Raw genomic sequence first — 72,089 nt, 5'->3', positions numbered from 1 at the left:
CTCAGTGCCTGAAAATTATGTCCTTGTTTGTTGAGCTCTGTAGTTAGGACTATGTCTAAGTTAAAAAATGATAATTATGATTCACAAAAACTAGACATGACTGAAAATGGCCGAACAATAACATAGTATATTATTATTTTGTAGTTAAGTCTGACTCTTGTGACCCCATTTAGTTTTGGATTTTTTTTTCTCTTTTTGGCAAAGATACTGGAATGATTTGCTATTTTCTTTTCCAGTTCATTTTACAGATGAGGAAATTAAGCCATACAGGATTAAATGACTTGCTCAGGGATACATGTAAGTGCCTGGGAACAGATTTGAGGAAGATGAGTCAGTCTGACAAATATTTATCCTACTGTGTGCTGGTCACAATTCCAGGATGGAAGAGCTCTAATTTGACAAGAATTCACATGATATAAAGGTTTAATTGGTTACAGATGTTAATGTGGCTACTAAAAAGAGCTAATGAAATGTTAGAAGATATTGATAGAAATGGAACTCAGGGTGATTAAAAAACCAAAAACCAGATCACGAAAAACATATGCCTCCTTCATGGCAAAGAGGTAGGGAGCCTCAGACATTGTCAGACATTATTGTTATATCCAAATTTTTTAAATTGCTATTCTTTGTCAAAAGGGAAGATTGCCCTTCTAGAGATAACTGGTATAATTTTTTAATCATTTTTTTAAAATCATAAATTTTTTGAAAAGATTAAAAATCATCATGCATAAAAAAAGAATTAAAACAAAAGTATCCCAAAGTTTATTGAAGACAGTCCCTCCTTTCAGGGAGCTTGCCATCTTGCAAGGAGATGTACAAATAATTACTGTATACCTTCATGCATGAGGAAATTGGGAGCATATGATTAAGAAAAATCTGATTTTGGGGGAAAGAGTCATAAATGGAATATCATATAAGTGATACTGCACAGACTTAAAAACAGCGATTAATAAAGTTGAATATGGAGCCAGAATAAGATGGCAATATTAAACGAGTCTTAATGGGATTGAAACAACAGGGCAACATTGAACTCCTTGCCAGTGGTAAAAGGTTCTTTGCACCTGGGACCATTTGCACCAAATCTTAATGAAGGATAGATAGAACCTGTATAGAGAAGAACAAACCTGAAGACCTTGAGCTTTTCTGGTACTGTGGGTCTTATAGTTAGCTTTTATTTAGATCCTTGAGGGAGGTAGGAACCATGAGAAGGGAAGGAAAAGGGAAAAGAAGAGAAAGGAAGGAGTAATGAGAGAGAAAGGAAAGAGAAAAAAAAGAAGGGCAGAGAAAGGGAGGGCAGTGGAGGGAAGAACATAGGCCAAGGACAATAGCAGTCCTGGTGTTGTCTGACCTGGTCCAGAACACATCTGGAAAATTCATTGCTGAGTGTCACACTTGAGAAGGGACAGACGCAAACCTGTTTCCAGAGAAGTCGATATGGGGTTTGACAACAATGTCATGCACTTCAAAGAATGAGAGTGTGGTTATCCTAAAGAAAAGAAAACTTAAGGGAGGTATGATAACTATTTTTAACTGTCTGAAGAGTTGCACATTAAAAAAAAGCAATGGACTCGGTGATGTCCCCAGGGGCAAAACTAAGGAGACAGATTCATGACCCAAGGGAAGGCAAAACTTACTCACAATTAAAGGTATCCGACAGTATGGGCTTTCTCTGTGGGTATTGAACTCTCCATCACTGAAGGAGTTCAAATAGAAATTCGACACCCATTTCTACAAGATGTGGGAGATTGGAACACTGCCTCCAACTCGAAACACTGTGGATTTATTGGTGGGATCCACTTAAGCATAGCATACAGTGGAAGCCAGAAAAATGAATATACATTTTTTTTCAATATAATCACCTCCTAGCTCAACAGTTATTGCAGTGATTGACATGATTTTTTATTCCTTCTGACAAGAAATTTCAGAATCGAATGTAGCAAATTACTTCCCACATTTTGAATATCTGTATGAGTCCTGAACTTAATACCCTGAACTAGATTTCTGTTTTGTTTTGTTTTGGGAAGGCAAATCTGAGTTAAGTGACTTGCCCTTGCTCCCACAGTGAGGCCGGATTTAGTTCTTCCTGACTCTAGAACCAGTGCTTTATCCACTGTGTTACCTCGATATCCCCCTTCAGTGGATTTTAAAATGGAATGCTCATGTAAAAACTATCAAGGCATGGGATGGAGAAGGAGCATGGGGAGATTGTTAGGTCTAAAATTCAGATTCCTGCAAGTATTTTTGTATTACTTTAGCAACGTGGAGATGAGCACGACCCTGTCACTTCCTCCATAGCTGCCTGTGATATCCTATGCCTGGTACAAAGTCTTTTCTTGTTTCCTGAAGGAAGCAAATGTTTACTGAATGTGTGAATGAACCAATGAAAAAAGCAGCTTTCAGTAGGAAACACTGGACACTACTTTTATCTAAGTGGACATTATTGGGAAGAATTCAGCTCCATGGGTCACCGAGTCCAAATCCACTCCCTCCCTTTTTTTTTTTTTTTTTTTTTTACACACATAAGGTTACTTGACTTGCCCAGGACTACATCTTACTTTCACTATTATAAGATCATACCCACATACAAATCAAATCATTATGAGATGCTCAGTAGATTCTTGAGTTTTAACCTTTGGAGGTGGGAAAAAATGGGTGGATTTCCACTGGATTTATTGTCTTTTCTTCTCTACAACAAAAAGTTATACCTTCGCTTCTGGAAAGCTCATCCTGCTTATTTTTATTATAACTATTCCCATTTGCATTTGACTTAATGACATCTGGCAGTGAAAATAGAATGACAATCCACTGTTTAATAGCTCTGGAGCAGGAGGGAGTCCATCATTTTTTAAAATATTACAACATTGCCAAGTCTACGTGGAATCTCTGAATACTCCACATTCAGAATTTCAGAAATGAGAAGATAATGGGACATACTCAATTCTCTAAGTATTACACATTCATGCTTCAAGTAATGAGAAGATAATGATACTCCAATACTCTGAGTACTGTCAAGCTTGTAGTAATGGAATGAAAATGGTATGGATTTCAATCCTATGAGTTCTGAACATGTAGGCCCTAATGTAATGAGAAGATTAGAGTTTAGAATTTCAGGGATCCGTGATTTTGTCAATGTGGGAACACCCTTCATTGACTGTAAAGTAGTTGAGACCAGCCCTGGACAGCATACCTTCCTGTAGCCAGATTGGTGAAAAACCTCTCTAAAATGCAGGGAAGTAGGTGAGCCTATAGACACACAGTCAGCTGCCTGGACCCCAACATGGAATCTTTACCACTTTATAACTTGTCACTTCCCCACCATAAAGAAGTATCACAAGACTTTAATAAAAACATACATTGATCTGGGGAAATTTGCTTTTGTTACTGATTATTCAGTGTTAAAAGTATTAGCTTCTTCTCCTTCTCCCCCCCCTCACCTTCCCTTCTTTCCCTGCCTGCCCCTCTTTTTTCTCCCTTCTTCCTCTCCTTTCCCCATTCCCATTCCTCACCTTTTCCCCTTTCTTCTCCTTCTCCCTTTCCCTCTCCCTCCTTCTTCTTTTTGAACCTAACACAGTGCAATGGCAACAAAACTACATTATTTTGATCACTGAAGGGAGCTCATGTTGCTTCAGACTCCTAAATAACAATTATCAATTATTGTCAAAAGGATGTGCCAATGAATGAATGAATGAATGAATGAATGAATGAAAAGCATATATAAAGTGCTTAATATGTGTCAAGCACTAAGAGCTAAAATTACAAATATTAATGGAGAATTAGTCCAGTTTTCAAGGAGCTTGAATTCTAATAGAAAAGACAAAACGTACAGGAGAAGGGTAGCCAGGGGAAAGAATATAGTCTGGGAAGAAACAGATGAGTGAATCATCCTCTTTCCAGAAGCAATGGAGAAAAATATCTGATTATTGTTCCAAGAGCAAATGAAGGATTAGGGGTATGGTGGCAGGGGAGGACAGAGAGACAGAGAGACAGACAGAAACAGAGAGAAAGAAAGAAAAAAGCGAAAGGAGTGAAGGAGGGAGGGAAGAGAGGAGACTGAGAGACAAAGACAGACAGAAACAGAGAGGGAGAGGGAAGGAGCAGGGAGGGAAGAAAGGAGACAGAGAGACCCAAGAAAAGAAAGAGAGAAAGAGACAAGACAGATGGACAGAAAGAGGTGCACAAATATAAAGTGGGAAAAAGTCCATCAGGAAATTGAGGACAATATAATGCCAGGGAGCACAGAGCTGAGTGGCTTAGCTCCTTCCACTCATGGCCTCAAGCCAAAATTAAAGAATCCCAACATTTTAGAGCCAGGGGGGCTGGCCAACAGAGAGCTCCAAAATGTCAGAAACAAAAATTATTGTATTTGCATTATTAGATTGGGAAAAAACATTGTCCTGAATTCTTTCTCCTCCAATTATTTTTTAAAATAAAATAGCAAATGTTTCCTCATGGTTGTTAAGTTGTTTAGGTTTTAAAGAAACAAATTGCATTTTAACATTTCAGTGTGTTTTGGATGGTTCTGATGTAAAAATCTCACTTCTAAAACTGTAAAATTAGGCGTGAAAGAATTAAAAGCTGAAAGCATGTGGGCAGAGCCCCTCAGAACAAATTGAATTGATTCCCTTTCCACCTAATCCAGACCGACGCATTTCTTCTTTTAAAAAATCTATCAGCCTTGTGTAACTTTGCTGATCCCTTCCCACACTTTCTAGAGTGACAGCAAGATGACTCTGAGAGTGGGGAGCTCCCACTACCTAGAGGGGCACAGAAGCGACACTTTGCCATGTTTTTCATTTTTATGAATTTTATAAAATCACACAGAGTCACATCAGGGTTTCAGCAAGGCTTGTGATGGACTCCTCTCAAGCCTCAGCCCATGGACTCGGGTTCTTTGAAATGGCTAGCTTGATTTCTCTCATGAAGGTGACACAGGACAATGCTGCACCTCAAGTCAGAAAGGCCTGAGTTCAAATTTTGCTTTAGACACTACGTGACTAACTATGGAAAAGCCAGCTGCTTGTCTCCCATGAAATCTTTTCCCTATACCTTCTTTCAGATTCCTTCTTCTGAAGCTTGCTTGAAATGATCACAGTTGTTCCACATTTTCCCAGAGGAGGCAGGATCCAAAAGCTGTTTTAGAAACACACACAGAATCTAGTTATTTCCTCCTTAGTGCTGAAGCATGAGTCACCCCCCCCCCCCCCCCACACACACACACACACACACTCTTGGTTTGGTTTCCCAGCTGAGGAATATCTACCACTTCCCCTGTTTGAAGAGTGCCTGCTTGTATTGACCCACTTCTGCAGCTTAGAGATGGTAATTATGTGCTAGTTACTTGTAACACTATTGGCTTTTTAACTCCCAGGTTACATGTGTGCTGATGATTCACCTGGAGAAATAGTCATTTACTCAGTTGAACCTAATATAAATTTCTAGGTGTAATAGGAAAGAGGTGGAACAATTTGACATTAAAAAAAAATTACCTGCGAGGGAAGTTTTTAATGCTAATTTCCAGGTTGAAATTATATTCAAGGATTACTTGACTATTCCTTCCTCCATTCAATCCCTCTAGCTTTTTTACCTTGGCATTGGTTATTTTCCCATTTTCCCATATGGGTGAGCATTATTTCCCACAGTGGACTGCCACGGTCAGTGCTAGGCAGCACATAATAGGAACTTCATAAATGTTGGAAGAGATTTTTGTGATTGTGGTGAATCTCTGGAGCTAAGGAAGAAAGAAGGATCTAGACAGGAAGTGCTGTCAAATGACAAAGAGGTCAAGATGAATCCTAGCTCTAGATATAAAAGGGACCCCACAGTCATCCAGACCCATCTCCTCCCTTTACAAATGTGTACAGCTCATTGGCTTAGTGAACAGACTGGGGGACTTTCAAGTCAAGTAGACGTGAAGCCTGCCTCAGATACTCACTAGCTATGAGCCCCCTGTTTAACTCAGTTTCCCAACCAGTAAAATGCAAATAACAGCACACACCTCAGAAGGCTATTGTAAGGACAAAATGAAATAGCATGTAAAGTACTTTGTAAAGTACTATACAAATGCTAGCTATTATTTTTGTTATTCAAACCAGATCAGGTACGCTCCACAGCTATGGTAAAAGAGTGAATTTTGAACCAAACAAGGAAAAGAGACAATTACTAAAGAGAAAAGAGATACTTTTGATTGCATGACACTGAAAAGCTGTTAAATGAAAAAAATGAATATAACTAGAATAAGAAGGTACAAATCAACTGAAGAGAAATCTTTTTTGTCAAATATATCTGATATTAGTTTGATATATTATATATATATACATATACACATATATATTTCTCTTACTCCTGTATTAATACATATAAATGAATATATGCAAATATACATGTGCATGCATATATTACATATACATACATATATGTATTGTTTATATTCTATATGTATTTATATTATATATATATATACATATAATACATTAATAAAAATACTAAAGACTAAAAACCATTCTCCCATAGATAAGTGGTTAGAAGATATGAACAGTTCTCAAAAGAATCACATATTATTCATAATAGTATAAAACATTGTTCCATATCCTTAGAAAGAGAAAAGCAAAACAGTTCTGCAGTTTCACTTCATATTTACCTAATTAGCCAAGATGACAAAAGGTAGAAATACTGTTTGAGAGGGGAAAGTAGTGCACTAATGTGCTTTACATAAAACTGTGAATTGGTTTAACCATTCTGGAAAGCCATTTGGAATGATGCATTTTTAAAATATGATTAAAATGTCTATATCTTTTGACTTGGAGATTATGTTGTTAGATACATAATAACTATATGGACTATAGCACTCTAAGCTCTTCTGTTCTGCCTAGTCTTTCAAAGTCTATCTAATTCATATTCATTGTTTCCATGATACTCTTATCTATTCATCTCATTCTCTGCTGTTCCCACTTCCTTTTGCCTTTAATCTTTCCCCAAAACAGGTCTTTTCCACCAAGTCCCATCTTCTCGTTATATGGCGAAAGCTTCAGCTTCAATGTTTGTTTGACCTTCTAGTGAATAGCCTGAATTAATTTAGATTAAGTATTGACTAATTTGATTTTTTTATGCTTTTTATTTTCAAAACATATACACACATAATTTGACAACTTTGACCCTTGCATATAGCCTTGTTTCAGATTTTCTACTAGTTCCCCCCACCTCTTCCCCTAACATATATCAAAAATATGTTAAATCCAATATGTATAAATATATTTATACAATTTTCTTGCTGCACAAGAGAAATCAAATCAAAAAAAGAAAGTAAATGAGTAGGAAAACAACATGTAAGTGAACAACAACAAAAAAAGTGAGAAGGTTATGTTGTGATCCACACTCAGTTCCCAGAGTCTCTCTCTGGATGTAGATGGCTCTCTTCATCACCAAATCATTGGAACTGGCATCAATCAACTCATTGCTGGAAAGAGTCACATTCATCAGAATTGATCATTTATAATATTGTTGTTGTATACAATGATCTCCTGGTTCTGCTCATTTCGCTTAGCATCAGTTCCTATAAGTCTCCCCAGGCCTATCTGAAATCATCTTGCTAATTGTTTCTTATAGAATAATAATATTCCATAACATTCATATATCATAACTTATTCAGCCATTCTCCAATGAGCATCCATTCAGTTTCCAGTTTCTTGCCACTACAAAGAGGGCTGCCACAAACATTTTTGCACATGTGGGTCGCTTTCCCTCTTTTAAGATCTTTTTGGGATATAGGCCCAGTTTGATAATTTTTTTTTTTTAACATAGTTCCAAATTACTCTCCAGAATGGCTAGATCCATTCACAACTCCACCAACAATGTATTAGTATCCCAGTTTCCCCACATCCCCTCCAACATTCGTCCTTGTCTTTTTCTGTCATCTTAACTAAGACTGATTTGATTATACTGTCCAAGGGACTCTCAAAAGTCTCCTCCAGTACTACAAATCAAAAATATAGATTCTGCAGTGTTCAGCTTTCTTTATAGTCCAATTCTCAAGCCCTATGTTGCCACTGGAAAAGCTTTGACAGTATAGACCTTTTTTTGGCAAAGTAATGTTTCTGTTTTTAACTCTGTTGTTCACATTTGACATAACTTTCCTTCCAAGGAATCTTCATTTCATGAATGCTGTTGCCATACGTGGTGATCTTTGAGCCCCAAAGAATAAAATTAGACATTGTTTCTATTTCTTCTTCCTCTACTGGCCAGGAAGTGATAGGACCAGCTGCCAAGGTCTTAGGTTTTTTTGATGTCAGACTTCAAGTCAACTTTTATGTCTCCTCTTCTATCCTCATCAAGAGGCTTCTTAATATCTTCTTCACTTTCTCAACATTATATTATTGACACACCTGCGAGTAATGATATTTCTCCTGGCAAGCTCAACTCCAGCTTTTGATTTCTCCAGCAGCACTCTTTTGTGGTGACAAAAAATGAGAAACAAAGTAGATATCTATCATATAGAGAAGAGCTAAATAAATTATGGTACAATTGTATATAACAGAATAAGTCCTTATTGTAAGAAAAAATATAATACGGAGAAATATGAAAAGATTTCTATGAACTGATGCAAAATAAAGTAGAATAAAAATAAGTGTGCATATGTATATGCGCACACACATACATGCACAATGTAAATGCAAATAATACCCACAAAATAACTGAAAATGAGTGTTGCAAAATTTTAAAAAGCCCACTTGGCTCTGAAAAATAGATCTGGGACGATATCTCCATAACTCTTCTGCACAGCTAGGGTGGAATACTACTTATACTGGCCAGATCTTTTCAATGACCACTTTTGCTCTTTTTTTTTAAGCAGTAAAACTGAAAATTCAAAGGAAATGGATAATAATCATCAAAACCAAAAAATACCCAAATTTTAAAAAATAAAAAATATACTTAATGTCAGAAAGATTTTTTTTCTTTATAAATTCTTTTAAATATAAATTTCTTTTCTTTATCCTTCTTTTAAAATTCTCTTGTGTGTGAATGGCTTTTAGAGGGAGAAGAGGAAGAGATACAGAATGAAATTTAAGTGATGTAAAAAAAACAAAAGATATCAATAAAACAAAAATTTTAAGGAAAATGAATGTTACAAAATTACAAAGAACAAGGTTGGCTCTAAAGAAATATGAGAAGACACTTCAAGCCCTGGCTCCTTTGAAAAAGTTGGGGGTGGGAGGAAGAGCAGGGAAGAAAGACAAAGAGTGTAGAAGAATGCATATCAAGCCAAATTTTTAAAAATATTTTTATGTATTGATTGGTTTTCCTGAAACGTCTTTTCTTTCTTTTTTTCTTTTTTCCTTAAAAAAAAAAAGTATTTGTTATGAGGGATAGCTTTCTGAGAGCCTATGGGGTAGGAATGCTGAGGAAAATCTAGGTGACTTAAAAACAAAAGAGATAACAAAAATCTATTTCAAAACATACAGAATAAAAATGAGGAGCTAGGAGGAAATGTATTATGCTTTAGGCAATTTGAAAAAGTAGGAATTGCATCATAATTTCAGATATGCCAACAATAAAAATTGTCAAAAGAAACCAAGGGGGAAATTACACTATAGAACTAGTCCAATTATTCTGAAAAATGCCTTGAAATTACACACACAAAATCACTAAAATGTCCATAGCATAATACTTAGCAATATCACTATCTGCTGTATATACCCCAAGGAGATGAAAGACAGGCAAAAAGAATTACAGCCACAAAGATCTACAAACAAAATGGATGCCCATCATTTAGGGAATGGTTGAACAAATTATATCGTATTCATTAGTTGGACTATAATTCTACTGCAAGTAATCTCAAATTTGGAAAATTTCAATAGACTTAGACAGACCTGTGTGAACTGAAGCAGAAGGAAATAAAACCAGAAAAGTAATTTATATTATGTCCATAATAATATAAAGGAAAAACAATACCAAAAGGCTTCAAACCTCTAATAGATGCAAGCAAGTAATTATGATTTCAGCAGCCTAATAGGAAAGTATGCTTCCTGCCCTTTGGCAAAGCTGGTGAACTAGAGTTGTGACATGGACAGATGACAAGGACAACGAATGAATAAAACACTTAATAAGCACTTGCTATGAACAAAGCATAAAGCTAAGCTCTGAAGATACAAATAAAAAATAAGATATGGACAATTATTACAAAGAAGGGCTCGATTGCAGAAGGAAGTTAATAGGACATGGCATTAATGAGAGAAAAGAATTTCATTAAATCATTTAAAAATAAAATATACAAGAAATTACAGACAGTAAGCCACACACACTGAAAATTTTCATTACTCAAAATTCTCCAATAGATTCGTGATTTCACTAATGTGAATGAATGTAGCTCTCACTCCATCCATACCTGCCCTTCCTGTGAAATCTCTTGTCCTTGTTTTCCCAAAGTTTTACCATAGGGTAGCCTTGTTGGGGTCCTTCTTATGCATTAAATGGTATAGTGTCTAAATTCCTAATGGCAAATCTAGCCAAATTCCTAACAGAAACCAAGAGAAACACAGTAATTATAAGAGATTTTAATATTCCTCACTTAGAGCTAAGTATATCCAGTAGAAAGGTAAATAAGAAGGAAATAAAAGTTTCTTGGAGATAAAGGGGAATGACTTGAAAGACATGGAAAATTCTGAAATAAAGAATAAAGTACCATAGGGAACTTTAACCAAAAGTGATCATGTGCTGAAGCATAAGAAATCTTAAACACTGTAAATGTAAATATTCAAAAATAATCAACATCCCTTATAATTCTTAACACACACACACACACACACAAAAGAATGATAAAAGAAACTTGAGTAAAAAAAAGACAGATATAATTGGAATAAATAACAGGTAAGTCTAAAAATTAATCATGAAAATAATGATTATATTGGAAAAAATTGGTGAGACAACATAGCAACATTTCAGTGGAGTTAAAGCAGTACTGAAAAGAAAATGTCTCTCAGAAGACACATTTTAACAAAACAGAAGATTAAGGAAGTGAATATGATCTTTTTTAAAAATAGAAAATAACAAAACACAAAAGAAATCTTAAAAATTAAAGAAATAAAGGTGAAAATAAAAATTGTCAAAGTAAAAAAAAATAGGCTAAATATACAACAGAAAGAAAATGAGTGAGACTTCTCAGAAGTCCAATTATGTCCAATTATGTGCCCAAAAAAAACTAAGAATTCAAAGGAAATTGACAAAACTATAAAAGAACCAAATTTTAAAGAATAAGAATGATATATACATCAGAAAAAAATAATTTAATTATCAAAGAAAAAAGACCCCAATCCAGATGCATTTACAAAGAGCAAATATATGCAACAAATATTCTCATTAATTCAGAAAGAAGAAAACTTAACTGAACTCTTTTATGAGATAAATATGGTCCCAATGCCCAAAACCTCGAAGTTTAAAGAGAGCCTACTAGTTTCATCAATGAATATTGATGCAAAATAATAGATATATAATAGTATTATACATATTATATATTAACATAATATATAATTCAATAATGTTAATATATTATATGCAAAATAATCTTAGAGAAAAAATTATTACTGTGATATATATGTTGGCTTTGTTCACTAATGTCTGACTTTTGACTATTTGGGGAGTTTCTTTTTTTTGTTTTCTTTTTTTGTGAGTCAGTTGGGGTTAAGTGACTTGCCCGGGGTCACACAGCTAGTAGCAAGTATTAAGTGTTTGAGGCCAGATTTGAACTCGGGTCCTCCTGACTCCAGGGTTGGTGCTCTATCCATTGTGCCATCTAGCTGCCCCTATTTTGGGGCAAAGATATGGGAGTGGTCTGCCATCTTTTCCAGCTTATTTTATAGATGAGGAAAGTGAGACAAAGAGGGCTGATCACACAATTAGTGTCTTTGGCCAAATTTGAACTCAGAGATGACGTTCCCTGATTCCCAGCCCAGTGCTTTGTCCACTGTGCCAAATAGCTGCCCCCCCTACAACAATATATCCACTCACTCTGACCAAGTTAGATTTATGTCACTGATCAAAGGAATATGTAAAAGACTAGATGATAAACCTGTTAAGCAAAGGTAGCAAGCAACTGTGGATGGATGTGAAAAATAAACAGAAGAAATAGGCCACTGTTTGTGAGGTAGATAATGGGAAGCCATTGGAAAAAGTTAAGACTTTTACCTTATCAGTTCCACACAGAAGATTAATTTGGCAGTGAATTGAGAAGTGGTCTAAAGGTAGAAAATGGAAATTTTAAGTTCCTAAAGAGTAAGAATTTCATTTTTGCCTTTGTATTCCTAGCCCATTGTCTAGCACCAATGGTTGTTTTATTAAGGCAGGAAATAAGCCAATAGGTAGAAATAAGGGTTGAAGCCATGAGAAGATACAGGAAGAGATTGTGAGGATGATTTCAGAGGCCAGATAGAAAGGCTTGGCAATTAACTGAATTAAAAAGAACAAATGCGGAATGAAAGAAAGCTTTTGGATTTAGAGTTAGAGCATCCTAGTTTTCATCCCAATTCCAACACTTGAAACCTGGGGGTATTTAGGCAAATCACTTCACTTTTCTGGACTAGTTTCCTCCTCTTAAAAAACGAGCCTGGACTGGATGAGGCCTCGAGACCCTTCCCACTCTACTTCCCACATATCCTATTTGGAGCAGGGAAATATCCAATGCGAGATTGAAACTTCAGATAATAGGAGATAAGGTGAATGACACCTGCTCTGATGGAAATAGGGAAGTCAGAAGTAGGAAAAGGCTTCTGGGAAAAGATAATGATCTTGAGTTTGAAATGCAATGGGACATGTAAGCGGCAGCGTCCTGTAGGAGTTACAAATATAGGTTCTGGAGTGCTGAGGGATCAGGATTAGAAAGGTAGATTTGGGAGTCTTGATATAAAGATGAAAGTTGCTAGCAGTGTGGAACTTAGCCCATAGACTGGGCAGCCAGCGAAATTCTCAAGTGGCCTGAACCAGATTAAAATTTAATGGGGAAACGTTTAACAAAATAAATAAAAATGCACAATAGCTCTGTTAACTTGTGGTTTTCTAAGTCAATATACCTTCAGCAGGGATGGTTTCTCTATTGGAGTCTTGACTCTATGGGTTGAGACCAAGAAAGCAGCTAATTTGTATGAGTCTACTGAAAACATTGACAGGGAAGAAAATGAGGGGGAAAAAAGGAGCCTCAAGATTGTCCTTGGCTGACACATCTTAAGGGACTAGAAGATGAAGAGACAGCAAAGAAGAGGCAGAAGGAGCAACAGAGAATTAAAAGAATTGCCAAAGGAGCAAAGAGTATCTAGAAGAGGATAAGTGTCAAGCCATCCAGATGTCAAGGTGGGTGGATCACTGAATCTGACACACAGAAAGGAAGGGAGGGAGGAATTAAACATTTATTAAGTCCCTACTGTGTGCGAGGCACTGCAAAAAGGACTTCAGAGATCATCTGATTTAACCTTCTCTTTTTATAGAGGAAGATTATGTCAATGGAGGTTAAAGGTTATATAACTTATTCAGGTTCTCTTACTCTGGTAGCAAGTGTGTGAGAACAGGGGACCTGACCTCTGTTCATTTTGACTGCAAGTCCAACATTACTCTGCCATACTGCTGAGGACTCCAAGAGGAATCCAACCATTACCTTGAGAGGACAATTCCAGTGGAGTAATGGGTATGGAAGGCAGTTTAAAGGAATTAAGGAGAAAATGGATGGTGAATAAGTGGATGCATTGGGAGTAGAAAATGTCTTTCAAAGTCTAGCAACGGAGAAGAGAATGGAAAGCATCTGGATGTTGTTCAATGGAAAGATCTTTTGTTTTCATTTTTAATTTGTACATATTTGTAGACAGAACAAATTGGGTAAAGAGGGGAAGATAGAAAGGAAGGAGGAGAAGGGATGGAAGATGGGAGGGAAGTAGGAAGAGAAATACTGGGAAGAGGAAAAGGAAGAAAGAAAAGGAAAGACTAATGGAACAATGTCCTGGAAGAATGAGATGATGGAATACAAGTCATAGTAAAGGAATTAATTTTAGAGAGAAATAGAAACTTGACACCTGAAATTCATATCAGCTGGTTTACTCTACTAGGTTTACAGCATATATCGAGGACTGAAGCTTGGGGATTGTCAACATGAATATCACCATCCCCAAAAATAGTGGAGTCTCAGAGTTAAGGCCTAAAGTCATTGAAAGAAGTGAATGATGGCAGGCCCAAAGATAGGAAGAGAGTGGAATAATTAAACTATATGGACTTCAAAAGAGGATTATTGACCCATGGAGTTAGAGGAACCTGAAAAGGAACAAAGCAAGCTGATTGTATTGATTCTTCCTATTAGATCTGTGATGGTCAGGTGTGGAGGATGTTGTATCCTCAGAGGAAATTTAACATTCCTATTGAACCAAGAAATAGAAAGGAGGTTGTTTATCAAGGTTGAGGACATATGGGAACTGACTCAAAATAAGTGTGTGTTCCAAGGGATATAAGGGAACCTGGGAAATGGGATGAGTAAGCCTGAAGACTCGAAAGGCTGCCTTATCAGAATAAGGATGACAGTTCCAGCTAGAGCAAGACCTTAAGATCAGGAGAAAGCATTGACATATTCTACTCTCTCCTATTATTTCTAATTTTTTCTTTTGAAGGTCATCTCATGTTGGTAGTTGCCTAACAGAAGACCTACCAGAGAACTATCTTATTGGTAAGTAGTTGGAGTTAAACCTATTTTTTTTTTTTTTTTTGGGTCCAGGGCTGTGATTTCATCAATGTGAAGAAATTCCAGCATGGAAACTTCTTCCAAAGGCCATCAGCCCCTTTTCCACAATTTACAGTTTTGAAAATTACTTGGGATCATGCAAGGTGAAAGGCCTTGCCCTGGGGCACAGTTTATACATGTAGCAAGAACTTGAACCCAGATCATCCTGTCTCTGAGACCTACTATACATCACACTGCCTTTCTAGCAAAACATCATTATAAAATATTCAAAAATATTTCTTCATTCCCTAGAGGTTTTGTTTTCCATAAGGAGAAGAGTAAGTCACAGTAATGAAGTGTTAATGAGTGACCTTAAAATAAGATGAGAAATTTATCAGTTTTGTCCAACAGCATGAAAGGTGAGATTTTTCTAGCAATGAATATTTATGAGGCACTCAGCAGTATGTGGAGCCATCTGAAGTTACTGGTATAATTTGTTTTGTCATGATTATGATCATAATAATAGCCATACACGCTCCCTGAGGGTAAGGACTATTTCACCTAGTCAGCATTTGAACAAGTGTTTGTTGAACTGAAGTATCCAAGTAGGGTGACTTGAGAAATAGTTTAATGCTTCATGAATATGTTGTTTGTACTTTGATCTCGAAAAAGACCATGACATCAGGGAGGAGATGATGTGCAAGTGAATTGGATTGAAGTGAGGGAGGGCTGCCTCACTTTCCCCCAATGGTCAGATATAGATCAGGATGAGTGAAGGAATATTAATGACACTAAGAAAACACAATCTTGAATTAAACTCTACCCCCCCCCCCCCAGCAGAATTGGACTGCTGAAGTTAAAAAGGGCCGATCTAAGTGAATGTTTATTATATCTGGTAAAAGGTGATCAAGCAATAAGCATTTATTAAATGCTAGGCAAAGTGCTAAAATCAAAAAAGCATTTATTAAGCACTATGTGCCAAGCATTGTGCTAAGCAAGTGCCACAAAGGATGGATAATCTAATAAAAGTTAATGAGAGGAAAGAAGGGCGGTATCTTTTGGGACTTGGAAAAGACTGGAAGGCCTGGAGAATGGAAAGTCAGCCCAGCCAGCAAGAACTGGCTTACACGGTCGCTGGAAGTACACACGTGGCTTAGCTCAAAGACTGTGAAAGTTGAAGAAATGGTGCTCATTTGCAGTGGTAAAGTCATTTCTACCCCTGGAAGTTGCCTATCTCAAGGAAATCACTGGTTCAGCCCCATATCATTGTCTCATCCCTTATTAGGGAACACAAAGCTGGGCACTGAAATTCAAGACTAGATAATGTTCCTTCAAGCTTGACTTGAAGTATATCAGTCCTGTTATTTCAGTCATAAAGAAATACCAAAGTGATTTCAGTTCATTTACCCTTAGGACGCTCCCGTTCTAAGCAGAGAGACAACATGCAAATCTCAAAATTCATAAAACAGAGTAAATGGAAGTTAATCGTGGAGGGAAAGCACCAACACTAATGAGGGGAGAAAAGGAGGAAAGGTCTCTCAACAGGAAGGGATTTAAGTTGGGTTAAGGAGGGAAGACTAGAGAGACCACCAGGAGGTGGAATGTCTGGGGCAAAGAACATGAAGGCCAGTACTGAAGGATCCTTGAGCAGAAAATCTATCAGAGGCCTCTTTGGATCTATCTAGAAAATCTATCAGAGGCCTCTTTGGATAGTTCGCAGGTACAAATACATACCTTGTTCCTTATGTAAAAAGGTTTTACTTATGCACGCGCACACACACACAGACTTTTTCCTAATAAGTCTTCCTTCATTTCCCCATATATTGCTATTGGACCTTTCGGACATCCCCATGATGTAGACAGTGTAAGTGTGATCTTTCCCCTTTGAAGATGATGGAACCTTCATCCAGACAGATTAAGTGAAATGCCAGAGATCAGTGGAGACATTGTCTGCTGATTCTCTGGCAGGAGGATAGATCCTGTGGCTTTGCCAGCTATATATACATATATATATATAAGATCTGTCACATAGCAAGAGGATGAGGTCACAGAAACGCCCTGGTGACAAGCCTGGCGTCCCTGAAAAGAGCTACAGGGAGGGACCCCTTACACTGAATAGATCCACTCTGGAGGATTTATGGGAGTATGGTGTGTGTGGGGAAAGTATTGGACCCGTGAGTGAGTTGGGACAACATGGGGCGTGAGTTTCAATGCACACCCTTGTAGCCGTGAGTCTGGGCAGCCACTTCTGTCTGAGATTGTTTCTTCCTGTACAAAATAAGAGGGTTAGGCTCTATGAGTTTCCAGCCCCATGTCCTGTGGGCATGGATGCTTCACAGTCTAATCCAAGGTTATACCTGTACCCATGTGCAAAGTACCCAAAGTAACAAAGAAGTGAGAACTTAAGCACCCCCCCCACTTGGATCTAGGAAATCCTGTCACCAGGTACCACATGCTGGCACCCACTTCCCTAACTTGCCTCAGAGAGCTTAACAAGACAAGTTAATATTTTTTCCCCTGCAAGACCTAGGAAATTAGCAGCCTGGAATTTTCCACATGCCATCCACTAACTCTACCCCATATAATCTGAGTAGCTTGAGAATATAGCTCTATTATTATAGAACTGAGGCCAAAAACCACAGATTCAACAATGGATGTATTACAACTGCAAGAGTACAACAAAACTGTGTAAGCTAAGCAAGTTACACACATTTCTTTGTCCCCCTAAAAATCACTAGATGGAGTGTTAAAAGTGACTCACAGCAGGCATGAGGAGGAGGTTATGGCCTAGTTCAGGCTCCACCCTTGTCAAGCCCAAGCAGGGCCATGTAGGACCTACTAACAACCAACCCACTACTCTTTGACCATTAACTTCATAGTATCATCACTTCTATAATGAATAAGAATTCCAGACAAAGAAAAGTACAAGAAGACTCTGTAAGACACATTTTTTATAATTAATTTTTTATAATTAGTTTTTCCAGTAATTTGAATTGTTCTGATATTGACTAAACTTTGTTCAAAATTTAAAAACATGTTTGAAAATTTAAAAACCAGACCAGGATTGGCTAGGTGGCTCAGGGGTTAGAGCAACAACTCTGAAGTCAGGAAGACCCAAATTCAAATCTGGTCTCAGACACGTAACACTTCCTAGCTGTGTGCCCCTTGGCAAGTCACTTAACCTCAGCCAAAAAAACCCCAAAACAAAACAAAAACAAAAACAAACAAACAAAAAAAAAAAAAACAACTTTCTTTGTACCCCACCCCTTCCCCAATGCTATAAATAAAAAATGTTCCCTATTTATTAAATCAAACAACATTTTAAACATTCTACAGAAACTTACTAAAATAACCCTATGGTAAGTCATTTTATCAATTGAAATTTATACCCTCATTTATGATTTGTGAAAATTCGGATGCTTTTAAATCAAATTTTCCCAAAGTGAATCATATCACGTTTCCTCTTCTTGAGTATCTTATGACAATCTTTGAAGAAACTAACTTTTAAAAAAGTTGATTGTCAAAAGCTAGGCATGCTTTTGACACATTCCAAACACCTTTTTTAGAAGAGTCTGTTAAAAATAAACTAAAAACACATTTAGGAATTATATTCTGTCTCATATCAGAAAATGACAAAAAGTTCCCGCAAGACGGTCAGATTCAGACCTAAAAATAACTTCCAGACACTCAAAAAAATTTGGTCTTTTTAAACCTTATATGAATGTTTGGAGTATCTTAATAGTCACACAATAGGACCATGGGTCAAGAGACAAGGCCACAAATGTCAGTGCAAAGAGGTTTCTGCCATCACTTTATCTTGAATAGGAAACCATTGAGGTGATAGCCATATGAATGTAATTGTCATGTGATCAAGAAAGCCAGTTTCATAAACAATGATACTGCCTGTGACCTTCCTTTAATTTGCATTTTTATTCCTGTAAAATAACTGATTTATAAAATTGACTTACTCCTCTAATTTTATCATTTTAAGAATAACTATGATAAGTAACTACTTGTAGCAGCAGATTCATTTTGAAATCACAAAAGATTCTGAAGTTTGTTTTTTGTTGTTTTTTTCTGGATTTTCTTTTATTCAGAAGTCAGAACAGTAAACATTGGAGGGTTTTACATCTTTATTTACACAGTTCTTAGTTTTAAAAACACATCAGAAAAGGGCCATTTAATATCCTCAAAAGCAGCACTCTAGTTACATGCACAACATACAACAATCGTATGTAGTCAAAGTCTTATAACAGAAACCTGAGAATTATTAAATGGCATCAATGTGTTTAGACTAGTCCCTAAACAGATAAGAAAAGGGGACGAATACCCAAGGGGAAAACGGGATTATTTCAAAATATTCACTATAATGAAAAAACAAGACTATAATCTATTAAAATTAAAAAATGTGGGATAGAGCTATTTTTACAGTAAATAAATGAATTTAATTTTACACCTGATTCAGAACCACAATCTGGATTTCACAATGAAATGCTCAAATATATACATGCATATTTTAAAAGCAGATAAGCAAACAGTGCCAACTTTCAAAATAACTTTGATTAAATGCTATAAATACATTATCAGTATAATTTTTTCAGTCTTGTACTTCAAAGTGAACTTTTACAAACTATAAAACTAAATTTTAAAAGTATCCCAGTTGCTACATGTATGATAAAAAAAAAAAAAAAAAAACCATCTGGACTCTGAAGTAACTATATGTACCCACTGACCTATTTTTGTGCAAAACATACAATATTTTCAAAACTATGTCCTCACTACAATCTATAAAAGGACTTTGATTATTTCTGTCTGTTACACATTTTTTTATATGGAACAAATTATCATTTTTTCCTTATGTGCCAGATTTGGAAATACACAATACAGAGAAATCACTGTACTTGAAGCAGCATGGTGAAGCAAAAGTGTCTGCAGAGTCAGCTGCCAGGGAAGTCATTTATTCAGCGAGAATCTTGACAATGTCTCTTGACCTCTGCACTTTACAGAGCATTTATACAGATGTATTCCATGTGATCATTACTAGGCACTATACAAAAGTCTACATCAGAATCTTTGCATCCAACAATAAAATCATTTATTGTATCAAGGGATCAAAATTACTGATGTTAGAAATAACTTAAGATATTGCCGCAGAAAGAAGAGTTTGAACAAATAAATTATAACTAAACCAATATCAGATTCTTCACTTTTTATGCTTATAACTGAGCAATTAATTCCTTTAAAAAATTCAAATGGTTAATTTAGTGTTACCTAACGTCCTCCTGGTTTTCATCAAGTGCTAATGACAGTACTATTTAAGTCAATTTCTTGTCTCAAGAATAAGCTGCTTGTCAGTCACTGGATTAAGACATCAAATAAGAGGAATAACTTCATATCAAATGAGTTGTAGATCGGCTTAAAGTATGACTCCTCTTTTCAAAGAATGCTGGAAGGCTAACAAGGGAAGGGGATGGAATACCCTGTAAAGAAAAAAAGAAAAAGAATAATAATATATTTCAAGATTTTCTAACAGATGTTGAACTCTCCTACATCAATCATCATGAGTATTTCTACATTATCCACAAAGGTAATAAACTCATGACTATAGCATAAATAAGACAATTCAAAATGAGGGGGGAAAAAAAAGGATAACAAACTTTGAGTAAAATTGACTTAAAATGCCTTAATAAGAAAACTAGAGCAGGTCGAAAAATATTTGAAAGATTTCCCTCTTGAACAGACATCGAATTAAATGATGTGCTAGCATTGGTTTACAACATTTTTGATAGTTGAAATTAATGCAGCATTCCTATACACTTTGGAAATAAGTTTTTACAGTAGAAAGACAATCATGAAGTTGAAATGAGAGATAGATTTTTGAATAGGCTAAAGAATGTAAGATATTTTTCTAATACAACTGATGTATATTCAGTCTCTTCACAAGTTTCTAAATAATCCTTTTAAAAAATAATGGAGATTTGGATAGGTCTCAGACACCAGTGGGATTAGGAGGGTAGGTAGAAAGAGAGAAGTAGGGGAAGCAGTGCATTAGAGAATGAAGCTTAAATAATAAATTCCTCAAGTTATACTTTTGTGAAAAAGTTAAGCTTCCAAATTTCCTGCTTCAAAGATCACAATTAGATATGGGCAGATTTGACAACTATAATACAACATATCACACAACATGGAAAAAAAGCTCAAAGGTAGATTTCAATTTTAATAAAAATTATAAAGCTACCACTTAAAACAATAAAAAATAAAATGTTTCATTAAGTTTTTATTCAATACTCTTACCAATCAAATAGCAATACAAAATGATTGGTTTTGGTACTTAGTTGAGTACTAATCAATAGTAAAGTCAAAATTTAAATACCTAGCAGTAGAGCTAAAATTTTGTTTAGGTTTGTACACCTTCTTAAATGTACCATTATTAAGCCTGTGTTTAATATCACAAATATGATTGTGAAGCAGATTTTACATGTTAAGTATATTCTTCAAAATAGTCTTTTGTAAGCTTTTGGGGTTTTTTAAATATCAGAAAACCTCAAAAGGTGCTAAAATTTCACCATGTTTAAATTCTTTGTTACTAATGACCAAAGGTACAAGAAATTCAGTCCAAGGACTATGAACCAAGAAATTGTGCAAAAACCTCAATTCCCAGTAATTGGTAAGTCAGGAAAAGAAAAATTAGCATTTTACTTTTTAAAGAAGCATTTATGCCAAGTTGAACTCTCCTCAATATAACTAACTTTAAGGATCTTTAGAGTTTGCTCTATCACAGTTTTGCCCCAACTTTTCATAAATGTTAAGAGTGACTTAGTGAGGCTTTACAATCAATAGATGTTTGAAGAGTTTCTTCAAGTTTGTCTTCGAAGAAGAAGACATCATTATGGGAACTAGAAAGAAGCAAAAAGTAAAGTCTGAGGCATGAACAGATCCAATTATCCTGTATTTGGAAATCAAACAGGTCATCTATAAACAGATGAGGAGAGTTATTACTAAAAAGCAAGTAATGATGAAAAGGACAGAAATTGATTCCCCTTTCACAAATATTTAGAAAAATTTTTAAAGATTACAATAAAAATGTTAAAGCAATCCCTCTAAGAAGTATTTTTTAAAATATAATTTTCCGGTAAAATTCAATTTTCCTATGATTCAAAGCATGTGTTGCTCTCAGTGATATAGATATACATAAGAAAACAAAGTTGTGACCTAGTTATTGTTTCCAAAATGTATCATCATCTCAATAAAGCAAGAGTTAATTTAGAGATCATAGATACAGGTGTTTTGTACATACTTCAGATTAGTAAACCAACTACAATTTCTTGGCTTCTTTCTAGATCTTAGTTGCTTGTCTCAACACCCTAGAAATTTATTCAAACATGTCACATGATGACTGAAAGTCAATGTACATCAAAGGTCTGGCTAATATATCTCTATCTCTCCCACACACACTTGAAAAGTTAATAATTACTGGTCTTTAATGTTCTATATTATTAATAAGTGTCACATGATTTTCTATTAGCCAGATACATTTGATAATCTACATCCCATATGGTACTACAATTTTATTTTGGAATTCAAGGCCTAGAAAAAGTTTCCAATAATCACAGGATTTACAAAGAAAGTAATTAATATCCACTTTAACTCTCTTAACACCTCCTTGGCTTCAGAAGAAAAAACTCATCTCCTCATCTGTTATCACGTGCACTCAGCCCTGAAATGCATTTCACCTGTGACAGAGCTGGAATCATACCAGCTTGCCCCACAGCGACAACAACAAGCCAAGAAGGGGGGGGTCTGCATGTTCCCACCCAGAGCTCTGATGTTTGCAGCAACAGAATGCTACTGATTTTTATGGTCTGGCAGCAATTCATCATGACATGTCCACAAAAATCAAATGTTAAATTCTGTTCCCCACCACCCCACCCTCCGCAACATGGTCAGGTCTTGTGCCAGGTTGGCGTAGGACTTACTGCTAATGAGGTTGTGCTGGTCAGGCGGCTGCCGATGTAAGTGTCACTGCTCGAGCAAGGGCTCCTCCCCTCCACGCTGCTCTGTGTAGTTATCAAAGTCCTTCGAAAAGCTCTCTTCGGAGTCTTGGTGAAGGAAAATGCCCTGGTAACCTAGTTAATAATGGAATGGCAGTCACTTGGCAAATCTAAAACAGCTGATAAACATCAAATATTATGCAAAGCAAAAGGAGCAAAGCATACATTTTTAAAGTATTCTCACAAAAGGGCTGGTAGCCCTAGGACAGCACTAAATTATTAGGCCCAATCATGCTCTTGTAGAGTATCTATATTTTTCCAAGTACTCCCACACGAACCATCTTATTTGGACCTCACGTCTAGAGGAAGTACATGAGGCAAACAATATCCCAGCTCACTTGCATAGTGAGAAACTTAAGAATGAGAGCTTAGATGTCTAAGCTAAGTCCTCATCATAAATAAGAAAAAGTCCCTTTTATTTTAATGCATCTGGAGGGATCTTAGGGGAGTTGGGAGGAGCAATGGGAGGAAGGGAAAGGGGAATAGAGTAGGTGATCTCTATACAAAAGCAGAACAAATAATTTTAAGGAACTCTATGGCAGCTCAGAAATTTCTAGACCTACAAAGTGTTTTCATTAAAGAGAATGACCAACAAGGAGGGCAAGAGCCCAGAAAATGTTATATAAAGTATTGTAGTACACTTACTATAAATGGGCTCAATCAAAATACTGTCTAGAGGCCATTTCTCAGACTATGGACAATAGCTAGATTACATAAAATCCATCTCAGAAGCAGTGGTGTCTAGCATTGTCGTAGCATTGTATTCTGGGGAAAAGATAGTGAAGAATATGTTGTAGAAGTATAATATTAGTTTTAATGAATTCTTACCCGTTTAGAAGTCTTTTTAATTGCTCTGGATGCTCTACTCAATGTACTATCCATATCTTTTGTATTTACTTCAAAAGATTCTGGATCTGCAGAATAAATAAGGTTTTCCTGTTGAAAAAATAGAATGTTAATTTTTAAGACCCCCAAAATTCAAGTAGATGAAAAATAAACAAGAAGTTTATTTTTGAAACTGATTTAACTATATGTGGGAGGAAAAAAAGATTTAAACACATTGGAAGGATTGTGATTTAAATCATCCATTCTGAAAATCAATTTGGAATTTGGAATATGACCATATTTGCTCCTTGCTCAAGATGTCAATGCAACTAGAAATATACCAGAGTATTATTGAATCCTTAAAATTGGCAAATGTAACAAATGCAGAGAAAGTTGAAAGGACCTGTATAAACTGATAGAGGGTATATACACAATGACCAGAATAACATAATTGAAAACACTACTAAATACACCAATGCAATGACCAATTGTGATTGCAAGACTGTTAATTAAATAATTCCTTCCTCTCGGCAGGGGAGAACGGACTGATCAAGGAAGACTTCTCTATTGAAGGGGTTACTGATAAATAACAACAATGGGTTTTTTCCTTTAAAAAAAAAATGAGACATTTTTACAAAGAAGATGAGTTCACAATAAATGAATAAATAGGTGCTAGGGTTATTTAAAGGGAACAAATGAAATGCTAAGTCTTAATTCCATTTTAAAAAAATTTATCAAGTGACTATTATGGAAAAGGTACTGGGTTAGATGCTTAAGATACAAAAATGAAACATAGCCCCTGGCCTGCAGGCAAGTACTTTACTTCTAGTGGAGAGAAATAAAATGTGTCATAATAATAATGCAAATTAAGTTATGAAATCCACTGGGGTGGGGAAGAGTGGCAGGAGGTTTAGGAAAGGATCACTTCTATAAAAATCAGTGAAGGCTTCAGAAAGTTGTACTGAAGGATTTCAATCGACAGAAATCCCCCAGTCTCTCCTAGGCATGGGGGACATGTAATCTGTGCAAACACGGTAATATGGAGATTGGTAATATGAAATGCAAATGATTTTATTCTGCCCAATTTGGCTGGGGCACAATGTATGTGTATGTGAAGGCAAGTAGTGAGAAAGAAAGTTGGAGAGGCAGATGAGAGGAGGAAGACAAGACTTGGCTTCAGAAAGTTTTTACAAATTTGTTATAAAATGAAGAACCAATGCAAAGGCTTAGACTGCTAGGAGATCATGGGTGTTAGGAAGATCACACCAGCAATGATACTATCTCAGCTATGAGATATTAAATGCAAAGTTTGTAGGAGCTAAACAAGTAAATCAGCATTTTGTGGATTCAGTTACTTTATACCTATTTCCCAGGCAAACCCAGTACGGGATTTTAGCAAACACTAGGTAACAATATATATTCTTAGCTATTACAGAAAGTGCCAAGTTTATCAAGGATGGCTTCACTATCATTCCTAGAATTCTACACGTATAAAACACCCAGAAGATGTCACCCAAATCTAAATTTCTGAAGGGACCTAATGCTCTAAGTAACCTAAGGCATATTAGTTAAATATTTGGTGCCATCTTGTGGCATATAGGCAAACCACAAAATACTTTACACAATTTTCCTACCAATTATTCAATATTAATTAAGCAACTACTATGTAAAAGTCAGACTCCAATGAAGCTTAACTCCAGAGGCTGGAAATACAGAAGTGAACCTGGCTTCCTTTGGCCTGGCCTCAGCAGCCATCACACAGGGAGGTGAATGACAGGAGCCGCTTACTCAGCAGTAAAAAAGACTGACCATCTGCTAGGTCACTGTGGCCGACGGACCACAAACTTCCATCCCTGCGGGAAGTAATGTGGGAGCCCAAGGAGAGAGGGAGGGGAAGGGGCATAAATGGGGAGAGGGAGACAGAAGCATTTCACCAAGGACAAAAGGAAATTTAAAAGAAAACAGACAAGAAAGCATTGAAAGCAATATTTTGAATTATACTTTAAATTATATGCAAGCTTGTATTGAATAAAAAGTCATAGTTTTGCTTAAAAACCCTGATCCTGCTTTACTTTGCACAGACGTGAGCTATTGCAAGAATATGGCTATGGGGGCAGCTAGGTGGCGCAGTGGATAGAGCACCAGCCTTGAATTCAGGAGGACCCGAGTTCAAATCTGGTCTCAGACACTTAACACTTCCTAGCTGTGTGACCCTGAGCAAGTCACTTAACCCCAGCCTCAGGGGGGGGAAAAAAAAAGAATATAGCTATGTAATTTCTGTGTCTGTGACTCAGGGCCTAAGCAAGGTGCTTCCTTTGCCCAGTTGTGTCCAACTCTTTGAGACCCTGTGGATCAAAGCACATCCAGGTGGTTTTCTTGGAAGATACCAAAAGGACTCACCATTTCCTTCCCCAGATTAGGGCAAGCAGAGGTTCCCTTGCCCAGGATCACATATCTCGGCCTTCCTGAGTCCAGGCCCAGAGCTCCACCCTCTGAACCATCTGGATGTCCAACAAGCACTTGTTAGACAGGTGATAAAAAGATATAACAGATCCTGATTCTCAAGTTTTTATACTCTAATGGGAATGGGAGTGGGGGAAGAAGTTACCATTCATATAATACTGAGATTTGCAAACTGTTTTCCACATATATCATTTGATCTTCACAACAACCTTGGAAGTAGGGACTATTAAAATCCTCATTTTTCTACATAAAGAAACTGAGACTGAGAGTTTTAAGTGATTGTACAGGGTCACTAGGCAAAAGAATTTGGGTTCTGCATCCAACTGGGGTTCAGCCCTCTATTTCCTATGCCATTTCACTGCCTCAACATAATTATATGAAGGAAGAAAGGATTAAGCAAAAAGGAAAGCCTAGGTAAAGTGCTATAAATTATTTAAATTATGCCTTCTCTCTTGCTGGGAGTTAGAATAGGAGGTTCAGGAAAAGCTGCAGCAAAGGAATGGAAGGTCTTCAGTAGAGAGGAATGGGGGATCAAATGGGCACAGACACCGCAAGTGGCCAGAATCTGTCTACTTTAGCCAACCACAGACCAGGAGATCAAGCTGTGTGAGAAAGGCAGGCTACAGCAAGGTTTTCATGTCAAGATCAGAAATTCACTCTTATTCAAGAGGTATCAGGACCTCAGGAGCCCAAACCAGAGTTTTTGCACTGAGGCCACTGGAGGATGAATTAAAGAGAGCAGAAATGCTAGTTAACAGGCCGATTCAACAACCAAGCTGAAAAGAGAAGATGCTTAAGATAGGTACCAGGGGTAGAAAGGAAGGACAGATAGAAGAGATGTTTCAGGGCAGAGCTCCTAGGATCTGGCAAGATGAGAGAAGAGTCAAAGATGATGTGACATTCTGGGCTTGGGTGACTGAGAAGAGAATTGCACAGACAACACCAGAGGTCTAGTTATACCTTCAAAGCAGCAATGAGGCAGCTGGCTGCCAATGAGATAAACTGTTGTTTATCCTCCTGTTGTAACTCTCCAAATATGAAAAGCAGAAGCGCCCCAAGAAAACCAATGACCAAAAAAAGTTACATATTCTTTTTAATATAGGGAGAATGGCTAAACCAACTGTACTCGATAAAGATTATTAGGCCACAATAGATAACAAATTATGAAGAATTCAGAATTCAGGGAAATGTATATAGAAACTGCAGAAGAAAGCAGAACCCCCAAAATGACTTAACACAAATGAAAGCATGAAAATGTTAACAGACTTCAAATGAATTTTAATGCCCAACCTTGCTTCCAGGAGAAAAAAGGAAGAACTATTGTTCCTTGGGTCTCTTGATCTGCTCATATAATCCTTTGGATTTTACTCAAATTTTTATTTTTTTATGAAGGAGATTTAGGGGTAGGAAAAGACTTTCTTTTTTCTTAAAGAGAGGCATAAAAAAGTGGAAGAGTCAAAAGAAGACAGATAACCGATGGACTGCAAAAATTACTCACTATTAGCCCTAATCTCTCAAGAATGCACCAAGGGAGACACAAATCCATCAGAGATATTCTAAAGATCTCTACGACAACACAAAGGAGAAGTACACAGTCCAAGCAGGCCTGGAAAGGCCACTCTTCACATCAACAAAAATCACCCCACACCCAGAAGCTCAAAGAATGATAATTCTGGTCCCAGATTCAAGCAAACAGCCATCTGTCACATTAGTCTGACATCAAGGATGGGGTATATGGACAGTTCAGAAGAGAAGTCTAAAAGACACTCTGTTCTGCAGAAATGGTCAACTTGCGAACATTTGGTTCATGGCTTAGTACTTTACAGGATTACGAGCACCATTAAATATCCAATTATACATTCCATTTGTCATCATCAGTTGAAATTATAAAGTTAATACTGATTGCCAAATGCTTCCATCAATATCACATAGGATCATTTCCATATACAAATACACACATACATGGGACACATTATTATCACAGGCTCAGAATCTAGAATTAGAAGCGATCCTAGATATTATTGACTTTAATCCACTTAATCCTAAGAGCTGACAAGAATGAAGTCCATAAATAGAATGAGCTATGGCCAAGGTCACCAAGGGTCTAAGCAGCAACAAGGGTTAAAGACCCTAAAAAATGTAACATTATCGAGTATAGCGACTTTCTGCTCTGCTTTCCTGCTTGCCTATTTCACATGGCCACAGCTTCAATTTATACAACTTTGGTCAAATCCTAGCATTTGCTCCTGATCCTCTATCTGTTTTTCTCCTTGCCCCATCAGTCTCAGAGAAAAGTTATGTATCCAGACAAACCCTCTGGCAACTGGATAGTCCTCTTCTATGTGAGGACATAGTAGGGGAACCTAAAGAGAACAATTCAAGGGACAAAGCCCTGGAGAACACTTCAGTAAAACTCTTTCACTTCACAACCAAGGAGGCTGAGGTCCAGAGTGGTTTTATGTGACCAGAGACTGATTCATAATCAGGGAGGAGGAAGTTGAAGTTTGAACTCTGTAGGGATCTATAGATCCCTCTGACTCAGAAATGGAGTTTCCAACCCCAAAGGTTCTGCAGATCCAGCCATTCTCCTGATTAGAGGAAACAGCGTGTACCGGCTCCCACTATTTCATAAGAAATTCTAAGTATTCCGTGGTTGTGTGACAATGTACTCAAAATCATTTTCACTAACAAACATAAGAACTTACAGCATCTGCTTTACAGATGGTGTTGGCCACATGTCGGCAGAGCATCTTCAGCCAGGTGTCTTTGGGAAGGTCCTCTGACGTCATCTGAAAACTGAGCAACACATTTGCCTGTTCTGTTGGTGGCCTCACAAGCAGGGCAAAAGCATTGTGGCAATCTAGATAAATGAAATTCAGTGTTACTCTTGAAAATACACCAAGAGCATGAAAGCTCAGTACCAGGATATATATTAACTTAGAAATTCAAAGCTGTTCTCTTAATCTTTCCCTGTCTTGTCATTAACAAGAGTTTTGAAATAAGGGGAAATAGAAGAATCAAATGGATTTAAGCATGTTTTAATATTTTATATGATACTTTCCCCAAAATGCAAAATTATCCTCTTACCTAAACTTCATCAATCTTGAGAGTTTTAGGCATATAACTTTTCTATAACAACAAAACTCTATTAGAGTTACTTCAGTAATGCAAATTATCTGCATAAAATCCAAGGAAATAAAGCCTAGACATTAGTATTTTTGTTTTAAAACTTGCTGTGAGATATGTGAAAGCAGTTTACATTTCAAAAGCAATGTCTTTATAGTCATTATGAATCCACACAAGACTGATGTCATTAACCTAGAACAACTATCAATTAGGAAAACATTAATGTCATTTTAATTGCTGCTTACAACATTTTTCTTGATAACTATCCGTAGTACTATCTAGTCTCTATCAGTTATGGAACAAATTCTATAATGCTAACTCTTGTGGCAACAAAGAAATGTCCTCCAAACATAATAAATGCATATATATATAAAATATTACATACTCTGCTAGGAAACACTCTTCACCTTTTTGTACCTCTCCTTGCAGCTTTAGTGCTTGGGAGAGCTGCAGACATTTTCCCAAGAGGACTGAAATCTCCCCCAAAAGTGCATTGAATATTCTTGGGAACAGTTTGAATATACAGAATACCTGCCAAGTCATCTAACCTGCAGTGAATCAAATGTCTTATTCCTCAGATGTTGACATGGGCACTAGGGGTGCTATGTACATACCAACCATAAAGCACATTAAATCATTTGATGACTTTGGCTGGGAGAACACTGCACTAGCCTTGGAGGCACTGATTTGACACGTAACAAGATTATATAAATATAAAGATTTCCTACATATCCCCATATCATTTTGTAATTACTAACTCATGTAAAAAGCAGTTTCATAAGCAATTTCTGTAACTTCAATTGCAAATGCTTATAAATAGGATTTATTAGCTGTTAACATTCAAATAACTGGAAGATTTTAATCTACAACTCTAAACAAACAATTTGTATCAATTAGCCACTGCATAATGCCAAATACACAAACCTTCAGTCTCTTTTATATCTAGCACCTTCTTAATTTGAGAAAGAGGCATTAGATGAATGTGTTTCAGAGCTGCCGGGGGTCTGGTATGGCCATGAGGACTCTTGAATGTGCCAATAACCTTGTGCCGTTTCCTTGCTATCTGTTTTAAAAAAAAAAAAAAAAAGGCAATTCAGATAGAAAAAAAATCTTAAAATTTTGCTTATTTATCAATGAGTTTAAAAAAATTAAAACCCAAAATAATTCCACTTAAATATCTGCTGTATTCTATTTAAACACAATGATTCTCATGGCACAGATGTGAGTGAAGCATGTTCTTCAAGTCATATGAACTGAGAATTTGTATCATTGCAATAAAGTGTAATAATGTTATAAGTATACTGATGTTTGCATAAGGAAAAAATTGACAATGAAATGAGTAGGGAGAAAGGAAAAGGAAATTGTAGGGGCAGGTAGGAGGTGCAGTAGATAGAGAACCAGCCCTAAAGTCAGGAGGACCCGAGTTCAACCTTCACTGGTCTCATACACTTAACACTTCCTAGCTGTGTGACCCTGGGCAAGTCACTTAACCCTAATTGTCTCAGTTAAAAAAAAAAAAAAAATTAGGGGAGCAGTTAGTTGGTACAGTGGATAGAGTACCAGCCCTGAAGTCAGATGTATCTGAGTTCAAATCTGTTCTTACACACTTAAGACTTCCTAGCTATGTGACCCTGGGCAAGTCACTTAACCCCAACTGCCTCAGGAAAAAAAAAAAAATGGGATATTTAATTGATATAACTGGGAAAGAATTTGTGCTTTGCATTAAAAAAGAGTAAGAGGAAAAGAGAAGAAAGGAGAAAGACCTTCCCTTAGACTTATATCAAGCACAGGGAACCAAAAAAGGGGAAAACTTAACTTAATTAGTTCTAACCTAAAAAAAGACAAAAAAAAAAAAAAAAAAAAAAAAAAATTAGTGCCAAAGGATAGACTAAGAATCCAAAACCTAGGTCCTGATAACCTCAAGATAAAAGAGAAAACACCTCAAAGAGACCCAGCCTACTTGAAATCATTTTTTTAACCAAGGAATCAAGAGATTTCAGAGAAGAAACAATGAAACGATGCTGCCGACACAAACACATTCAGAAAATTCTACTTCATCTCTGGACAATACCTTCTGATCTCTTAATTTCTATTGCTATTTTGAAATAAGTTTTATCTGCATTGATTAAGTTCAATAAAGCAATTAATATATTGTTTAAGTTATTTGTGGAAATTCTCTATCCTTTATCAATCTCTTAAAATGTAGAGCACTTGAGGAAAAGCATCTATCTATTCCTAAACATATAATCTTCCTATTTATCAGTTGGACATGATCACTAGGATAGGACAATCTAACTTGACTTGGGATAAGAAAGCCACCTCTTAACTTCACTTGGTCTCAATGTTCAATAACCTTATTATGATGATGTCACATACCTCCAGACAATCATTGAAGAGAAAGAGAGTTACTTGTTCTCCTCGGTCACAGGGATGTTCACCCAAAGATATGGTTTCAACTCTCTGCACCAAGCTTCGGTGAGAGGACAAAAGGTTAGCCTGCATCAAATAAAGATACAAATATGAGGCCACTTGGTGTTTGGTCATACAAAAAGAAATTTTTAAACACTTGATAATAGTTTGTAATGACAGAAATCACAGGTTTCTATTACAACTGAAAAGTAAAACATTTTAAGAGACTGTAACAAAATAAAAAGACTTACTGGGCATCCATCTACTTCATAAACAACATCAAAAATTTGTTTTTGGGCTTCTGTTTTCCTTTTATCTTCATTAATATGTCTGCAAACATAAAAGAAAATTGTAGATTAAAAAAAAAAAATTAATTCTGATGCCCATAAGCAACATTCAGTGTAAAAAACAGGCAAAAACCTATCTCACTTTACAACAGAAAAGGCATCTACAAAGATATGCAAACTGTACAATATACGCTATTCCACAGATAACTAGCTAACTTACTTTACAAAGAATTCTTTTGGTGAATTTTTCAAACAAGTCAACTGTCTGTCACCCAATTTAAATCATGATTGAAAAGTTTAAGTTTAATTGAAAACATACCCATTCAGGCACATTACATATTACCTTACAAGTTTTATGAGCTATATATCCATGCATAACCTCATTTCTAAAGAGCAACATATTCCAAAACCCATAATACTACAACCTCTTTATATAGAGTTTCTAAATTTAGGAAGAAGCAGTCTATCTTATATAAATTTTAGGACATTGAGTAGGATTTAGGTTTCTTTCAGACAATTTCCTTTTAGGTTCTTACTAAGTGCTAATGAGATAATGAGATATTAGGTTCTAAGTGCTAAGTGGGTACTTAACAATTCTCTAGTTCTGGCCTTAAGGGGAGTTTTACCCCTTTGAACTTCTGGGGAGGAGCTTGCATGTTTAAGAGGACCAAGTTCATTGGTTGAAGTATTTTTTCCCAGAAGCCCCTAAGTTATTCCATGTCCATTCTCTGGGAGCAAGGAAGGGGAGTCTCTACTCTAGGTCAGAGTTGATAGCTGTCTACAGGAAGAAGAATCTGGCTGAGAGATTGAGTTGATACAGCAGATCTCCTCCCAGACAGCGATCAGCAGTTTCTGGAGACAACAGAACATTACAATTTCCCGATTCATATTCACTAAAGTTCATTTTACCTGTTATTAAAATATTTATGACCTTAATTACAAGTTAATATCGGTGACCATCTTTCCATTCTTATAAATAGGTTGTTCAAAAATGTCTAAGGCCTGGAGAATGAGAGCTCTACATTATCTCCACACTCCAGAGGTGCAACCTTTCAATAATTTCTATCTGCTACCAATTCAGCTACCCTCTTATGATGTTCATAAATATTTAAAGAATAATAACTTGGGTACCACAAAATTTTTTTGGTTCAAATTCACCTATGACTAAGAGAAAATCTCTAGAAATATAAACTTTCAATTTCCAGATGTCCCTTAAAACTTAACATTTTGTTAAAAATACTAATGGAAAACAATAAGGAAAAAAAGGCAAGAAGAAAAGGATGTTTATATCATGTATATTTTTTCTTTTGTTTCAGGATGGATAAGTCCCTTTGGTGCATCTGAGCTCAAAAGCAAATTCAGCATGGGAATATATATATATGAATAAAAAGATAAAAGTCTAACATCTCCAAATTTCTAAAACACTGTTAATTTATTTGCATGGACTCAAAATGTTTTTAGGACTAAGCTGACAATCTGCTATTTTCTAGTAAATGTATACTGGAATCGTTTATCATTATTTCACTGAAAATCATTGAAATTGTGCTGTGCCACAAAACACTAGTTATTAATATGTTCCCATTAATTAATTCCATCAATGCCATTTTAAACCTGCAGCAAAATTCCAAAATTAAAGTCAACTTACGTCATTACTTCCTTTAATGATCCAATAGCTCTTTCTAATGTATTCTTGTCAGGGTTATCATCTGCAGTATGTTTCTTAAGATCTTTAATAAAAAAGTTGTTTTACTACAATGAAAGATCTTCATGAACGGAGAGCCAAGAAAACAATATACCTAATGACTACAACAACGTAAATGGGGAAAAAAAAAAAAACCCACAAAAACCCCCAAAGGTGAATGTTGAGAAATTAAAACAAGGTGGACTCAAAGAAACTATGATTAAACACCCCCATTGCTTTACAGAGTGAGGAAGCCCATTAGTGGACCAAGGCCCACACTCAGACTTTTTCCAACGTATTGATTGTTTGAGTATCTTCCCCCTTTCCTTCCTTTTACTAAGATGAAAATGCAAATCTGCTTATATAGCAGAAGACTATTTAAGATGATATGACATCATAGAAAAATCTAGGTTAGGGTAGGGAAAAGAAAAAGGGAAAAAAGGAAAAGAAAAAAAGGTTCCTTCCATCAAATAACACTAATATGATTCATATTAGGACTAGAAATCTAGCATTTATCAAACAATTATGCAAATGTGACTCAAGAATATTTTTTCTTTAATAAAACACAGTATACTTATATACCAGATATAAAAATATATTTCCTTTTTGGTGACTCTAAATTTAGTATGCATATTTTAAATGAATTCAATCCTCAATAGTGCCAATTTCCTGACTGCTTAGGTTCTTATACTTGTCATGCTCCCTTTTCTAAAATACTGAAAGAAGAACTTATCTTAGGTTTCTACTTAAGGGGGTGGTGTGAGTGTGTGTGTGGTGTGGATTGTGTGTGTGTGTGTGGATCACTTCTGTGGCTCTAACCTCAAAAGTCCTGAAAAATCCCCAAAGTAAAACTCTATGAGCTACAAGGTCTCTACCCTATGGAATTGTCTTTTTTTTCTCTTTCTCATGAACCTCATGAGGATTATAATCTTATGCCTTCTAATTAAGGACATTTAAAAAGGTAGACATCTACAAATATACTGGCAATTTTTCTTTTGTTTGAAAATTCCATTCCCTAAAATATAATGAAACTGTATCACAAAAGTACCATTTAGAAGTAATGCAACACTTGGTAACCGCTGCACAGGTCGAATAAGTAGTTCAGCAAGGCTTTGACGCCCACATTCTGGTTTAGCTTGGTTAATCTAAAAAGAAATGACATTTTTTCATAATTATTACAAAGCAGAAAATAGTCACGTCAGCCAGTTAATAAGCATTTATTAAACCTACTATGTGCCATTCTTGGGGAACATAAAGAAAGGCAAAGGACTATCTGTCTCTTGAGGAGCTCAATCTCATCAAGAAAACAAGCAAACAAACACATATACATAAGATGAATTAGAAATAAATAACAAAGAGAAGGAACTAGAAGTAATAAAGATTGGAAGAGGCTTCCTATAGAAGGTGGGGTCTCAGCTGGAACTTAAAACAAGCCAGGGAAGCATAGAAGGAGAGCATTTCAAGCATGAAGGACACCCAGAAAAAAATACCTGGATATATGATATTGAGTGTCTGGTTCATACAAAAAGGCCCATATCAGAAGAGAAAAGCACAAATATCAAGAGATGCCAGTGATGAAATCAACAGACCCTAGCAATAAACAGACCACAGAGCATGAAAGACAGTGAGGAAGCTGAGAATGACCCCTAGTTGAAAGACTAGGAGACTGAGAGGGAAATAGCGGGAAAGTTTGGAAGGAGGTTTTTTTGGGGAAAAGTTATTGAGTTCAGTTTTTAAAAGTCAGCACAAAAATGAAATCCAACAACTCAAGATTCACATAAGTAGGCCTGATTATACTAAATGAAAGGAAGAAAATCATTTGCCCTTTTGTAGGTCCACTAAGTCCTAAAATTAGATCTACTATCTGAAATGGCATTCCAATAGGCTAGAAATAACTCAAAGAAGAAATCAGTTTAATAATTTCCTTAACTCTATTCAACATAACTTTTAAAATTACTATAAAAAAAAATCTAGTCTTCATATGATGTCACAGTTATATTGATATTTGATTCAAGAAATTTAAATTTTACAGTATTAAGAGTTTAAAAGATGCATATAGATTACCCAACTTGATATTTCACTGACTACAGACATCCCTGCCAAAAGATTAGCCTTCCCTTTAGAACAATTTTACTTTTGTATCTTTACTGGCACTATTAAATTACAAATGAGCTAACCCCACCTATCTCCTGGAGACAAGTATTTTCACTGCCCTTCACAAAGGACCTACTCACATTGACCTGACTTCTAAGCCTTTGATTTCCTTGGTAGATTGAGTTTCCAATGAGGACAATTCCTCTGCCAATAGAGCTGTGAAACTGGTCTGCACCTCTCTCTTCAGTCATGTAATTGGAGTGTGCTCAATGAGCTTTTGAGTTAGCGCTCTGCCCACTACACCAGTAGGGCAGCCTATTTATCCCCCAGCTCCTTCCTCTTTCCCTCAATCCTCCCCAATGCAAGCAATTAAAAATACGTGGGTAACTAGATGGTTCTTAATAGAGATACACTTGATTCTTGTTAGTAGGATTTTATGAAATGTCTTTCAAAAAAATAAATGATAGATTCACAAAAAATATACCACTTTACCTTTAGGAAAGCATGAAATCTTGGCTTCTGTTTTTCACACTTAACAATTGTTTCCTTACTCATTTCAAAGAAGTTTACAAAAGGAGGATAAATTTTTACCAAATCTTTTGACTGTGAGAGAGAAAAAAAAGCCAATAAATGTTTTATTTACTTTCTCTATACTCTATAAAATTATCACTTTCAAGTAATTAAAAAAAGTTACAATCTGACAAATATTACTCCTGAATTAATTGGTACCAACTTCTAATACCTACAGTTTACTCACTTACTTTTCAAGTAGGTTTGCAATGTGAATAAATTTGAAACAATCAAAATATAAGAAAATGTATCTCTATTTATAAACTAAGTAACAAAGTGACTGGCTGAACAAAAAAAGTTTGCATATGATACTAAAACAGAACATCTGAAAGGTGGAAAGAGCTGTAGGAAGAACACATAAAAAAGATCTTTGCCAAAAATTGGTGATGTGAAAACTTAGGGTTATTTTGATTCACTCTTTCCTTATTATTAGCGACTTAACATGGATAGTGAGAAAGAAAAGTTGATTATAAACTAAAAAAAATTAAAGTATTTGGAAAGTGTTAAGATTAAGGATAGTTTATTCACTTCAATAGCACTGAATCATTATGCTCCAATAAAGTATAACAAATTATGTTCATAATAATGATCTTCAACAAGAAAAAACATTATGATTCAATATTCTTTATACAGGACATCCCAAAAAGTCTTGGTCTGGCTAATAGCTTACAAGCAGACCAAGACTTTTTGGGATATAAGTATAAAAAAGCATAAGAGTATATATAATCTTCACAGAATTTTAAAGAAAGATTTTCCTCAATTGTCACTAAAATAACTTTCAATACTTATATAAGCTTCTATAATATGGACAAGTAACTTAAGTGGAATAGTGTCAGACAATATATTACTCTAAATAGGAAAATTAATCTTTTAGTAAGCACTCACATATTTCAGAAAGATGTCACCAATACTTTTGCGTTCATCCCAATTGATAATGAGTTCTTCAAGATCCTCCTGAAATACAAAATGGAGTATAACATTAAAGCTAACAATTTTTCACATTTACTTCTACATACACGTCTGAAAGAATCATTGATCTACAATGATGGATAGAATAAGCTATATCCAGAAAAGGAACACTGGGAAATGAGTGTAAACTGTGAGCATTGTTTTTGTTTTTTGTTTTGTTTCTCTTAGATTATTTTTACCTTCAGAATACAATCCTTCCTTTGCAACAACAACAACAACAACAAAATTCAGTTCTGCAAATATATATTGCACCTAGGATATACTATAAGATATTTAATATGTATGGGAATGCCTGCCATCTAGGGAAGGGGCGGAGGGAAGGAGGGGAAAAACTCAGAACAGAAGGGAGTACAAGGGATAATGTTGTAAAAAAAATAAATAAACAAATAAATAAATAAAATACCTATGCATATGTACTGTCAAAGAAAATATTATAATTATAAAAATTTAAAAAAAAGAATCATTGATCTAAACAGGAAGGATTTGTAAGACTATCATGTCCAGAGTTCTTAGCCTGTCATAGGTCACAGAACAGATCTGATGAAGCCTTTGGAAACTTTCTCAGAATAATTTTCTTAATTCATAAAATAAAATATATTGGATTACAAAAGAAATCTATTGTATTGCTATTCTGTCAATTCTGCAACTGAGGAACAGAGGCCCAGACAGTTTAGTACAGAATTATACCCAAGTAAGATTCCCTAAGAATTAGAATGGACCAAGCAGAAGATAATGAATGACTCAACAAGAATCAACAAGAAGAATTAAAGGCAAAAAATTAGAAATATAAGTTCTTTCATATAAAAAACATTTTAAAAAAATTGAAAACATCAGAGACTTTTAGAAAATACAATAAATTGTGGGGCAGCTAGGTGGTACAGTGGAGCAAGTGCCAATCCTGAAGTCATGAGGACCAGAAGACAAATCCAATGTCAGACCCTTACTAGGTTGGGTGACCCTGAGCAAGTCACTTAATCTACATGGTCTCAAAAAAAAGAAAAAGAAAATACAATGAATTATGCCTGCAACAACCGTAACATTTAACAAAATTAGTATTGTCTAAATTATTTCAAACTATCTGACAATGTTTCTCTCCTATTCAAACTCCAATGAACGCCCATTGTCTCCAAGGAGCTTTGTTTAGCTTTTAAAGCTAAACATACCAATCTGCTTTTCCCATCTCAGTACAGATAAATCTCCTTTCCTTTGTAATCTCATTCCATACAAGCTAAACCATCACTTCCTCAGGAACATAAAAGACTGAGATGGTGGAAAGAGGAAAAGCTAAGGATTTCGAACACTCTCTGGGGCCATTCAGATTCTGGTTATCATCCTGCCCACCAAACACCTCCTTTTGGCTCATAGCCTCCTGAGTACTCCAGAATGCTGGCCAGCTGATACTGCAAATAAGCTGCAACAACCACAAGCATTTCACCCAAACTATTTCCTACACCTCTAAATAGGAGAGTTTGGCAGGGGAACAACTAGGCATAACAAAGTCGGACAAAAACTCTTCTGACTTTTCTTTCTTTATTCCTGGCACAACCTGGTATTCAGTCACAAGTGATGAAAAAAGTGATTGATATATTAAAGAATGACTGGAATTGTCATCTATAACCTCCAAACCCAGCTAATGTACAAAGCATGGAAGAAAATCCAGTAATTTAAGTGCTACTTTTTAATTCTACCAGATGAGTGAAGTCTCTGAAGTCTAGAAGGAAAAAAAAAGTATCTTTTATGATCTTGACGATATTAAACTAGACAATGTATTTCAAAAATATTAGAGTAAAAAAAATTTATAATTACTGAATGGCTGTGTAATAACATGATTTTAACAATGAGCTATATGCCAAAAAATTTTGAATTCATAATAACAGTGTCAAGGCCAAAGAAATAAAGTATTAACTAAATAACCTATCTTATACCAAAATATAAAAAAAACAAGGTTTTGTTTGTTATTTGGTATAGAAAAAAAGGTCAAAGGGTAGTGAGCCCAAACCTTCCAGCACATCTATCAGAGACCTCTTTACAAGTTACCAATAATGTCTACTCAGACACAAATCATCCAATTTCAAATCCAGCTAAGCATATCATCAAGTCTACATCTCTTCATGTTTTCCATAAGAACATGAAAGACTGCCACAAGATAAGTTAATCTAGGTTGTCGTTTGTCCTTTGTTTCAAAGGGGATCAACAGTATCACAGAATGATGTCTTGAATTAGAGGCACAGTTGCACAAAATTGCCCACCTCATTCTCTTCCAGAGCCAAAGACCACCCTAATTAACTATTGAATGTGAGGTCTGTTGGCTCCCCAAAACCTATTTTAGTCTATCTGCCAAGATGGTTTTACTGGGGTATGCCTGCTGCACATGCTACAGCTACCTGGAGCCCCAGATGAGCATTCACTCACCTTTGTCAATAAGTAATATTGGTTAAATGCTGTTTGCAAGACATCACACAAAACAGTTTGCTAGGGTATCGCTACCACTGCACATGTACAGCTTCTTAGAAAGCTGGGTAAAGGTGAAAACCAAATATGGGCAAGTGAACTTGAAAAGAGCTTAGAAAAAGCCTCACACCAGTCTCATCTTTAAACAGCCCCTATAACGTCTCCAAAAAGATATTTCACATTTTCTTCCATTTTTTCATTCTTTTTAGTTTGTGTGACTGATTCTTGCTTTCTCACAGAGTCACTAGTTTTCATTTGCCCTGTTATGGTTTTTAATGTGTGATTTTTTTTCATTTAGCTTTTGTATCCCTTTTCCCATTTGGTTTATTCCACTTTTTAAGGAATTGTTGACAACTTTTTCCCTTCCTTTTCCAAAATTCTCTCATGCATATCTCTCATTTCCTTTTTTCTTCTACCTCTTTTATTTGCCTTTTAAAGTTTTCTAAGAGCACTTTCAAGAAGGCTTGAGACCAATTTACATCACTTTTTGAGATTTCTTCTATGGATATTTCATCCTCTGAGTTATCTGCCCTGTCACCATAGTAGTTTTCTATAGTCAGGGTTCTTTTCTCTTTCTTGATATTTTCTCTTTTTTCACTTTTATAGTAGAGCTTTATTCCTGGGATAAAGGTAGCCCTATCTCAACCTTCCTGCGCAGCTCTTTGGCTTTGGGCACAGAGGCCCCTTTTATTTGTAGGGGGTAGCTTTGCCTGCTCTGTTCAAGAAATAACTGGTTTCCAAGAATTTTCCTTCTGAGTTGAGACTGGAAGCTGCCCCACTGAATTGCTCCTCTACTGAAGCAGTCTTAGTTGCTGATTTGCTGTGATTAAGACCCTCTCATCTCAGTGGCTTTCCCAGAGTCTATCTGAGCCTTTTCATCCTAGTGCGACTGATCTTTCTTGAAGTTTTTCCAATCTATATTGAGCTGGAGAATGGTTTCATTCTGTCAGATTCTGTTCAGAGGCTTAGTTTCATGTAGTTTTAGAGGGAAACTGGGAGAGTTGGAACAGCTTTCTGGCTTTACTCGGCCATCTTGGCTTTACCCCTGGAAGTCTCCTGGATTATCCCATATACTTCTAAATCTAGGTAAACTTTATAATATTCACCCTATCAAGCATGCTAGTAACAAGGTTTAAAAAAAAAAAAAAAAAAAAAAGGCTGAGTTTGGCATAACTGGATCTTGATGAAGCCAAGTCAACTCTTTGTGATCATCACTTTTTCTTCTAGATAGATGTACAGAGTCAAAAAGATCCAAGTTCAAATACAGTCTCAAATTGGCTGTGTGACTTTACTATATATGTGCTTATTACTTCTCCTTCCTTTCCTTTAGCCTATACTTCTAGAATTTTACCAAAATTTGAATCGAGTTACTTCTTTTTGTGAAAAGCTTACTTTTTTACTCTTTTTTAAGGTCTACTCTATGTTCCCCATCTCCCAGTATGTCCCTAGCAGTGACTCAATAATCACAAGGCAAGGAATGTTTCATTTTTGTCCTTGTATCTCTAGACGATACACAGGTATTGAGTACAGCAGATGCTTAATAAATGCTTAACTGATCGATCAACTATGTCTTTCAATACTCTTGATTTGACGCACACTTAAGAAGAGCTTAAAAGCATTAAGTGTACCAAAATATTTGCTTATTATCTCATTCCTTATTTTGAGTTTTGATTTTCTGTTAAGCATTTTTGTCCTCTCCTTTCCAGAGATAATTTTCTCCTTAGCAGAGCAAAAAGAAAAAGAAGTTCCTTTTGTGCGATCCTCAGTTGACTGATTTATTTTAGCAGTGCTTCTTTTAAAAAAAACCTTCCCTTCTTCATTTGACATAATTTTTTGAAAACTCAGTTTAAATTAGGTTTTTTTTGGTCGAGGTACATGTGACCCACATCGATTTCTTTAGTTGCTCTCCTCCATCATCATTCATACAAATTTCTTTTTATTTCTAGAATTCCATCTCTCAATATTCTTCCATCTCTCTGGGCTGACTTCCTAGGATAATTTAACATCACAGCATACTATATACCTCCTCTCAGAACATATGGAAATATGATCTCTGAAAAGCGAATATGAATGTTAAGACTACGCCAGCTTTCCCCTTATTCACAATTCCCAAGGAGTGAATTCTCAACAGTGACAATGGAGATAGACAAATAATTGAGACTAAGAACTGTTCTTACTTTGGTTTTTGCTTTATTATAGAACCACCTATATCCTAATACTATTTTGCTAGCTTATAATATTAAATATATGTCAACAAATAAATACATATTAAGTGCTTATCACTCAAGGAAATTTTGAGGTAATAATATAAATGAAGAGCCAGCAGGTTAATGACTTTGGAATGATCATCCAACTAGTTAGGGATAAAAGTAAAATCAGAACCCAGGACTCCTACCATCTAGTCATGTTCTACTTCCACAAATTTTTAGGGCAAGATCTTCCTTGCAGACCTAACTCCATACCCAGTGTTCAAGAAATAAGAGTTCTTCAGTGTATCCTCAGATTCTATGAGACTTAACTTTTACTTGTGTAAGAACTATGAATAGTGTAAGAACTATCATTTTAGGCTCATTGTACATTTCATTTGCATTAATTTTTCATTTTACCTATTGGTATTACTTTATATTATAATTTTACTTTATATTTTATATATGTTTATAATTACTTTATATTATAATTTTAAAATATTCACCACCTACATTATAAAACACCTCATTATAAAGAGGAAATTATATTGCTCAGAAAATATTTCTTACTTCAAACCGCTTTCCCAATTATTTCACAATATGAGATCTTAAGATTTTGAGGACCACTACTTTGGGAAAAAATGCTGGCAAACTTTTAAATCTTTATTAAAGGAACAATGAAAAGAAAAATGAATCCGAAACATTAAGCATTCTGGTCTGATACAAAGGGCTTAGACGAGTTATAGATACTTGATTAGAAATCATGTCATGAAACAAAGTATCTTTTTTTGGATTATGTACATACTTGATGGCCTAAGTGGAGAGAAACTAGAAATAGAGAAGTAGCTGGGTGGCTCAGTAGGCTAAGCCTGGAGTCAAGAAAATCCAAGTTCAAATCAGACCTCAGACACTCACCAGCTATGTTATCCTGGACAAGTCACTTAACCTGTTTGCCTTAATCCATTAAAGGAGATGACAAATAACCCCAGTATCTTTGCCAAGAAAAAACAACACGGGATCACAAAGAATCAGACACAACTATATGATGGAACAACAACAAACAGTAGCCCTCTAGTACAGTAATTGTCAAACTTCAGCAAAACTAATATTAAAGAAAACCCAAAATAGAAATAAAGGACAAAGAAAACACTAACAGGAGGATACCTTCAATCTTCATTATTTAGGTTGCTAAGATTAAAAGAAAAGTAATAGGCACATGTCACAGATGTACACCTCCAGGAACAATAAAGTTCATTCAAAGTGGGAAGAAAGGAAATGAGGTAATTTTAGGAATAAAATGCTACTACACCAACTAAAGCACCAAAAGGAATTCTTATGAGGTGTGCACTACTATATAATCCTTTTCAAGGCCTTTAAAAAAGATTAAATGTGCTATGTGTGCTGTAGGGAAGTTTACCTTTATTTTGGTGTGGACATCAAAGATATCAGGAATGCTACCAAAGATGGCCTTAATCTCTTCTGGAGCAAGGATGGGTCCTCCACGTTGGCCTTCCTCTTCCAATGGAACCTGAAATAACTAAAGCAAGGAAAAATAGGCTCAACGGCTATGAAAAATAGTGATTGATATATGTATGATATAAGTAGGAATAAAAAAAACAAAGATAACACTCTATCCCAACTTCTCCCAAAATAAAAAGAATGTTTTTCTTTTTCCTTCATGATATTTACAAATATATCTGTACGCTTGATCAGGTACATATTTTAGCCTAATAGTACATCAGATTTTATTGAGTTAATCATGTAGTCCCAGTATTAAAAGAATATCACATAGTCACATAATAATTTTTATTTCATCTTCAAGTTGTTAGCCAACTAGAAGGCTAAGCATGAATTTATGCTATTCTAAAAAAAAAAAAAAAAGAAAAAGAAAAGGAAAAGTTCTGACATTTAGAAGCATTTCTAAAATGTTTAATATATTGGTTAATTCTACGATGTTTTCTCCCTTTTCTCTGAATTTTTACTTCTATGTTTTAAAAGATGATTTTCTGGTAAAGAGAGACATATTGAGAAATAATGGTTATGCAAAGCAAAAAGTTGTCAACAAATATATAAACAACTTCTAGAAATCCACTTTTAAAATATTTAATGTTTATAATTGCCTAATTTTAAAAAATATTCTTGCCCTATTGACAGCTAATGTTTACTGAAAATTTACTCAAAGCATTAAAGGAAACTTTATGAGTTCAAAGTTAATTACTCATAGAGTACTTCTCTATTGATATACTAATAATAACATAAATAACCGGTGGTTCATCCAACAGTCAAGCTGGGACCAGTCTATCAGAACACCTCTAGTACAACTACAAACTCAAAGACAGCTCAGAGCCATCATGAAATTCTAACATATACTAGAAAGCAAAAATGTTATGTTAGAAATCCCCCTGAAAGTAGGATGCATGGTTTAGGCTGCAATCTTTCAAATGAAAGCTTTCATAAATTCATGTTTAGCCTTTTAGAATATGAATACTTATCTTTCTTAATATATTCCCTAGGCTTCTGAGAAGACAATGATGATGATAACATTTCAACAGAACTTTAAGGTCTGTAAAGAGCATGTTATTTGACTTGATTCTCATATCTGATCGTTGAAGCAACTCTCAAAGGTATGCTCCATTTTACAGATAAGGAAACAGACTTTTAGTGATTATGTGATTGCCTATAGTCATATAGCTAGTAAGTGTTTGAGGTCAGGTATGAATTCATGTTTTCCTGACTCTGAGCAAATAGGTGGCACAGTGATTTGAGGGCCAGACCTGAAGTTAGGAAGAGTCACCTCCCCAAGTTCAAACCTGGCCTCAGATACTTATTAGTCCTGTGATCGCCAGTCACTTAACCCTGTTTGCCCCAGTTTCCTGGAAAATGAAATGGCAAAGCACTGTAGGACCTTTTGCAAGAAAATCCCAAATAGGAAGTAAAAAGAACGAATTCTTAATTTGAAATCTTCTACTCTATTAGTAGCAGCACTCAATATAGGTGAATTTATTTCCTATGCTAATTAGAACTGTTATCCCCACCCCCCCCCCAGCATTTTCTCAAGACCTAAAAGAATTTACACCAAGTTTTTAACCATTTATCAACAATTATAAACATTCCAAGGTATAAAAAAAGAAAACATCCTGGGTTTAACTGGGGTTCCAATTTCTTTGCCCCCAAATGCCAAATGTATCCTGCTTTCCAGTCAAGAACGGCCATGTTTATGTTCACAGGACCCGAGTAATTTACAGCCTCACTGAATCAGCAGTGCTTCTGCCTCCAAAGCTGCCTAATGAATAATGACCATGCAAAAGACTGCTACAGAAGAGCTTCATGCACCCCATTTACCAAGTTCTAATGTAAACAGTGAATGGGAAAAGATGTCCAATGCCAGATTATCCCTGGGACTCCAAACATGCTTCTTTTAGAAAGTCAGGTGGACCTTTATGAGGGCCTCTTCAGATCAGTGATGAGTTGCATTAAATACATCGTATGTGAACAGAAGCCCTATTCCTCCAAGATCATAATTTCTGAAATCTACCATTGTGCTGATTGCTTTCAGAGTAATAGGTTTTTTAGTCACTAGTTGCAATTCTAGTCGTACAAATTTTAGCATCATAATTGTAGATTCCTTCTTTTTCCCCCTTAGTGCATAAATTTTGAATTTTACACCAGAAACACTCAAAACAAACAAGCCCTACCAATTTGAACTTACTTGAATAATTGTTGCGAGTATATTTACATAATTACTTTCAGTCTGATAAAGTTCTTTTGCAACCTGCCACCTTGCTGATTGCTTTGGAGGTACCGGAGTAGAATTTTTAGAAGGCTTAGTACAAGATTTTGGTGTTTCTAAAAAAAAATTTAAAATAAAACAAGTTTAAAAACTGCTAAATGTTTCAGTAAAACAAAGGTACTCATTTAACAATAAGTTCAAAACAAGTTAAGTCTTACAAATATACCTAAATCAGTATTTATAGGTGTGAATAGTGCTTCATATCCTTAAACTGTCATTTCGACTGATTCTCACAATTTAACAAGGTACTAAGAATCCCCAATTCAGTAAGAAAATCAGAGAAAAAGTTTGTGACATTTTAAAAAGAAACCACACAGCAAGTACCAGGGCCAGGCCTTAGAAATCAGATTTCTTCACTTTTAACTTAGTGTTATTTTCCCTACAGAGAGTCCTAACAAACTAGTTTCCATATCAAAATTTCCATATTCTGAAAATTTCTTTTAACTGTACCATATTTAATATTCAGTATCAATACATTTTGTAAATTTTCCTTCATTTACTATTGTATGATTGAAATGTTAGGTAGCATGTCTTTCAAAAATAAATTCCTTATTTGTGTATAAAACTATACCCTATAATGTGAAAATGCTAATCATAACTTTAAAAATTGTATGTTTTAACAGTCCTCAAATTCTTTTAGAAGAAAGCATAAGTTTTTTTAAGGAAAACTTGCTAATCAAAAGCTCAAACAGGTCTTTTACAAAAATTAATTTTCTCTGCCACAAAAGGAAACCTATTTTTTTTTTATTACTAACATCTTTTGCATGAAACCCAAGTAAAGTGGCTTTAAAAAGACCAAGCCCTCAACAACTACTTGATGGGTAAAAAAAAAAAAAAAAGAAAAAAAAAATCAATCAACATCCTTTTATTCCATAGTTACCCAGAAACCCATAGTTTAAGATGCTGCACAGGACACAGTAAGGTTGTATAAGGCATGGTCCCTTCTTGGACACAATATAAAAAATATCCCATAAAAGGTGGGCTGCCTATGCCTTGCCAATCAAATCTAAACTTTTCCTTTGAGAGAAGAGAAAACTGAGTCTTTGTGCAGCTGTCATCCCAGTACTGCCCAAAGTAGGAAAACCAAGTTCTCAGCAAGTGAGATGAAGATGGCTGCTAGTAGCCACATTTTACATTCTATTCAAAGATCAAGTGATCTGCCCAAGTTTGCCTTATTAAAATAGAAGATCTGGTGTTAGGATTACAAGGTGATAACTCAGGTTGTCTAGGCAATTCTCTAACTCAGAATTCACACCTTTGGTTCAGGCCTTTAAAGGGAGTTTACACCTTTGGAATTCTGAGGGAGAGTTTACATGTTTAAAGGAATTTGCACCTTTAGAGGGAACAAGTTCATTGGTTGAAATGTTTCTCACAAGTTCCATTGAGTTCTCACTAGCCCATTCTCTGCTAGAATAAAAGAGGAGGGCAGTAGGGCAAGGGGTGAGTCTGACTGGGAGATTGAGTTTAGACGGTGGTCTGCAAAGAGAGTCGAGGCTGGGAGAGTGAGTTGAGACAGCAGTCTGGAAGGATAACTTAGAGATGACCAGACCTTTACAATCTGGGATTCAAATTAAGTGTTTTTACCGCACTCCTGCTACGTCCCTAAATACTGCTCAGAAAACTAGAGGAAAGAAGGAGCACTTTTATTTTACGGATGACAGCACATGTGGAAAAATGCCTCTCACATTCAAAGTCTATCTAGACTGAGGGAGAACACAGAGGACTAGAGGGATAAATGTTAAAGCAGAAGGAAGGGTTTGAATCCTGCCTCAGACATGAGCTAAATGATCTCACCTCAATCACTTTCCCTCTGAAAATGGGTTTCCTTATACCAACATTTCTTGTTCTCACCAAGGAGAAAGTGCTTGCAAATCTTAAAGCACTATATCAGTGTGAAGTGCTATTTTTGCATGGTGAAGTATTTTATTGAAGAGTAACAGCAGTTTGGACAGAAGCTCAAGACTAGGGGAAGCTTTTAACAAAAGACTTGTGTGTTTACATGTTTGTGTTTTTAAGGAAATATATTTGTAATAGTAGTAACAACAAACATTTATATGGCATTTTAAAGTTTGTAAAGCACTTTATTTCATTTGATCATAACTACTCCAGGTGTTATGAAAATGAGGTTCCAAACTAATTTGCCCAGAATCACCCTGATAACTCTAAGTGCATTAAGTCTTATTATTTCATGCTACCTCTCAAAGCAGATGTGAGTGTGTGAATTAAAGGGAAGAGTTGAAGGCACAAAATAGAAGGAATAAACAGCACAACACAGTACAAGGTGTTTCCAAATAATAGGTATAAATACCTCACCATTTTTATTTTGAGCAATTATTTAATTAAAACACAAAATAACAGCTAAAATAATATGCTTCTTCATACAAGATTTGTTTAGTCACTAGAATCCCAATCAATAGATCAGAATATTCCAATTTTCTTTTTGAGTATTTCTTCCAGATTACCTATTAGAAATTGGTGGGGAAACCTATCCTCGATAAGTGCAGAATTCACCTAATTAGAAATTAAATCACTGAGCATGTATAATGATGTCACAAAAATTCATGTGATTATTCTCAAAGTATGTTATATGCATAAATATTTTTTTAAATATCAATCAAAAATCATTTCTATCATTGAGAAAAAAATTTGATGTTTTATGAAATCTGAAAATAAAGAACTCAGGTCTTCAGGAAAAAACAAAACAAAACAAGAATATTTCCTTTCAAAGGAGGTCAGAAAATTTGTTCCTTTCAGATATAAATGAAGCACCAATAACAAAAAAATCATCACCAAATATATTGTTCACAATACTATATATTGGGAAAACAAAATAAAACTAAACTAAATAAAAGATAAAAACAACTGTTTTGTACTCAGAAGGACATGTATATTTATTCTGGTAATGATTTCACAGCCCACTGCTTCTTTACCTACCCCAGGAAAAACACTGAAGTAAGAGAAATACCACCAAAAGAGCCCAGTAAGGCAATTGACCTGGGAAATTCGAGTCCCTTTTCCATCATAATCAGAGATGAAGATCAAGGTATTTGGTGGTAATGAGAGGTACATTGGTCCTAGTCTTTTACTATTTTTATTATACTTCAATCTTTAATAGATCTTGTTAGTTGACACTGTGCAGATTTCTCAATCTCCCAGAGCTTTCTAGAATGTCTAGAAAGAATGTCACTGTTAGAGAAAAGAAATTATTCAATCTTTTTTCAAAGTTGAAACACAATTTTCCTTTCCTTTTTTTTTTTTTTTGAGAGGCAGAGTAAGGAAAGATTTTTATACAAAAATTGTAACTGCCACTTTGATTAGTATATATATTTCCAGCAACCTGTTTTCAAGAGAAAAAATTATCTAAAGCTCTGTTGATTGACTTCCTACATTTTCCTTTTGTGTATAACTACTACTTAATGATCTGATCAGAGGTAGCAGGCTAACTATTTAAACTTTTCAATGACAATCACTTACTTAAATGATTTGAAAAGAAACCTAGTTATTTAACAAAGCTTAAAGATAGAAATCTTCAACTCTTTCCTTACCCACCCATTTCTTCATCTAAATAATCCCCTTCATTGGCAATTTTTCCCACTATGGGATGTTTCTTGAAATTTAATCCTGAGTCATTAGCTCTTTTCACCCATTACATTTTCTCTATATATCATGTTTACTTTTTTGGTTTCATCCAAAGCATTTATCAGGATGGTCCCCAAATCTCTTTATTTTAGCTATAGTTATGTATCCCAGTTCCATTTTTACACTTTAAAACAATTTGCTATCATATCCAATGTTCCTACTGTATAACAACCAAACACCAACCTTTATCTCCCAACTTTTACATTCATAATAATGATATCATCATCTGTATAGTATTCTGGTTCAAGAACTTAATTATTATTAATACTTTCCAATCTCTCACTCCCACTGAGTCTTTTAGTACCTTCTTTTCCTTTTCATTGAGAGGCATTCATTTTTTTTCTTTCCAAACCTACTACTTGCTCTCCTTACAATTAACATTAGTATCCTTATATATACTTTCTCTAATTCATCTCAAATTAAGACATCTCTTTAATCACCTTTTTTCTACACACTGAAAGACCTCCAAATGTTGTTCCCTGAAGGACAAAATAAATGAGTTCTGCTATCTGATTTCCATGGTCTTCTAGAACATGACTGTGCTTTGCAGGCTTTTATTTCCTATTTCTCTAAAATAACTATGATTCTTGCAAATAAATTTACTGCTTGTTTTAATATGTTTTCGTGCTTTCCCATCTCCCTATTTAAATTTGACCCATCCCTAAGTTTCTAGCTCAAATAATTCCCCAAAATATATTACACAGCATATTCACAATCCATTATCCACTTTGTTAATTAATCACATATTTTGCAATATGTCTTATGATGGTATATTATATTACATCCTTTGTATCTGTATGCCTTCATCTTTTCTATTTTATGGATGGCATGAAAACAGGAACTATGTCTTAAAATTTTTATATTCCCTAAGATCCTTAATGTTCTGCTTTTCACATTATAGATAACCACAGGTCTTTTCTTAATCAAACTGACTACAATAGAAATATGTGGAGACTGTTTCCACTTACCTATACACTAACAAGATATGTATTTTAGATTCAAAATGAATTTATTAAATTATACTTTACCTCCATAGCTAGTACTGGACTCTGGTGTGTTGGAGATATCCAGTAGTGACCCTATAGAAAGGGAATGCTCAGCTGATGGGCGTTTACGAGGGGGAAATGGTGATATATCAGTTTCTCTTGCCAGCTGAGCAAGTGTCTCTTTTAAACGCCGTCTCTTACGATTGCTATTTGGGGTACTCAAAGAAAGGAGTGACACTGATTTCTTGAGTTCAGGAGTATTAGCCTAAAATTGAACATAAATGCTCTTTATTAGTTATAAAAGCATGAAAAAAATATATGTGTATATATTACATACATATATAACACATGCACACTAACCAGATTGTAGCCCATTTATACAAAATTGCATATTTATTTCATACAAGCCTGAAGAATAATAAGATTCAATAGTAAATAAAGAATTGTAATTGCCTAATAGTAACATTTTAGCATTCTAAAGTAAGTTTTTCAATTTTATGTGAGGAATATAGGAACTTTAAAAAAAAACTCATAAAAGGTTCTCCATTAGATTTTATGATTCTGAATTTATTAATATGATTGTTTTCATTTATGCCTTAAGGAAAAATGTTATTTTGTATCTAATTTTAAATTATTTTCTATGAAAGCTAAGGGATTTTGACATATAGGTTCATATATTTCAGAGTTCTTGTCCTTGAGGTAAGAATTATGAAGTAATAAAGATTAAAAGATTATCTATACCATTTAATATACATTTTCTCTGAATGCAAGAAGAAATAATTTTTTATACCTTTTCATATAAATACATAGATTCTCCAGCTCTGGCATCCATCTGAATACTGCCCCAGAACCACTGAAAAGGATCAAAAAAAAAAAAAAAATTCAACACAGAAGACCTGAAATCTATAGTACAGAATAGAATTTGAGTACATAAATGTTCTTAAATAAAAAGCAATGCATTTAGAAATAACAAATGGATAAAAATCATTGTATCAAATACTTGTTAAAAAAATGTTTGACATCTAAGTAAAATGTATAATACACATACATTTATAAGACCGTGTAATTAATCAAAGAATAAAAGGCCAAAGGATAATAAAAATATAAATGAACCACCATACAAAAGTGTGTCAAATGTCTATTAACTATTAGAAAAATAGACATTTTAAAATTTACATTTAAAACTAAAGGAACTCTTTATCAGGAAAAACATTTCTCCTGATATCCAATAAAATACCAAAAGAATTACTAGCATGGCTATAAGTTTAAAAAGAAAAGAAAAAAAAAAAATCACAATATTATTTTGTTGATGAAGTTATCAAATTATTATACCCAATTTATCTGTGGAAAATTTAGGTTTATTAGGGAATATACATATTTTTTCTATTAACTGCTATCATTCAGCACTAAAAAAAAAATGTAAATTATTTCTATTAAAAAATTTAAATTGCTTTTACAACTATTTAATTTGATCTTCACACCAACTATGTGACATAGATGCTAATATTATCCCTATTTCACAAATAAGGAAACTGAAGCAGTGAGGTTAAGACATTTGCTCTGACAGATAAAAACTATTCTCAAAAACTGAGAAATGATATAATCTCAGGGTTTCCTGATTACTTGTGTTCTGTGCTCTACCCCACTACACCATCTACCTGTTTACTATTTCTGGGCTCCCTGATCCCATTACTGGATCTATGCCTCAAAGTCAAAGAAAAATTCTTTGCAAAAATATTCTTAGTTCTTAGGAACTTTATTCAAAGAATGAAAAAGCATTTTATGAAAAAAATTTAGTAAGCACTTACTGTATGCAAATCATTGTAATTTTGAGAATACAAAGAAAAAACCAAGTTAGTGCATAAAACAGTAAGTGATTAATATTTATTTATTGATATATATTTCTTGATTAATATATATTTATTTTATTATATTTATTTATTGATTAATATATATTTATTAATATATATTTATTAAAGGAGCTGTCACATTTCACAAGGGAAGACTACCTTGCAGAAGGTTTCTGTTTCTGGTCAGATGAAGATGCCCATGGGTTCTTAAAGTACAGCAGTAAAGCATTGGAAATTTTTAGCAATATTTCAATTGATAAAAATCATGTATTTTTCTTACACTGACTCATTTGACAGTGACAAAGACTGCAGTGATAAGCTATTCCCATCTTTCACTACCTTTGTCCGTTTGTTGACTATGATATAAAATTGTTTCAATTTGGATTTCGTTATTAATTTTTTGGGGGGGAGGGGAGCTGAGGCAATTGGGGTTAAGTGACTTACCCAGGGTCACACAACTAATAAGTGTTAAGTGTCTGAGACCAAATTTGAACTCAGGTCCTCCTGACTTTATGACTGGTGCTCTATCCACTGCAATACCCAGCTGTCCCTCATTATTAACAATTGAAAGAATCCTTCAAATAACAACTGTTTATATGCTTTGCTTCAAACAGTTTGTTTACAGTTGTTTACAGTTATATACAGTTATTAACTTTCTGATATTTGGAACAAATTTTTTTTTCTAGGTGATCACTTCCTTTCTCATCCTAGCTATGGTATGTTTTGTAAAGGTAAAGAACTGGAAACAAAGCATCAACTAGTTCAGAATTACATGAAATGATATAAAAGTGAAGTAAAAAGATTATATATAACTATATATATTATATGTATATTATATATATATTATATATATATATATATATAAAGATTATAAATATAAACAATGATTGCAAAATACAGTATAACAAAACAACCTGAACTTCAGGAAATTATGCTGACCAAGCATGGTCTAAAAAAAGATCTAACTGAGAAGACATCTCTTCCATCTCTTTCTGGGAAACTCTGGTTAGCTTTCTTTTTCTCTTTTTTACAATGGCTGGGCAATAGCTGGAGGTAAGGTACAAGGACGGAAAGGGAAACAAAATGTTGCTAAGTTATATTGGTTGGAATTTCATAAAACAATTATCAGGTCTGGATTAAAAAAAAAAATCAAATAATGAATATGGGAAAATTCAAATATGGAATCTTTTATAAAGATAAAGACAACAATAAATCCATGCTATAAATATAGGAAGTAAAACAATGATGAAAAGTAGTAGACTTTTAAATGATCATTAACTTTCAAAGACATGTACAATCATTTACAATTTTGTTTTTAATTTCATTTATATTTCTTCTCAACGTCTCCACGTCTAAATAAGAACTTGCCAATGGAAGTTTAAATAACCTTTTCTACACTCCAGTGACTTCTCTATCAGGGCAGAGCCCAAACCAGTCATGTGTCTCAGCACTCTTGCCTGAGGGCAGCTGGGCAGGATGCAGAGTGCTTTCTCCTAGGGTAGTTCTTCAGCAGCAGACCATCAGCTTTTTTCTTTTAGTAACCATTTCGCTCTAACAGATCTCTGTTGTAGTGCCTAATCTTTCTCCAGACTGAAGAACCAGGCTGCAGGACTTGGCTTGATCTTGTTAACAGGTATTTCTTGGATGCCAGCAAAGTACAGGAGCTGGCTGGCTTGTCAATCCTCACTCTTGGTACAAGACAAACTTTATCTTACTTACAACATACCTAGATAATATATATATTTTTAAAAGTTTAACAAGCATAAGAATTACTTGCCTCTTGTTTTACAACATAAAGTTTCTTTGAAGGTTCAAACGGAAGCTCTTTTATTGCATTTTCTTCAACTATAAGATGGGTGCATCGCTCATCTCCAACTGGTAAATACTGACCTCCTAAAGTTAAAGGGAAGATCCCACAATGATTCAAGCATTTCTTTCCCAATCCAAATATTTAATAGAATGAAATAACACCAGATAAGGGGAAAAAATTAATTTCTTATGATTCATCCCTATTTAATTGTATCAAATAATACCACCTTGCATTTCAGTCATTTCTTCCATATTAGCCTTCTCCTCATCTGAGAATCCCAGAAAACTCAGCATGCAATCTTGAAATGGAGGAACTTTAAATTCATTTATAAATTCATCAGCTGCAGCACAGAAATCCCTAAACACAAAGAAAACCAAAAATCATACCTTAAAATATCTGCCCTGGGCATCAAGCTGGGCACTAGGGAGACTGACCAAAAAAAAAAAAAAAAAAAAAAAGTCAGTTCCTGGTTCCTAATGCTTTTAAATACAGTGTTGGGAGAAGAGGCAGAAGAAATCAAGAAAGGCTTCATGTAGAAGGTGGCATTTAGCTTGGACTAGAATGAAGTAAGACAGCATATAGAAGATACTAGCAAAAGGAATATATAGAGAAATCCTATGAGAGCCACATGATGAACAAGGACAGAAACGTGAAGCTTGGAAAGGAGATTGAAGTCATATGGAAGTTTTAAAAGCTAATAAGCTTGAGGACTTCAGACTCAATCCCAGAGGCAACAGAAAATGAAGTTACTGATGTGGGAAGTGACTTGGTCAGACTAGAGGATAAAGAACACCCCTTTAGCAGCAATGTGCAAGATGGACTAAGGTGGAGAAGAGTTCTCAGGAATAACTCAGACAGGAGATGACTATGATAGTCTAGGCAAAAAGAGCTGAACTTGGGCAGTGACTATGCAGTTAGCTAGAAGAGAATCTAAAAAGAAAAAAGAAAAGCTGTAAAGATAGAAATGTGAATATTTGACACCTAAATGGCTATGTGAAATGAAGGGGAAGTTAAAGGGAGTCAAAAATGATTTACCTAGATGGTGAACTCAGGACTCTGGAAGGGGACTCTAAGGGGAAACACAAATTTGGAAGAGCCACGAGGAGAGGAGCTAAATCCAAATTGGAAATGTTAAATTAGATCAAATTTATAAAATTATAATAATTGCTAAGAGGTACTGCAACGTGAATAGTCAAAAAAACAGCTCATCTCATTCTGAAGTAGAAATTGAATGTTGTCATTTATTTTGCTATGAATGGCGTCTTAAAAAAATTCCAATCAATGCTCTGAAATATTTTATATGAATTCTAAAGAATGTTAAAATCTGCCAACAGTTTAAAACAGTAAAACAAAATAATTAAAACCTACATATAACCTAGAACCTTGTCCTTCCTTCTACTCTCTTCCTATCCAGCACTCTAAGCAGTTCCCATCACCCAACTGGTCTTGTAGTTCTACAGAAGTTCTCTACCCTCCCATCAACTAGCTTTCATAATACTGATAAAGACTTGGTCCTATCTCCTCTCTCCTCAAAAAAAATCTTTGAAATCTTCCTATCCAAACTCCTCCACCCAGTAGGCAAGGAGTATAATAATCTGCTGTCTCCTCATACCACTTACTAAAACAGTCTACATAATGGGGGGGCACAAACTAAGGTGGCAGCAGCCAAAATAATGAAAAAGGAGAGGATAGGAGAAAGATTGCCAAGATACAAATGATAGCACTTGGCAAATGATTCAATGGGGAGACAAATAAGAGTCTGTAATACATTATATTAAAAATTCCCAGGTTGATTCTGAGAAGATACCAGTGATATACAACAAATCTTTGATTGTGGGGCCTTTCCTTTCCATGTCAATCTCCTTAGATTATGGTATCTTAATTTTTCCATGAAATCTTAAATTTCTTTGCTCAGGAAATAAGGCTACATTTAAACTAATGCATGGTATATCCATTTTACTTTAACATATTTAACATGTATTGGACTACCTACCATTTAGGGGAGAGGGTGAGGTAAAGGAGAGGAAAAGTTGGAACAGAAGGTTTTACAAGGGTCAATATTGAAAAATTACACATACATATGTTTTCTAAATAAAAAGCTATAATAATAAAACAAACAACAACAATAAAAACAAAAACAATTTAAATACTTAAATAAAACACCTACTGTTCATTTCTCCTTTCCCAGGCCTGAAAAATCCATTCTGGCTTCATAATAGGAGTCCCTAGACTAACAGCAACCTAAAATAAGCAAAATCATTATTAACAATAATGATGTGTCATTAATTAATTAAAGGATATTCATCTTACATAGCTTAATTTAATTATAATGAAATTATAAATTAGCTTACATGAATTCCTAATGTTACTCACATAATTTTGAAACAACATATATGGAATATATCACACACATACACATAAAAAAAACCCATAAATTTCATATCATAAAGGTAAAGAATTTATGATTTTAAAAACTTCCAAAAGTCTAATTATTTTCCTGCAGTAGAATTTATTTTAGTGAACAGAGATGTCCCCAGCCAAAACAAGGTGGTGGCAAAGTCTGCCATCACCACTTCCTTTATCTCTAGACCAAAAATGACACTATGGATTGTGACCCCACATAGGATATGAAAAATATGGCAACATAAAAGGTTTCTGAATGCAACAACCAAAAGAAAATCATGTTATGTTGCACAGCTTTACCGCAACCATGATTCTGAACACATAAAATGCATACTTTGCCCTGCAACATGCATGAACACTGCTAGAAACACCTAGGCTCAGATTCAAGATGCAATCACATCAAGATTTCTCTAGCAAACAAAGAAAAAAGAGACAGAGCAAGGGAAAAAAGTTAAAGAAGACCTACTCTAGACCAAAGTTTCTTAAACTGCAGATCATGATCCTACATGGGATCTCATAATTGAATGTGGGGGTTACAAAATTATGATTACTACTTAAAATGTTTGAGTTGTATAACTGTTTTATATACTACATTCCAGGTTTGCATAAAAATTTCTTAAGTGAAAAAGTATAACAAAGTGGAAAAAATTTAAGAAGTTGAGCTCTAGACTATGTCTTTGCTTAAGGAATCCAAGAAAAAAAGGCCTCCTAGAGCCTACCACAGCATTAACCCATTAGGGTCAGTGACTTTTTCCATTCCTCTGTCTTAAGGTTCAAGACTCTACTGAAAATTCCACCTGTTATATATCAAAACTTGTGTGTGTGTGTGTGTGTGTGTGTGTGTGATATGTATGAAAAAACACTCCCAGGACCCACATATTCCAGAAAACCAAGATTTTACTTGATAAGGAGGCAACACTAAATTAAGTTCAAATAAACAATTCTTTCTCCTTGTAAACAACAGAAAATATAAACAAGAATCTTTTCACATAAATGGATATAATTTGGCCAAACTAATTTTTGTACAAAGTGCCATTTCAATCAAACAAGACCAGATTTAGTTTTCCATTCTATCCCTTGGCAATTTCATTCAATTCCACAGCTTTTCACCTATGATCTCTAAACAGATGCCTCCCAAATCAGTATCTCTGGTCTTGATCCTAAGCTTCAGAACTCCATCTCAAACTCAAAGTATCAAAAATAAAGACCCTTTTTCTAAAACTTACTCTTCCTTCTGAATTCACCATTTCTGTCGGTGAAACCATTATGATCCAATGAGATCTCTCCAAAGTGCTTTAAAAACTGTATAAAATTGTCAACTTATTATCATTAGCCCAATTTTATTTCCTATTTGTTCTTCCTTCTAATATGCAGTTAACTATCTGTACTGATTCTACTATGCTATACTCTCTCCAATATGCTACACTGATTTAATCCTATGTCAGTCTTTCTTGTAGGATTATACCCTTCAATTATCAATTCCCAAGTTTTGACCACCATACCACAATGGACTGGTATCTCAGTCACTTTTGCCACCTTCCTTCTCAGTACCAGCATATAGAAGAAAACCTTCCTCAAAATTCTAATTCTGCTAATGACTTCAGAGTACCCAAAAATAGTCTACAGTCTACCCAACTATAGCAACACAGTAGAGTAAAAGTGCAAAAAATAATTGTTCTTTGTAAATCCCACAGCTCTATTCAATCCATGAAATATTTACTAAGACCTATTTGGAACAGCATTCATGGTTCAGCAGTAGGGATACAAAGATGAAAAATGGCACAGACCCCCCCCCCCACTGCAAGAGGGAGATAAAAAAGAACAATTCAAAGCAGGCTGATAAAGGCAGGAGAGATCCTCTGAAGAAAAAGGAAAGGGAAGGAAAGGAAGCAAAATCACTAAGACTTCAGGAAGTAGGCAGCAACTATGTATACTTTTATATTACATGAATCTCAGATTTAATTTGCACGAGTTTCCATCACCAGAAATCACAATCCCTTTAATACTTATTATGGAACTGTCTTTGGGAGTGGTCGTGGCTGAAAAATGCATCAATGATACCAACATAACAGCTTCTTCAAATTCAGCAAGGCTCCTCTTAAAATGGCAGAAATAGAGTCGATCACTGGACCAATACTTGGGGTGTGTTAAAAGCTGTTCATGGGTCCCCTGAACTTGTATTTTTAAGTTACCATATTTCCCAGAAACACTAGACCAAAGCATACAGGAGACCCTGAATGTGTCAAAAACAAAAGTCTCCTCTCATCCTCCCACATACAGCTGAAATAATTTGTTGTACCAAACTGAATTCCTTGTGTGTCCTTGGGAGCCAAGGCAAGTGTTCAGCTACAAGCTGGGAAATTTGCTTGGGGAGCTGGGACCCTGTAGATATGCAAACTCATCTTTATAGCCTAGCAGTTCCTCAGGGAAAACAAGTGGCTTTTCTCATCACCTTGCTTCTCCCCTTTGGAAGAGGTGTCCTTTTCCCCTCCTTTACTCTGTCTTTCCCTATCACATGCCACAGCCCTTCCAGACACTCCTCCTTTCTTCATCTTGCTGTTAAAAACATGCAAAATTCCTTTTGAACTGTGAATTCTTTAGGTTCCACATGCATGTTAATTTCTCTTGTAAAACACCTGGTTTTCACATAGAGTTTCATCCTTCTGATTGCCTGTTTGATAGGGTCATGTATCATGGTAGGTCCTGAGAGTTTAGGCTCCATTGACATTGTACATAGCAAATCAGAGTCCTCACCAAGTCAAAGGAGAGCTTTGCCAAAGTCAAGCTAATGACCATAAGTTAAACAAGAGAAATAAATAATACTATCCTATATTTCTCTACCTGATTAAAAAGTTTAATTAGGACTTTGCTTTCTTTGCAATGGAAAAAAATTCCCAAAAATTTATGCTTTATAATACTTAAAAACATTAAGTAAAACAAAATTCCTTTTGTCCTACAAATAATTGAGAATATTGCTGTATCACACAACTTACAAGATAATCTGTTATGTGAAAGTTAAAGATACATCCAATCATACATACCCTGAATTTTTCTCCTTGTGTACAATTTGCCACCAAATGTGTAACTTTGGAATTAAAGTCCTTTCGAATAGTTCCACCCATGTAATGGGCCAAAGTCACCAATTTTACCTTTAGATTAAAAAAAAAATAATAAAAAAAATTATACATTATCAGTGAAAACTTATTTTAAATTTTTAAAAAAATTTTAAAGATTGATCATAGTCCACAAATTTTTATCATACAGATTAAAGACTTATTTTAATAAGTAATATTAATAGTGTAACAAAGACACTAGGTTTTTTTTAAATCTTCATTTGAGCCTAAGTAAGTTAAGCAATGGTTTTAACTGTTCTCTTATTTATATTCATTATTTTCTCCACAATGAACACTACTTTGTATCAAATCTGAGTTTTTTTCCCTTCAGCAGTCTATATTTTAGCAACTGTTTTCTCTTAAACCCCCTCAAAAAAAAAAAAAAAAAATCAGATAGAATACTGCAAAAGATAAATTTATCTTTTGTAGTATTCTATGACAGAAGTAAGTCTGAAGTCTTAAACAGAACATTATTTTAAGGCTGTCTATTCAATACCAGTTACAAAGATATAAACTAGAAAAGATCAACCAATTTGTTTTCATAACATGTAGACATGTTAAAATCTTCAGATAATTTCTGAATTATTTTCCAAGTTTTATCCATATAGATTTACTATGTCTTCAGAACAGCTCTATTTAAGATTTTTAAAACTACTTGGTACATGCTATTTTCTCCTTCAATTTCTTTAAAATGGAATACAAATAAGGCTGTCAATAAAGTTTACAAAATTATTAGAGAGGAACCCTTTGAAGATTATTTAAAGAGACTCACAAGCTCTTCTTTCTTCCTAAATCCAGTAAAGCACAGCACCAGATTCAACATACTTGCACAGTACAGAGGGCGGCAGGAATACGGCAAAGGCTGGGGAAAAAAAAAAAAAAAAAGCATAGATTTAGACCTGGAAGAGGCCTGGAAAGCTATCAAGAATAATTCTTTCCATTTATAGATGAGGAAACTGAGTGGCTAAGTGATTCATCCAGCACTACAAAGCCAAATAAGTCTAAGGCAGAATTTGAACTCAAGTCTTCCCAATTCCCTGCCTCAAGCCTCCATGCATAGCATCACCTCACAGGATTATTTCAGTTCATGATTACTTAAAGGCATTATAAAATAGTTTTCCTTAAGTAAGAATGTTTTCTACTTGATTTAATCCTACCTGAGCCCTTAGTAAAAATTAATATAATCATTCAAACAGACAAACAAAAAAAAAAAAAAAAAAAATTATTTTTAAAAGATTCCCTAGTCAAAACTTTTTTTATCTTCAAATATTAGTCTCTCTAAATAATTTTCTGAGAATAAAACCACTCACCAAGAATATAAATTCTTCAATTAACTTAGGATAAGTTTACACATGACATAACAACCTTACTCTTACAGAGTAAGACACATTTGTATATTCACTTATTGTAAGCTATATAGATGAAATATTGTTTGCAAACAAAACTGTAGCAAGCACTCCCACTGTCTCTAGTCCTCATTCGTTATTAAAAATGAGTCAAAGAAATTTAATAACATTAGATAAAGATCACTTTTTTTTTTTTTTTTTTGCTATTAAAGGGGGGGAAGGCACTTTATTAAAATGTATCCATTTTGGAGATAGAAAAAACAGAAGGGATTTATTCAATTCTCAGTTGGTCAGAAAGGTGAAAACAAAATCCAATACTTGATTCCCATTATGAAGGTTTTCTCCACAAAAATTTCTGTCAAAAATTCACCAGTTATTACTGATTTCATTACTTATGAATATTATATTATCCTAAAAATTTTACTTTGAGACTACATCAAAAGCTTCTAACTAGAAAGTAACTTACAGAGTAAACATAGCACTAAATAATTCTATAGGAATTCAGAGATATAAAAATAAAATCAAAGTATAATAAGCTTTATTTAAGAAAACACAGGATGGCATATTGGAAAAAGGGACCAGTCATAAAACCATAGTTCCAAGTGCCACTTTTGACAAAGAGAGACAATGGGATCCTGGACAAATCACTTACCCTTTTAATGCTTTTCAGAGCTCTCTAAGAAGAATGTTTAAAAAGAGGCAGCTGATACTAGGACTCTACATTATATTGTTAGGCGTTTCCTATAATAGTGAAATCACCAGTCCAGTTGTTATCCCTATAAATGTACTTTCAAACTACTAACTAATAGTAAAATTTATTGGCCACAAGATCTTCATTTTGTAATAGGAAACATTAACGGATAACAATACTGTAGCTGCTGCTATTTCTATACTATTCAGATGACCAATTAAACAAACAGATGATATTCTAAAAGCTCTAAAATCAAAACATGCTTTATCAGAAGATGCTCCCATGGCACAATCACCACTCTTCTAATCACACTACAATTATATAATGCCAAGAAAAAAGAATACACACTCTGGTTGGGTTGGGTACAGAATTACCAAATGAAAAGCAAAAATATCTCATAAGTATCCCCAACCTAGATCAACAATCTTATTCTGCAGGTGACAGAGCAAAGGTAGCCCAAGATATCAGGCAAAGGGTAGGCCCAGATTGGTCCCTGTTAATACAACAGGATAAACCCAATTTGGAGGGATTCTCAAGCAAATATTTTTTCCTTAGATTTCACTCTTCTAAGATCAGACCTGTGATTTCATTGATATAGGAAATTCCTAAGACAAAAACTCCCTCTACTGATTCAAATAAGCAAGTCCTATGTAATGTAGCTTTAAAGAAGGAGTTGGGAAAATCAGGGTCCCACAGCCACCTGGCAAAGTAAGAACCCAGATCTTCCCCCCTTGGAAAGCTGGTCCTCTATTGGTCATACCTTGATGCCTTCTTTCTCAATACTAGCATGGCATAGTAGAATACAGATTTAATGTAAAGTTACAAAATTTATTATAACACATATAAAAACAGTTGAATACTAAAAAGTTAAAATTAGCTTATACTCTTACCTCCCCTTTTTTTGCACAATTAAGGACAACTGGGGGTCCAACAATTCTATAATCAGCCTTATATAAATCACTGAAGACAGCATCTTCAAAGTCCTTAACCACAAATATGTTTTCAAATTCTGGTGAATCTGAAGCTTCAAAGTCCTTCACTGATTCCATCTTGAGGTAGGGCACTTTTATTTCCTTGATTTTTTAAATAGAATATTAGAAGTATTAAGCATTTATGTACATACAATTAGTTAATAAAAAGAATGACTCTAAATAGACATTATACATTAAATGTCATTTATCACAATAGCCCTGTTGGGAACGTTTATTAGTAGTGCATATATAGATAATATAACTGAGGTTACTTGATCTGCCCAGATCCCTGAGCTTATTAATAAGTATCAGTGGTGCTATGTCTTCACTGTTCCCAAATCCAAGTAATTATTCAATACCAGTATTACATTTAAGTTAAAAATAGAAAGATTGCCTTTGTTTATATATTGCTATTACCTTACAAACTTTTAATTAGTTCTAGACTGAAATACCTGGGTGGATGTTAAGTAAGCATCAAATTAATTACTTTGGACATTGATAGAAAAAAATCTTCCAATGAGGAGTGACAAATTTAAAAGAGGTATGTATGTTAATTATTTCCAAGAAAAAGGCCAAATATTATTCCTCATCACTGATTCTTCTACTATATGCTTTTGTACTAACCTAAAAGTTTAGAAGTAATCTTTTATGAAGCACATATTTTTTAATTATAGCAGATGTCAATGCTCTAAGGATCTATCATCTTGTCAATAGGGTTGCTTCTCCCACTAACATGGATCACTGCTATTCTAATTCAGCAGAGATTTGTGAGAGTTATCTTAGGAGAAAAATTCAGTACCCTGCAGACATGATGAGCATGCCTGAACAGAAGCATGTCTTGGGAAAACTGGATCTTAATAATAAAAATTGGCATTTAATGCCTTCAAATTTGAAAAGTATCTTACATGCATCACAGCATATGAGCCTCAATAGCTTTGTTGGACAAGTTTATTAGTGCATATATAGATGTATATATGAAGTTACTGAACTACCCAGATCCCTAAGCTATCAGTGGTGGAGATGGAACTCAACTGTTCCCAATTCCAAGTTCACTACTCTATCCAACAAACTGGATCTGTAATCCAATCCTTTCTAAGTTGGTAGGACTGCTAGAGTCCGTTCCCCAGAAGCAGACTTTGGGAACCCAGGGACCTTTCTATCCAACAATGAGGCAGCAGAGGACATGTAGTATAATGAAAAACCTAAGGCATAGAATAAAATTTAATGAAAAAACAATAAAACATTCTAATCAATATTACATTTTAAGAACAAAGGAAATGTGCAATGGAACAGAAAAGCTGTCCCTTATTTAGAAAGAAACCAATATGAACTACCATGACTACAGCAGTTTGAAAGGAAAAGGATTTAAAGAAATGAAGAGACAAAGACAACCCAAGGGGTAACAGAGGGAGTAACTAATGAGCTGTTGTTAGCACTTAGGATGTTGATTTTTTTCAAAAATGTAAAGTTATTAATGCAGGTTTATTTGGTTTGTTAATGCTTAAACTTAAGCATGATAAATTATTTTAAATAAACATTAATGGGATATATAAAAATCAAGTAATCTAGCAAATAATTACTTGCCATTATTTAGCATAGTGAATAAAATTTTCAGAAACAAATAAAAAGGAATGTAGTCTACATTTTACTATCTAAATATTTTTAAATAAAGTTTTCTTTTTTCTTAACATCTATGGGCTGGTAAATTTGGTGATTTGAATGAGTGAACTGAAAAGATATTTGAATGTTAAGTCTAGAAAATTATATATATACTTTCATACGCTCATATAGCATACTCCCAATATTTGATAAAGTTCTTTAATTCTACTTTTGCTAAGATTTCAAAGTTTTAGAGTGAATATAAAATTAATGGAAGAAGCTAATTCAAATGAAAATATGAGATCTCTGTTGAAATGTACTGCTATATTCAAATTCTGCAATAGCAAGTTATTTTATAAAAGAAATTTCATCAAATATACCATATGCTATAGTGAGGCTTTATTTACTAAGCGCCAGTTTCAAAATTAAGTATGAAATTAGCATCCCATATTTTCTCTTCAACCAGCTTCAGTCCACCACATCCACCTCCATTTCAAATTTAGATCTGATTATCACATATCACAGAATAAGAACCAAGTCAAAGGAAGGACAGCATGCCACATGCAATGTAAACCCCTGACGTACCATGTTAATAATACTTTTTATTAATTTTTCATCCGCTTTTCCAGGGCAACTTTCTTTTATCTTTATAACTGGGACTTCCATTATTTTAATGGTCTGTGGAAAAGAGACTTGGGTATGAGATTAAAGAACTATGGGCACATACAGATAGAAACCTTATGGCTATAGCTGAAGCCAAAGTAGCAACTCTCACCTCCAAGGCCCTTATAAGTTCTTGTTTTTCAGCTTCTTGAACCAGTATAACTCGAGTTTCAATTTGTGGCATTTCTTCTGTTAAGGGGTAAATAAAAAATACATCATTATGCACATCAGAAATGAACAATGATACTAATGGTTCCCATCGCTACTGTGGTGTCATTCTAATATGACTTCAGTTCATTCAAGGAACAGAACAGCACCCTCTTAAAGCCTAGTTAACTTTTAATAATAAGGGGAAGGTAGAGAAGGAGGAACTGCCACTGCAAAGGACGGGGGGAAATGTTACAAGATATATTTGCAATCTAAAAACTTGGCAATCCCAATCTGTCTCCCATGTCTGGAATATTTTCTCTCCTAAATTTCCTGGCTTCATGTCCCAGCTAAAATTCTATCTTTTACAGGAAGCCTTTCCTGATCCTTATTTCTAGCATTTTCTTTCTATTATCTTCAAATTTTCTTGTATGTAAACTGTCTATAGAGTTGTCTGCATGCTATCTCTCTCACTAGATTATTAGCTCCTTGAGAACAGGGACTGCTATTGAGTTTTTGGTTTAAGGTGGTTTGTTTTGCTTTTGGCCTTTCTTTGTATACCCAGAACTTAACACAAGGCCTGGCTGCTTGTATAGATTTAATAAATGCTTGTTGACCAACTGATCTGGAAAGTCATCTATTGCAACCAGTGCCTGAACAATTCCCTTTTATCAAGTGAATTCCTCCAATGAGGTGGACTCCCTAACTTACCTCTGTAGGCAGCCCATTCTTTTGTATAGCTCTAATTATATCAAGTCTAAATCTGTCTCTTTGCAATCTCTACTTCATTGCTATCAAATGTAACAATTCTAGCCCCTTTTCTACGTGATATTTATTGACATGGATTCTGCTAACCTGCTATCTTTTTTTTTTCTTCCAAGCTAAACATCACCAGTTCCTTCAGTCAATCCTCACTCATCTGGCAAAATCTCGTAACCATTCATGATCCTGATTGCCCCACTCTTGATGATCTCCAGCTTATCAATGTCCTTCTTAAAACTGTGGTGCCCAGAGCTGAATACAACATTCCAGATGTGGTCTAACCAGAGTAAGATATAGCAATATCATCAACTTTTTAGGGCTACACATCATAACCTTCTTTAAATTGCCCAAGATAAATTAGCTTCTTATACAATTTTCACCTACCACTATTTGAGGAATCCATTTGGGGAAAAAAAAAAGTTATAGGCAAAAGTGTAACAGCAAGCTCTTCTGAACAGAAGACCAGGTAGACACACTTTATGATCTGATGAATTCTCAAATACCTTGTTACATCAAAAGCTCACTGCACCCAGACATAAAACAAATTTTAAGTGCTTTCTGTGCCATTTATTTTCGTAAAACATGGCCAGGGTCAATAAACATTTACTAATAAGATAACTATATTTGGTGGTTCTTTTAAAGAGCAGAAATATTTTCTACATAGTTTTCTTATGAAGGTGGAAACAAACTATCTCAATTGGAAGGAACCTCAGCAGCCATCTTATTCAACTCACATAAAGAAGAAAACCCCTAATACAGGGAGTAGCCACCACCTCTTAAGGTAGGTTTCATTCCACCTTTTTATTTTTAAAATGATTATTCAGTTTTGAAAATATGAAAAAACATGAAATTTTTTGATAATTACCTTCAGCATCTGAAGCAGATCCAGTAAGTTCATTTTCTTTAGAAATTTCAGGAACTTTAGCATCAAAAATAGAGGTATCTGCCAAGAGACTCTTTACAGCAGTAGACACTAATAAACTATTGTCAGCCATTATTGATTCTTCTTTTTTACCTAAAAGTTAATGAAATTTAAATTCAGAATAGCAAATTATTTTAAAATGATTTTTTTTATCATATCAAGTTTAAATTGTTTTAGGATTAATTTGTTTCTACCTATAATTTTTTTTAAATTTAATTATTTAAACAGATAAATAGATCTTCATTGTCTATCAGTATACAATGTAGATCAATGTAGTGAGTTACAAGATTAATATTGAGATTTATTGTATTCCTTACTAACATTCAAAACTAAAAATACATAACTTAAGTATCACAAAGTCAAGAATCTTAAAGAAAATGAATAAATACTAAGACATTCACCCACTATATTTTTCTATTCAGTGAAAAAATCATTCAGTGAATTCTATTCAGTGAAAACAAATCATTATTTGCTAATGTATGAATAGAAAGTTGGCCTTAGAGCCAAAAAGGCCTGGATTCAAGTCCTTCCTGATACATAATAGCTGTGAGATCCTAGGCAAGTCATATAACCTCAGTGCCTTGATGAATTCTCTATAAGCTGCAGAGAAAACTGTAGTAGCTTCAGATGATTTCTCAGCCAGTGAAATCACAAGTTCAGTTATTATCTTCAATATCCTCCGTTTTGGGCATTATATGGAGGATGAAGTAAAGATAAATTAGAAGATTTCCATGATCACATATTTAGGCCTGGAAATTACCTTAGGCCTGGAAATTACCTCAAAGGTCCTATGGTCCAGGCCCCTCACTTTACAAAGAAAGAAGTAAAGGAGTAAATTACTCTCTTACCAGTACTAGAAAAGTATTTATTGGTTACTAGAAGTTACTAGAAGAGTACTGATTACTAGAAGTTACTAGAAGAGACAAGATAAAAAACCAGTCTTCTGACTCTAAACCCAGTGCTTTCTGTAGTAGATCACACTGTCATCCTCCCAGTCTGGAAAGCCTGCATTCTGACCCTGGAAGCTAATTATCAGAGAAGATAAAAATCCCAGAAGGTCCAGGAATCCACTAATGTGGAACCTGGAAGAGTTTCTCAAACCATGAGCTATCTTCCTCCTGAACACCAACTTTGTCAGAACTTGAAGATGAGGTGGGGCAGTAACACATGATGAAAATTATGTCTTATCTTTTGGTTGGGAATGTCACACCAAAAAAAGTGAGATGTAGCACTCAAGGAACCAATCCAAGACGAAAATATTGAAACAAAAATAGCTCTATTGCTGCCTCATACACAAGGGCAGTAGTTATCGTAGCTATGAAAAGGTCCAGAATATTCACCCACAAATGTGTTTCAATTCACAAATGACCCTAAAATTTCCTAGTTTCCTTCCTGGTAGAGTCTTAGACCAGATCTTTACAAGGTTAAACCTCAGAGAATTCTACATTGGATGTGAGTAAAGAGGACAGTCAAGCTGGTGCTTTCTGCATATTGCAGCAGGACTTTTTACTTTTAAAACAAGTATTCATTTAAAAGAGTATCCCTCCCACAGCACAGAATCTCAGTAATGGATAGGATGGAATCAACACCTATATGACTAACAATTCCCTCTACAACAACCCTTCCTAAAATACCAAAAAGATAAATGACTTCCCCAGGCCCACACAACCAGTGTATATCAGAGTTGGGACTTGAACCCAGGTCTGCCTGCATGAATCCCTCCAAAGTGAAAATAAGTACTCCTAACTGCAGGCAAGTCTCAGTGCTGCCTTGAGGCCTCTTCTCTCCATATACTCCTTCCCTCCTGGTGACCCCCAGATCTCCAATAAGCTCCTATCCTAGTTCAAGTGCAAATCTCACCTTTCACCTGCCCTAGGGAAGCAGTTCATAAACCTGTTGGTCCCATTACACACAAACATTACTGAGAATCTCAAACAGGATTTATTTGTGTTAAATATATCCATATTTATTTATAAGAATATTAGATATTAAACATTAAATATTAGATATTAAATATTTACTAATTCATTTTATAATAGCACCTCCATCCCATATTAACACAAATATTTTTATAAAAATAACTATATTTCCCCAAAATACAAGATAAAAGACAGCTGATTCTCATATCTATTTCTGCACTCAATCTTTTGTGATTTTTTTGGTTGAAGTATATGAAGAAAAGCTGGCCTCACAAAGTTATAATTAGAATGGAGATATGTATTTTAAAAAGCAAATAACACCTTAGAATTACTATAAAAAGTTTTGACCCTGCAGATCCTGACACATGAACTACAATTTGGGAGCCACTGGCCTATCTTCCTAACTCAACTGTCTCTAATTCCTTCTCCTTAGAGCTGCTAAAGTGATTTTCCTAAGGTCTAGGTAAAACCATGTCACCCTCCTGTTCAATAAACCCCAGTTTGGACCCCTGTGGGGTCCTCTTTCCTTAGCCCTGGCTCAACCAACAACCTCCTTTCCAGGCAAGATACTGTCTCATTTATCCTTGTATTCCCAGTACCTCATCATAGTGCTTGCACCCAATAGTGCTTCACAAATGCTTGCTCATTGATACTGCCCTCTCAACAGGTTGGGCCCACTTGGAGGACAGGTACCATTTCATATCAGCCTTTATATTGAGAGGGACAAACTTAATAAATTCCCTTCTGATTGATTTGAATCAAGCTCTTTCCTGATCAAGTCACAATTCCACTTGTAAACTTAAGTGAGACTTTTTTTCCCCTCTGTTCAGATGAAGCAAGGAAATCCTGCTGCCAAGAGAAACATTTGGCCATCTCTCCTGAAAGTTTGAAAAAGAACAAGTTTGCTCAGGTTGAAAAGCCTCCGTAAGGTAAGAAGCCTATTTTTAGAATGGTGTGAGTTGACAGGAAAGAGAGGGAGCTGAACAAGAGGGAAAAGAGCTTCCTCAAGAGGACTTCAGCAAGGTGGTCTTCACACTTCGGTGTCTCATTTTGCTCAAAAACAAATTGTATGTAAATACTAGAAGTTCTCATTTTCCCCAGTTTACATATGGTTGCTATGCTCATTCTTACTAATTAAAATCTTAATGACTCAGTAATAGGGTCTAAGTTTTTCCCAAAAAGCACTCAGATAATTGTCAAGATGTCAAATGTAATAAAACACTTGTTTCCTGATGGTCTTTATTTGGTCTAAGATTTATTCATTCAAACATATAGTAAGCATCTGTGCACCTAGTTTTATGCCTATTATAGAAAATCATAAATAAGTTCTAATAGTAACTTTGAATCAGCTGAGAATCAGGTTTGTGATAGACCAAAAAAAATCTTAATGATGGAAAAAGCCATTAAAGCATCTCACTTTATGAGTCTCAAAGTCCTAGAGGAGACTAGAACACCAAAGATGAAAATGACTAATCAACGTCTACAAACTACATTTACTAGACTCTTACTGCAGAATGTTAGTGGCGCTGCAAAGCAAACAGAATGTCACCTCAGGAGAAATTTTTCTAGGGAAAATGTTCTAGACTAACTTTTTAAATCAGGACAAACCCCTCCTCCCTTTAATGCAGTTCTAAATTGCAGTAAGGGGTAGGGGGGATTTTTGTTGTTGCTTTTTTGCTTTTTTTAGAGATACTCTACACTTCTTGGTTCCTTTAAAACTAATTAAAACATTCAAACTTTAAAAGGGCCTCTTAAATCTAAGGTTTTCCCGGTTGTATCCATTCAATTCACTCTTTCAAGTTATTCCGGCTACTTTCTGACTCATAAATTTCCATGGAAATTCAAAAGTGACAGAATTATGATACTGAATAATAAAAAGAGATCCGAATAGGGATAAAAATAAACCAAAACTATCATTTCCACTCATTCATTTAATACAGAATTGGTTAAGTGTCTACTAGTGTGTGTACTCGGGAGGCAAAAAAAGAACGCAGAGCCGTCCTCTGGGAACACAGCGTCCCTCTACCTCTCCTCAAAACATATTTTGCAACTCACTCACTATAAAACTCCCACATTAGTTCTTAACTGAGCAACACCCCCCCCCCCCAGCAGCTCCGATTAAAGAAAAAGGCCGCAAATCACTTTGTTACAAAGGAAAAGGTCCTTTCCGAACTGGGGAGCCTGGATCAGACCTGGACGAGATAACGACACCGTCCGAGCCCCCTTGCTTCAGGTCAGACTACAGTAACTAACTCGATTTCCACAGCGAAAAGGCTTCACAGAATCCCCCCGCAGGCCTCCCCCTCCTCCCTTAATCCGATCACCTTCCCGCTCAGTCTGCCCCGTAACAGGGACCCAATGGCCGGTTACCCGTTCGCGCTTTGAGCCGGGACAAGCGTCCCCTCCCTGGGCCGTGTCCGGACAACCCTCCCGCCCAGCTTGCACCATAAACCGGACCGGGTGCTACAGTCAATCGGTGCGTCAGCATTCAGCAGGAAGACACTTGAGACCCAGGACGCCTCCGCACCCCAGAGTCCGGGCAACTCGGCCTCAGTTTCCCCTGGCGGACGCTCCGCACCCGAACCTTCTCCTAACTCTAATGGGCGCTTATGGTGTGTGCAGTAGGCGCCTAACAAGTTCTGGACTAGAGTAAATATCGCCCTTTTTTTTCCCACAAGCAGGACAGCAAGTGAACAGAAGGGAGGAAGGGACTGACCACACCCCCCCATCCCCGGAACCTCCTCCTGCCCCCGGAATTGGAGTCTCAGAGGAACCAGATTCCAGGCTGGTCTCAGAACCAGGGCTCACTGGGGCGTGGGCCTGGGAGAACCTCAAATCTCGCAGTTAAAGTTAATAAGCATGGATTAAACGCCTATTGTGTACAAAGCGCGGTTTGCCAGAAGCGGAAACAGAGACTGGGGCTGGGGGGAAGGCTTACATCCCCCAAGCAAGGGAGGTCCCCGACCTCAGTTTCCTCGGGGCGGCAGTGGGGGTGGGGGGCAGGGACAGCTGACATCAAGTCCGCCCGGCGCACTGCCCCACCCCACCGCCGGCCGCCGCCCACCCCCAGCACCTCACAAGCGGCAGATGAGGGGAACGGAGCCCCACTTACAAAAGGGGAGACAAAGGAAAAGCTGGAGCCCGAACCTGCGGGGGAGAGGAGCTCCCCGAGGCCCTGAATCTTCCCGCTGCCCCCGGCCCCGCGCCAGCACCGAGAAGGCAGCGCAAGGCGCTGGGGTCGCCGAGCAGGTCCCCCGAGATTACCCGCCTCGCCAATCCGGCTCTGGGCCAACTCGCCCCCCGCAGCCACCAGCTCCTCACCCGCTGTCACGAACGCTCAGGACTCCAGAGCTTCTCGCCGAATCCGCCATTCCCCACTGGCCGCGGCCGCCGCCAATTCAAAAGTGAGCCGCTCCTTCTAAGGGCCTTGACTATTGGCCCGGGGGAGGCGCACGTGTTGTCAATTTTCTTCCCATTGGTCCGAGAGACCGAGGGGGGCGACCGAGCTGTGATTGGGTGCCATCGCTCCACCTGTTCCCTCCCTCCCGCCTTCCTTCGTTCCACCATCTTGGGCTAAGGCCGATTGGCTGTGCGTGCTTTTCAAATTGATCCAACGGCTCTGGACGTCAGAGGCTAGGGAGGGGAAATGCCCGGATGTAGCTGCCCTCCGCCCCTATGCAGCAGGT

At 35.5% G+C, this 72,089-nt stretch overlaps 1 protein-coding gene across 4 annotated transcripts; it reads right to left on the bottom strand.

Annotated features, from left to right (window-relative positions):
* Positions 1-18,799: 18,799 nt before the first annotated feature.
* Positions 18,800-71,839, bottom strand: ECT2 (epithelial cell transforming 2). 4 transcript variants are annotated; one of them, XM_074298203.1, is made up of 25 exons: positions 71,725-71,838; positions 66,428-66,577; positions 64,766-64,842; positions 64,576-64,668; positions 62,311-62,493; positions 60,156-60,245; positions 59,312-59,419; positions 56,035-56,108; positions 54,094-54,224; positions 53,835-53,950; positions 50,998-51,060; positions 50,250-50,472; positions 45,502-45,638; positions 43,210-43,329; positions 37,072-37,140; positions 36,109-36,219; positions 34,571-34,667; positions 33,487-33,568; positions 31,806-31,884; positions 31,522-31,641; positions 30,070-30,208; positions 28,725-28,879; positions 23,560-23,667; positions 22,657-22,806; positions 18,800-20,160 (listed from the first exon to the last, which is right to left on the bottom strand). In XM_074298203.1, the coding sequence occupies exons 2-25, from the start codon at positions 66,555-66,557 to the stop codon at positions 20,071-20,073; spliced, it is 2,745 nt and encodes a 914-aa protein (XP_074154304.1). In that variant the 5' UTR covers positions 66,558-66,577; positions 71,725-71,838; the 3' UTR covers positions 18,800-20,070. The 4 variants fall into 4 exon arrangements, with proteins under 4 accessions (XP_074154304.1, XP_074154302.1, XP_074154305.1 ...); XM_074298201.1 differs by lacking the exon at positions 71,725-71,838 and adding an exon at positions 70,774-70,988; XM_074298204.1 differs by lacking the exon at positions 64,576-64,668 and having other exon boundaries at positions 71,725-71,839.
* Positions 71,840-72,089: the final 250 nt, after the last annotated feature.

The sequence above is a fragment of the Sminthopsis crassicaudata genome, chromosome 3, assembly GCF_048593235.1.
Source record: "Sminthopsis crassicaudata isolate SCR6 chromosome 3, ASM4859323v1, whole genome shotgun sequence".
In the NCBI taxonomy this organism is placed as follows: Eukaryota; Metazoa; Chordata; class Mammalia; order Dasyuromorphia; family Dasyuridae; genus Sminthopsis; species Sminthopsis crassicaudata.
The sequence above is the reverse complement of the archived record's forward strand: the minus strand, read 5'-3'. Positions and strand labels throughout refer to the sequence as shown.

Coding starts and splice junctions, on each gene's coding strand:
- ECT2 (XM_074298201.1), bottom strand. CDS start 70,891: ATGCTGACGCACCGATTGACTGTAGCACCCGGTCCGGTTTATGGTGCA. Junction 62,494..64,575: donor TAAAAAGTATTATTAACATG/GTACGTCAGGGG, acceptor TAAAAAATCAAG/GAAATAAAAGTGCCCTACCT. Junction 60,246..62,310: donor ATTGTGCAAAAAAAGGGGAG/GTAAGAGTATAA, acceptor TTTTTTCCCCAG/CCTTTGCCGTATTCCTGCCG.